The sequence below is a fragment of the Sorex araneus genome, chromosome 3, assembly GCF_027595985.1.
Source record: "Sorex araneus isolate mSorAra2 chromosome 3, mSorAra2.pri, whole genome shotgun sequence".
NCBI lineage: Eukaryota > Metazoa > Chordata > Mammalia > Eulipotyphla > Soricidae > Sorex > Sorex araneus.
The window spans coordinates 218,380,584-218,451,928 of record NC_073304.1 but is presented as its reverse complement, the minus strand read 5'-3'; the positions used below and the strand labels follow the sequence as shown (position 1 = coordinate 218,451,928).

Sequence of the window (71,345 nt, the reverse complement as noted above, 5' to 3'; positions counted from 1 at the left end):
GAAACAGAATCTGTTATGAGAAGATCCCGCTAAAGAAAAATTAAGTGATTACTCACAATGAAACTTGCATTCTAAACTAGAATTCAGTCTCACAGAAGAAATAGAAAGCTAAAAGGAAGATATCTTTTAACCTACTATGCATATTATAACTCTGGATTTTAAATGGTATGAAAAAGAGTGTCCTTAAAAACTGTAACTTATTACTTATATTAAACTAGCTTATTTAAAGACATAAATAGCCCATGGACTTGGGAATTGTAGGTATGTCTGAATTCTGACTGCTCAGCCTACTAAGTGTGACCTTGCGCATTTACATCAACTCTCTACATGTAGCATTGTTTTCCCCTGAAAGAAGTATCACAACAGCAGCCTACTAAAGTTGTCAAAAATGTCTGACTAACCACCAGGGAAGTGCAAAGCAAAACCACATTCAGATACCACATCTGTTGACTTAATTAAACCATATAACATTAATGATAGCTCTACATAAAAAATAGGTGTAATCGTTAGGTATGTTATGAAGAGGTAAAGAAAGGGAAGAGGATTCCTGGCACTGTATTGGTAAGAATATAATTGTGTACATTTATTATTAAAAAACTGTATTGGGGGAGCTCAAAACATTAAAAATAGGACTACTATCAGATCCAGAAATACCATCTCTGAGTGTTTATCCAAAGAATTGACATCAGTTCTCAAATCTATACTCTTATAATGAAGCACGCTTGTTTGCAATGATCAGAATTTTGAATATGAAAATAATCTGTATTTATCAAGGTTTATATATATGCTTTTACCAATTTGTGATATTGGCTAATTTTTCTTAATACTAATTCTCTTAATAAATTACTTGACCATAAGAGGTTTTGGTATTGCTTTATCACATTAGATTTTGTGTGTGCTTGTCTATCTGTATTCTCTGTGTGTCTGTCTGTATATCTGTCTGTGAGATGTGTTCAGTCTTCTTCTCAACTGTAAATTCCCTGTTAGGAGACTCTACACAACATTTATAACCTTGGTGACTCTCAAATTATTCACTTTGGGCTGGAGTGATAGCATAGTGGGTAGGGCACTTGTCAATGCCCAGCACCCCATATGGTCTCCTGAGTCCCATCAGGAGTGATCTCTGAGCTCAGAGACAGGAGTAAGCCCTGAGCACTGCCAAATGTGGCCTCCAAACTAAACTAAACGAAATTAAATTACCCACTCCACAGATCCACCTTTTGAATAAACATATTTTAGCCATTTCTTCACAGCTTGAATGAACAGCATGAAGGGGTGGGTCACTCTGGGCCTTCAGCCTCAACATGATTGTGAACTTGGTAGATACTCTGTCCTATGCTGGGTGTAATCCTGATAACCAAAGCCGTAACTGGTCTAGTTTTTTCTTTTTCAGGCTAATTCCAAAGTTTGTTTTGTTAAACCTTTACTCCTCAGTGATCATGATGGCACCATGACAGCAAATTTACACCTATTACCCCTCTTTTCATGTGCTTTTTTTTTTAAAATTGAATCACCATGAGAAAAGTTACAAAGCTTTCAGGTTTAAGTCTCAGTCATACAATGATCAAACATCCATCCCTTCACCAGTGCACATGTTCCACCACCAAGAACCCCAGTATACTTCCCATCCCACCACCCCGGCCCCCGTGTGGCTGATGATTTTCACTTTACTCTCTCTTTAATTTGATTACATTCAGTATTTCAACAGAAAACTCACTATTATTATTTGTAATTCCCCCTCACCAACAATCAGACCTGCCCAAAAGGCATCATTTCATAATTTGTTTTCCATTGCTGAGAATGAAGAGCATATGAGGTCGTGAGGCTGTGACAGTGGCCACGCGGTTTTGTATTTCTTGTATTTTAGTAATTAAATCCAGAGAAATTCCTGCCAGAAGTCGTGCCACTGCAAGCTCATACCTCTGTTTAGTGGGCTCTAAAAGATGGCGGTTGCCATGATGCCGCCGCAAGGAAAGGCCAAGAGAGAAAAACCTTTCCCCTCCAGGGGTGGCATGGGGCAGTAGCTTAGTTCACAGTCTAGACGAATTCTTCTTCTGGAAGAAGCCACCGGGTGCCAAAAGTAGTTAGTGGGCCTCCGGTATCATGGTTGTTCAGGAGCGGAGGAGCCATTTGCGTAGGGCACTCAGGGTCTTGTCTGGGCAAAGAGCCTCATGTGCTTTTTATATAGACCTGCATTGAATATTTTAAAGATGTGTTTTGGGGGGCTAGAGAGATAATTCAGTGCATAGGGCTATTGCCTTGCATGCAGCTGACCTGGGTTGTACCCTTGAGCCCTTCCAGGAGTGATCCCTGGGTATAGAACCAAGCATAGGCCCAGAGCATCTCCAGGTGTGGCCCAAAAACAAACAGAAAAAGATGTTTTTATTTCTTTCAATTTTTATTTAGGTCCCATGATTTACAATCTTAGGTCATGCTAATAATAAAGTCTCAGGTATACAATGTTTCAACTCCACACCCACTACCAGTGTCAGAATTCCTCCACCAATGTCTCGAGGTAGTCTCTCACCCACTTAGGAAACTCATTTTCCCCCAAATTTAATTGTTATAGTTTGGATCACAAGTTTACAATAACACTAACCCTTATGACTTATCTGTATACTTATGTCATCTCATACCACAGAAGTGCCCAGGAGGCACCACTGGCCTTATGTCACACGCAGTCCACATCACCACCACTCCCCACCTACAAAACATGTGAAAGCCTATTGGAAACTATAAGTCACTATTGAAAGAAACAGAAGCCGACAGCAGGAAGTGGAAAGCTATCCCACACTCATGGATTGAAAGAATTAACATTGACAAAATGACATTCCTACCCATAGTACTAGGCAGAGTAAATTTCTATCAAAATTCTGCAGACATTCTTTAAGGATTTAGAACAAAAACTACTAAACCTTACATAGAACTATTCTTCAGCTCATGGAGAATTAGAAAACCATTCTTTTTACATTTTATACTTCCATTTATTTTATTTGTGTTTTGGGGTCACTCCTGGCAGTGGTCAGGAGCTACTCCAAATTCTGTGCTCAAGGGTCACTCCTGGTAGTGTTCAGGGAATCATATGGTACTAAAGATCAAAACTGGGCCTCCATCATGCTAAGAATATTCTCAGCCCATTTCACACTGTTTATGCATCACTGTTTCCATTAGAGTTTAATTCATTGTTTAACGACAGTAAGTGGTTAGCAATAATTGTGGACTTGTAAAACATGACTATCATAACAGATGTCTGTTTTTTTATGGCAAAATGCTTCAGTCTCTAGTAGTATGACTATTTATAGAGCAGAAATTCTGAGTCTCTGTTTTACCTAATTCCAGGGGTAACTGATCATTTTAGGATATTTTATTATTGGGAAGAGGCTCTGAGAGTCAACAGAATGTTAGGGTGTATGAGTAGTTAAACTAGAATTGCTCTGAGAGCTTTAGACATATTTATTCCCTGTACCATGCAATATCATGCATTAATGACTACTCTTTCTAATCTAAGAAAGATTCTGATATTTCATCATCTAAGATTTAGTCTCTAGTGCATTGATGAAAAAAATCATCTGGAACCATAATTCTGTCACTCAGAACTTTAATTTCCTCAAATTTTATGATCTCATGATGTATATGTTTTGATAATATGTTTTATAGAAATTCTTTTGAATTAGGTTACATTGTCCTAGGATTTTATGTTAGAAAGACTAGTTTTAGTTCTTAGCATTGAATCTCTGACCTTGTTCGTTAAAAATTGTGGGCATGCTGAGGTCAGAACAGTAGTACAGAGAGTAGGGCATCTGCCTTATATGTGTTCGGTCTGGGTTTGATCTCTGGCACCTCATATGGTCCTCCAAGCCCACCAGGAATTTTTCCTGAGTGTAGAGCCAGGAGTAAGCCCTGAGCACCACTGGGTGTGCCCCTACCCCCAAACACACATGCACACACACATGCACACAACTAAAAAAGAATTGTGGGCATTGGTTCCAGAGACCACCTGACTATTGCTTGGGTTATTCCCCCTCCCAGAAGAATAAGTAAAATAAAATATAAAGATCAGTCAAGAATGGTTGCTCAGAAAAACACCAGCAAGTTTAAGTACTTTGCAAGCATTCCTCAGGAAGGAAGAAAGGGCCTACATAGATAACCTGACTTCACGGCTCAAGACCTTAGAAAAAGATCAACAAAGGGAGCCCCAACCCAGCTGAAGGAAAGAAATAATAAAAACTTAGAGCAGAAATCAACGACATGGAAACCCAGAAAACAATCCAAAAGGTCAATGAAACCAAGAGCTGCTTCTTTGAGAAAATAAACAAGATTGATAAACCACTAGCAAGACTCACAAAGAAAGAAAGAGAGAACCCTGATAAACCGAATCAGAAATGAAAAAGGAGTTATCACAACAGTCGAAATGATGTCTGCACTCAAATGTTCATTGCAGCACTGTTTACAGTAGCCAGAATCTGGGAAAAACCTGAGTGCCCGAGAACGGATGACTGGTTAAAGAAACTTTGGTATATCTACACAATGGAATACTATGCTGCTGTTTGAAAAGATGAAGTAATGAAATTTGCATATAAGTGGATCAACATGGAAAGCATCATGCTAAGTGAAATGAGTCAGAAAGAGAGAGACAGACATAGAAAGATTGCACTCATCTGTGGAATATAAAATAAAATAACAGAATAGGAGACTAACAGCCAAGAATAGTGGAGATAAGTACCAGGAGGTTGGCTCCAAGGCTTGGAAGCTGTCCCCACATGCTGGAGGAAGGGGCAGCTCGCATAGAGAAGGGAACACCAGGTAAAGTGTGCTTTGAGGACCCGCAAGGGATGGGAGTTGCACTCTGAAAATAGAATATAGACCGAACACGATGGCCACGTAGTGCCTCTGTTGCAAACCACAACACCAAAAAGGAGAGAGAGAGAATAAGGGTGAATGCCCTGCCACAGAGGTGGGGTGGGGTGGGGTGGAGGGGATGGGGTGGGAGGGTGGGAGGGATACTGGGAACATTGGTGGAGGGGACTGGGCACTGGTGGAGGGATATAAACAAAATGCAAACATGAAAGCTCACAAGTTTGTAACTGTAACTCATGGTGATTCATAATTAAAAAATTTAAAAATAAAAAGTTATTAGACTCTCATAAGAAAGTCTTAAAAATGAGACGTTAGGAATAGGACTATACCTGATACATTTCTTTAACTCGTGTAAGGTTTCTATTCCCGGCTCTGTCACAGGGCAATGAATGAGCCATCACGAGGATACAGCTCTCTTTCCTCAGGTACCTAATAAATGGGGATTTTAGCATTCTCTTAACTAGAGTGGAAATTATGTCTCACACAAGAAGATGACAATATTCCTAGAAGCAAAATCAAGAAATCACTGAAAGGTGATTCTTAAGGATGAGGGATGATTCCTAACACCCCAGGGGAAAGAAATTACATTTTCCATCTATCTTGAAATGTTTGACCAGGAAAACAAATTGCTGAATTTGATAATAGCCCATTCATTGGTTCAAACAGGACAAGGAAATGGAGGTGCTTCCAATGACAGCAAGCCCCTTAGCAGGGTATAAAAGGGGAGGTGGGGGGAGGAGACTCCAAACTTCTCAGTCCACCTTCCTGGAAACCTACCCAGAACCTCCCCCCTCTGACACCATGGTCAACTCGTGTTGTGGCTCCGTCTGCTCTGAGCAGAGCTGTGAAGAGAGCTGCTGCTGCCGGCCCAGCTGCTGCGTGTCCAGCTGCTGCAGACCCCAGTGCTGCCAGTCTGTGTGCTGCCGCCCCAGCTGCTGCATCTCCAGCTGCTGCCGCCCCTCTAGCTGCGGCTCCTCCTGCGGTGGCTCCGGCTGCTGCAGGCCCACCTGCTGCATCTCCAGCTGCTGCCGCCCCTCTAGCTGCGGCTCCTCCTGCGGTGGCTCTGGCTGCTGCAGGCCCACCTGCTGCATCTCCAGCTGCTGCCGACCCTCTAGCTGCGGCTCCTCCTGCGGTGGCTCTGGCTGTTGCAGGCCCACCTGCTGCATCTCCAGCTGCTGCCGGCCCTCTAGCTGCGGCTCCTCCTGCGGTGGTTCCGGCTGCTGCAGGCCCACCTGCTGCATCTCCAGCTGCTGCCGCCCCTCTAGCTGCGGCTCCTCCTGCGGTGGTTCCGGCTGCTGCAGGCCCACCTGCTGCATCTCCAGCTGCTGCCGCCCCTCTAGCTGCGGCTCCTCCTGCGGAGGCTCCGGCTGCTGCAGGCCCACCTGCTGCATCTCCAGCTGCTGCCGCCCCTCTAGCTGCGGCTCCTCCTGCGGTGGTTCCGGCTGCTGCAGGCCCACCTGCTGCATCTCCAGCTGCTGCCGGCCCTCTAGCTGCGGCTCCTCCTGCGGTGGTTCCGGCTGCTGCAGGCCCACCTGCTGCATCTCCAGCTGCTGCCGCCCCTCTAGCTGCGGCTCCTCCTGTGGAGGCTCCGGCTGCTGCAGGCCCACCTGCTGCATCTCCAGCTGCTGCCGCCCCTCTAGCTGCGGCTCCTCCTGCGGTGGTTCCGGCTGCTGCAGGCCCACCTGCTGCATCTCCAGCTGCTGCCGCCCCTCTAGCTGTGGCTCCTCCTGTGGAGGCTCCGGCTGCTGCAGGCCCACCTGCTGCATCTCCAGCTGCTGCCGCCCCTCTAGCTGCGGCTCCTCCTGCGGTGGTTCCGGCTGCTGCAGGCCCACCTGCTGCATCTCCAGCTGCTGCCGCCCCTCTAGCTGCGGCTCCTCCTGCGGTGGCTCTGGCTGCTGCAGGCCCACCTGCTGCATCTCCAGCTGCTGCCGCCCCTCTAGCTGCGGCTCCTCCTGCGGTGGCTCCAGCTGCTGCAGGCCCACCTGCTGCATCTCCAGCTGCTACCGGCCCTCTAGCTGCGGCTCCTCCTGTGGTGGCTCCGGCTGCTGCAGGCCCACCTGCTGCATCTCCAGCTGCTGTCGTCCCATCTGCTGCCAGACCACCTGCTGCCGCCCCGCCTGCTCCAGTGCCTCTTGCTGCTGAGCCTCTTACCCTATGCCCACCTGCATTCTGTCAACCCACTTTCCCGTGCAGTTCCACTCTGAGTTGAGTGAAGATGCCTATGGAAAACCCCCAATCCCCACTCATCTTAAATTGTGTTTGTCCTCGAAGTGTACTGCACCCATCAATATTGCTATATCTTTCCCAAAAGAAGTAGAAGTTTGAAATAGCTTGAAATTATTAATCATAATGTAACCCCAGCCTACAGATGTTTCCTGCCATATTATCTCTTATGAAGATATCCCTACATATTAAATAAATCTTAACTTTTCCAACCTGTACAACTATGAGTCTCGTATTTCATTATTTTCTTCTTGATTTGTTGGTCCTTATGTCAACTGTGTGAGTTTCTCTCTGCAGAGAGTGCAGATATAGTATGTGATTTCAAGATTCCACCTCCATTCCCCAGGACTCCTTATTCTAATAGGGGAAAGTGGTTCCCTATGAACTCTCTGCATGAGTTTGTTCTTCTGATGAGCAGGCAAGCTGTGGGAAGGCCCAGTTGAGGAGAAATTCAAGTGAAGACAATCCTCAGCCAGAGAATGGAGTTGGATGAATGTCCAGGTCGTTTCCCTTGGAGTGAGTAAATGTGGTACCAGACGCAGAGATCCTTATGGAATTGATCTCTAGCTGCCTACAGTGAAGTTTTGTTTTTAGTAAGTGGGGGGAGGGCTCAGTGATGCTCAGGGGTTACTCCTAGCTCTGCACTTAGGAAGTACTCCTGGGGATGCTGAGGGGACCATATGCAATACTGAGCTCGAATCCCAGTCAGTTGCTTGCAAGGCAAATGCCCTGCCCACTGTACATCACTTCAGCCTTGCCTACAGCTATCTTTAATCTGTTCATTCATCATTCTTGACAGACCTCCATTCCTCTCAGATGACTTAGAGAGCCTTAAATACATCTCTTGAGCAAATAATTTGCTCTAGTTTTTTAAAATTTTATTTCTTCTCTGGGGGCACCCTACCCAAATCTCAGTAATCTTTTATTCATTTCCATTCTGATTCAGGGATTCAGGTCAGATGATACATTTTCGAAGAGAATTCTGACCACAGAATTCAATGTTTTATTCCTTCCTTACATATTTTAAAGACATATAACTTACATGTTTCAGTACCTCTGCATGTTGCTTGAGGAACTTTGTGCTCTCTTAATCATACTGATATTGGACAGAAGTATTTCTTCCCCTCATTGCCATCCCAGACTTGATGCCCAGCTGCTGCGTGTCCAGCTGCTGCAGACCCCAGTGCTGCCGGTCTGTGTGCTGCCGCCCCAGCTGCTGCTGCTCCTCTTGCTGTGGCTCCAGCTGCTGCCACCCCAGTTGCTGCATCTAGCTCCAGCTGCTGTGGCTCCAGCTGCTGCCGCCCCTGGAGAAGAATACTTCTAAAAGATTCATTAAAGATCTTCTTGACAGGTCATAAGCATGTCTAACCCAGTCTTCCTTAGGCTAAATGGCCAATTTCTTTTCAATTATTCTTCACTGTTCACGATGGCAGTAGCACAGCAAATTTACTTTTACTGTACTACAATTTCTCTGTGGGTAGCCTTGAATTCAAAGCGGTTAAAGATTCTTGAAGAGGTTGGAAAGGTTTTCTCTTTCTTTTGTATATTAGTTCCACTCATGAAATCAATGTTTGCATCAGAATTTAATTCATTGTTTAATGACTGTAAATGATTGACAATAATTGTGCATTTGTATTCACGTTACTAGTGGGCTAGATGCTTACGACCTCTTCGTGACAAAATTCTTCAGGCTTTAGTACGGAGGCTATTTATAGACAGTCAGCTTCTAGTCTCTGTTCAACCTGATAACACATACAACTGACTCATTTTTGATGTGATGGTCAAGAAGAGGCACTGGAAGCGAATGCAAAATCTTGGGGCGGGTAGGTAGTTTAACCAGATAAAGCCTGAGAACTTTGGCTGTATTTCCACTGCCCTGAAATCATGCACCATCCCACATTAATAACTGCTTGATGCAGTTATTATTATTTTTTGCAATGAAAGACTGACATTTCATCTTGTAATTAGTCTTAGTGCAAGAATGTGCGAGTCCCCGCTCGCCGCAGAGATGTGATCCTGGGGACCACACGTGCGGCCTCTCCGCAGCTGCAGGAGCATGACTCCAGAGGCCAGCTAAACTACTTTTGGTATGGGCAGGTCCTTGCAGAATGTCTCCAGACTGAGAACTAAGCTGCTGCCCCATGCCTGCCCAGGAGGGGAAAGGTATTTCTCTCTCTCTCGTCTTTTTCCTTGCTGGGGGTGAAGGGCGTGGCGACCGCCATATTATGAGGACCACAGATGAGAGTTACAAACTTGCAATGATCCAATATCTGGAAGAAATTTCCCTGGACTTAGTTGCTAAAATACAGAAATCCAAAACCGCGCAGCTGCAATTGCGGCTGCATGACCTCATATCTCTTCACAACAAGTCTGACTCTAGTGGGGAACTCCTAAGAATAATAGTGAGGTTTTTGTTGAAATATTGAATATAACCAAAGTAAAGAGAAAGTAAAGTGAAATTTATCAGCACGGGGGGGAGGGGGTGGGATGGGAGGTATACTGGGTTTTTGGTGGTTTTTATTTTTTTTTGGTGGTGGAATATGGGCACTGGTGAAGGGATGGTTGTTTCAGCATTGTATAACTGAGACTTAAACCTGAAAGCATTGTAATTTTCCACATGGTGATTCAACAAAATAAAAAAAATTTTTAAAAAAAGAATGTGCGAGTCATTTGGAACCGTAATTATGTCATTCATATCATCTCTTACAATTTCATGGTGTCATGTTGAATATGTTCTGATGAATATATTTTATGAAAACTCTTTTGACCAGGTTGATTTGTCTAGGCCTTGATCTTAGAAAGTTTGATATAGACACCAGTGAATGTTCATAATAATTGTAAGATTTACATTGATACCTTTTGGGAAGAATACAATAGTAAATGAGAGGACCAGAGAGATTGTACAGTAGGTAGACTTGATATGGCTGACCCAGGTTTGGTGCCTGGTACCACATACGAGCACTACCAGGAGTGATTCATAATCACAGAGTCAGTAAAAAGACCTGAGCATTGCTGGGTGTGGTTCTCCAAAACCAAACCCCAAAAATGAGGAATATGCACTAAGTATTCTTCTTCTCTGGTTTCCCTACTTCTTAAACAGAAATACTCATATAAATAACCAAAACAGAAGTGATGGTTCCATGCATTTTTGAAACATAAATAAGGTAAATAAGGTAGTCATTTATTTGGAATTTTTTCCCAATTAAGCTTTTACTAATACAATTCGGTAAAAGTATATAAACATACATATATATGCATATATATACATACATATATATGTGACTTTGATTCAGATATCTATTTTTTTTCTTTTTTGAAAATAAAGACCTAAATATTAAAATTGATGATCAACTTGAAAACAAAGTACAATACATAAGACATCTTCAGAACCCCCAAATTCAACAGAGATAGTAAGATGCTAGGATAAGAATTAGGTAAGAGGCAAGGACTCAGATAGTCCAACTCAGTTGGCATGAAAATCTCAAACACAGTAGAATGAGTCAGGGACTCTGCTTAAGCTAGAAAGACAGGAGGCCTGAGTGAGAAGGAAAATCATCCTTGCAAAGAAGTAGGAGGTAAATCTAAATCTTAGGATCCATTTGGTTAGAGATGTTCTGGTTCCCTGTAGTTACTTTCTACTAAAATCTCAAAGGACTGTCTCTGGAGAAATATGAGCTCTCACCCCCAAACTTACAAGGAAATGAAAAGATAATTAGCAAAGATGTGGGAAAATAAGAAAGCCCTGGGCTCTGTGATGGTAATGTACAATGATACCACCATGATGGGGAAAATATGGAGATTTAAAGACATTAATTATCCTGAATATACTTAAAATAATGATCCCCAAGAGATTTCTATACTTATGCTTATTGAAATACTATTCACAACAGTTCAAATATGGAAACAATTCAAATACCCATGGACAGATGAATGGGTGAAGATAACTTCTCTACACAAGTAAAAGTATGTATCTATAATCAAAGGTTGTCAATCTTTAAACAGTAGAAAATTATACTATGTGCAAAAAAAAAGGATGGATATTGAAGATATAATGCTAAGCAAGTGTCAGCCACCGGAATAGCAATACTGCATGATCACAAATATTGGAGGTATGAAAATAACCACATTCACAAATAAAAAGATTAAGTGATGACTTTTCAAAGTAAAAGGAAATGTCAAGTTATTTGCTGAATGAGTATAAAATGGAGTCTACACCAAGAGTAAATTTCAAGCATCTTTGTAAATCATAGTATATATAGGTAACTGTAGACTTTGGTGTTCTTAAAATGTATTATGATGGCCAGATAGATTGTATAGTGGGTAGGGTTCTTGCCTTGTGCTCAGCTGACCTGACTCCCAGCACTGAATATGATCCCCTGAGTCCTTCCAGAAGTGATCCCTGAGCACTAAACCAAGAGTAAGATATGAGTAAGAGCTGAGTGTGGGCCAAAAACCAAAAAAAAATTTTGTTAGAGTTGGAATATGTGCTGTGTATTTTTGTCACAAAAAGAGCAGGGGACACAAATAATTGAGAGGTGGTTATTATTACCTTACTGTTATGATATATCAAAGGTGCGTGATATGCCTCACCTCATCAAAATGTAACACTTTAATAAAGTTTATACTAAAATATACAGAAATGAAATGAAAATGCAGTATTTTAACAGCTTATTTTTCTCCTTTAAACTGCTTTTTAAATTCCCATTAGAGATGATTAGGAAGGAGTCATGGGTTAGAGTGGGGATAGGGTTATGCCCTCATAGACTTATTTTTCTCATGCCAGTTCTACTGATTTATACTCAAACCTTTTCTGCCCATTAGACAATAGTGAAGAAACCATCATAGGATTTTAAGTCTCTGTTCCCAGTTACCAAAGGAATAAATACGTAAAGCTTCTGCATCACCTAGAAGCGGAAACTATGTCTCACCGAGAAGATACCAATGTCTGTTACCTAAGGCAGGACATCAGGTGACAACATTTCTCAAAAAAAAGAGCAAAAACAAAAAAATCCCCAGGAAGATGATTCACGAGGACAGAAGGAATAGCAGACAGTCTTTCCCATTCAATCTTGAAATGCATAACCAGGAAAACAAACTTGCTTAATTTGATAATAGCCCATCCATTGGGACAAACAGTGACAAGGAAATGGAGGTGCTTCCAATGACAGCAAGCCCCTTAGCAGGGTATAAAAGGGGAGATGGAGGGGGGAGGAGACTCCAAACTTCTCAGTCCACCTTCCTGGAAACCTACCCAGAACCTCCCCCCTCTGACACCATGGTCAACTCGTGTTGTGGCTCCGTCTGCTCTGAGCAGAGCTGTGAAGAGAGCTGCTGCTGCCAGCCCAGCTGCTGCGTGTCCAGCTGCTGCAGACCCCAGTGCTGCCAGTCTGTGTGCTGCCGCCCCAGCTGCTGCATCTCCAGCTGCTGCCGGCCTTCTAGCTGCGGTTCCAGCTGCGGTGGCTCCAGCTGCTGCCGCCCCTGCTGCTCTAGCTCCAGCTGCTGTGGTTCCAGCTGCTGCAGGCCCACCTGCTGCATCTCCAGCTGCTGCCGCCCCTCTAGCTGCGGCTCCTCCTGTGGTGGCTCTGGCTGCTGCAGGCCCACCTGCTGCATCTCTAGCTGCTGCCGCCCCTCTAGCTGCGGCTCCTCCTGCGGTGGCTCTGGCTGCTGCAGGCCCACCTGCTGCATCTCCAGCTGCTGCCGCCCCTCTAGCTGCGGCTCCTCCTGCGGTGGCTCCGGCTGCTGCAGGCCCACCTGCTGCATCTCCAGCTGCTGCCGCCCCTCTAGCTGCGGCTCCTCCTGCGGAGGCTCCGGCTGCTGCAGGCCCACCTGCTGCATCTCCAGCTGCTGCCGCCCCTCTAGCTGCGGCTCCTCCTGCGGTGGCTCCGGCTGCTGCAGGCCCACCTGCTGCATCTCCAGCTGCTGCCGCCCCTCTAGCTGCGGCTCCTCCTGCGGAGGCTCCGGCTGCTGCAGGCCCACCTGCTGCATCTCCAGCTGCTGCCGCCCCTCTAGCTGCGGCTCCTCCTGCGGTGGCTCCGGCTGCTGCAGGCCCAGCTGCTGCATCTCCAGCTGCTGCCGCCCCTCTAGCTGCGGCTCCTCCTGCGGTGGCTCTGGCTGCTGCAGGCCCACCTGCTGCATCTCCAGCTGCTGCCGCCCCTCTAGCTGCGGCTCCTCCTGCGGTGGCTCCGGCTGCTGCAGGCCCACCTGCTGCATCTCCAGCTGCTGCCGCCCCTCTAGCTGCGGCTCCTCCTGCGGAGGCTCTGGCTGCTGCAGGCCCACCTGCTGCATCTCCAGCTGCTGCCGCCCCTCTAGCTGCGGCTCCTCCTGCGGAGGCTCCGGCTGCTGCAGGCCCACCTGCTGCATCTCCAGCTGCTGCCGCCCCTCTAGCTGCGGCTCCTCCTGCGGAGGCTCCGGCTGCTGCAGGCCCACCTGCTGCATCTCCAGCTGCTGCCGCCCCTCTAGCTGCGGCTCCTCCTGTGGTAGCTCCGGCTGTTGCAGGCCCACCTGCTGCATCTCCAGCTGCTGCCGTCCCATCTGCTGCCAGACCACCTGCTGCCGCCCTGCCTGTTCCAGTGCCTCTTGCTGCTGAGTGCCCTGACCCGTGCCCACCTTCATTCTTGTCAACCCATTTCCCCGTGTAATCCCACTCTGAGCTGAGTCAAGATGCCCATGGGAAACCCCCAACCCCCACTCATCTTAAATTGTGTTTTCCTTTGATACTAAATCCATCAATATTGTTATATCTCTCCCAAATTAATTCAAAGATTCAATTTCCTTGAATTATCAACATCCTGTGATCCCAGCTTAGATGTTTCCTGCCGCATTTTCTCATGTGGTAATTTTACTAAAAATTAAATAAATTTTAATTTCCAGGCATACATAAGTGATGTGTTTCATTTTTATCGTTTGTTTATGGTTCCTAGTGCCAAAGAGTAGATACAACACATGATATCAGGATTTTATGGCTATCTCCAGTGTTTCTCTTTCTGCTGGGGCCTTTCCCCAACAGGGCAGTAATTTGGGCCCCGCCATTAGTGCTCAGGGATTTATTTCTGGTTCTATATTTGGGGGTCACTTCTAGTGGTGCTCAGGGCTATGTGTTGCCTAGGATAAAACTCAGTTTTCCACATGTAATGCATGTGCTCAGCTCTTATGCACTTCTTATATTGAGTTCCTGTAGAAGCATGCATATAGAAGTATGTAGAAATACGCAGAAACAACTTCGCCAGGAAAGGAAGGTGGTTTTCTATGGCTGAAACAGGAATGCTGCATAAAGATGTTCTGATGGACATACAATTTCTGGTAGATCAAACTAGGGGGTATTCAAGCCAGGGCAGTGCTCAGCCAGAGGGTGGATTGGGTGGATAAATGCCCAGCTATTCCCTTGGAGTGGGAGAATGTAGGACAGTCTCAGGAATCCTGATGCGAATGACCCTCAACTGTCTACACTGACGTACAATCAGCTCATCATTATCTATGCACCTCCATCCCTCTGAGGTGGCCTGGAAACTTTTAAGTACGGCACTCAGACTAATACAATATTCTGGATGCCTTATATTGTTTCTGCACCTGAACACTCTCTATCCAAATCTCAGTATTATTTCATTCAAAAATATTTTTGCACAATATGAGTATGTGTGTGTATATTATATCTAAATATACCTGGCATAGGTGAGGTCCTCTAAGTTCTCTGAAGCTCCCTCCATCAAAGTTTCTGCTTTCAGGTGATTGACTTCCTTGAGGGATGTATGCAAGTTCAGAACTCATGGTTACTATATCCTCCTGTGCCTTCTTTCCGGTGATACTATTAAATATATTACTCCTTCTTCATAGCTTCTTCCTTGCCTTCTTTATCCTGGCACTAGGACTTACAATGATAAGGTGACAGCATATGTTTTATTGTAATCAGACTATATTAGGTTCCTTTGGGGAATTAGTTTTCCTCTTGCTGCTTGATCATTGATCCACAGGGCCTATGTTCATGAAAGCTGAATTACTGGCAGATAAATTACTCCAGATGAATTACTGGCAATGAAAGTGAGAGATAACCTCTTTTCAGTCCTTAATGTATGGTTTAATGGGGTTTCCAGTGAGGAACAGGCTTATTTTAATGCCAATAATCAGTGTCAAATCAGTGTCCAAAGCATTCACACATAACAGTATTCTAGTTTCATGAAGGTGTAGTTTTCTGTTAATAAACTTTTATGTACTGGTTATAGGTCTTTCACTTAGAGAATGAGCCTCCTCTAGATGCGTCAATTTTTTTTTACATCTGGAGAACTGGCTTGGGTATAGAATTTGGGGGGGAGATGATGTGTTTCCATTGAGAAGTCTGACCTCACTCAAAAGGATTATTCCTTCTTCACTCTTTTAAACACTTAGACCCTCATAACTGCACTGACTGCCTGGAGGACTCTATGCTCCCTTCTCCATATCGATAGATTTGTGGGCACTAATAACTTTGACCTTTATTGCCATTCCAATATTGGTGCCTGTCTCGTTATATTCATATATTTCCTGGGGTTAAGTATTGCCACCCAGCCATGACTATTGAGGGGTATCATCATTCTTTTTGCTGCTAAGGAGGACAGTCCCATATCATTATTCTCTAAGCTCAGACTTCAGAGAATAGGCCTCTCCAGGCTTCTCAGTGAAGCTCATTCTTTATCACCATAGCAGACTGTCCCTGAGTCCTCCATGGGAATAGCCATTGATTTTATTTTCTGTTCTATTAAAGGGTAAATTGTAGCATATCTTTTATTTGGGGGGGGCAATGGGAACATTTTTTTGCTCAGGGGTTACTCCTGACTCTGCCCTCAGGAATTACACCTGGCAGTTCTCAAGGGACCACAGGAGATCCTGGAGATTGAACCCAGGTTGACCACATGCAAGGCAAATGCTATACCCACTGTCCTTTTACTCTGCCCCCCTATAATAGTGTATCTTACCTCTTAACACCTCTTGTTCTTTCCCTCCTCATCTGTGTGTTGTGTGAAATTAAAGTTATGCTAATTATCTATTGTTGTGTAGCATTACCTCAAACTTAGCAATTTAAAACAGCAAGATTTTGTCATCCCATACTTGTATGAATTAAGAATCCAGGCACAGCTCAACTGGATTTCTAAACTAATTGTGATTTGGATATTATGATCAAAGTTTTAGGTTCCCTGGGGTCTCTTCTGAGTCTCCTCCTATAAAGAATCCACTTCCAGGTTTATTTCTGTGCTTTATGGTCAGGTCCAGTCCTTGCTGATCTCTGTGGAGAGATTCTCAGTTGCTGGCTGTTGTTCACTGCAGACTTCATCCCCTTTGTACCACAAAGAGCTCAACCACAGAGCAGTGAGTCATCAAAGTCACAAGAATCAGAACTGAAAGATCTTATCTATTGTTACTTAATCACTCGATGCTGCTTATGTTGTTTGCTACTAGCAAGTTGTCAACGAATTATGGGACCGCATAAAAACCATAAACAAGAAGTAGTAATAAATGAAACCAGTACATTATTGATATAAAAGTATTGTCAGAAGATTGATCTTTAAGTGACTCTAGAAGATACCGAGGGTATCATGAAGGGCATCCCATCAGGTGGTAAAGCAATTCCTATCCATGTGATGGAAATTTCTAGATTATAACTCTGTAATACATGAGTTCTGAGTACCCTCCAAGTCATGAGAAAATGGAGATATTGGTCAGAAAGCATGAAATTAATTGGCAGTAGCCAAAATCAATACTGGTGCTTCAGTAGCACAGCTCTCTCCACTGGCTAGTGGTAGAAGGATCAACTGTAGGGATATCAAATATGTATGTCCAGCTATTGGTATCACTGTATCACTGTCATCCCATTGTTCATCGATTTGCTTGAGCAGGTGTCAGTAACATCTTCATTAGTCTCCATTGTGTGCTTGTGTAGCCTGATGGTGTATTGGGGGCTCTTTCAGGGTCAGGGGAATGAGGACTGTCATTGTTACTGTTTTTGGCATATTGAGTACGCCACAGGTAGCTTGCCAGGCTCTGCTGTGTGGGCAGGATACTCTCGGTAGCTTGACAGCTATTGGTACAGATAAAAACAAATTACTAAATTTAATTTGCTTGAATCTTGATTTTAAAATGAATCCTGGTTTGAAAAATGCTAAAATGCGAGTTCCATATGTGATTATGGAGAAGTTGCTTGAGTGTCATATATGAGCTTTCTGGTATAATGAAAATGTTTTATATCTTGAATGAGGGGCAAAGAGTTAGATATACCCACTTAACATTTAACTCAACAAATAGCTCTCTAAGAGTTTGTCCATTTTGAGGTATGCAGTTTTTTACCTAGAATATAAAAAAATATATCTAGTTACAAAATACTAAAATGTGAGTAGATATTACTAATAGATATGTCCATCAAATTGTGATATTGGATAATGTATATTAATACCAATTATCTTCATTAAATTATATTACTGGCTTCTTTTATGTTGATTTACCACATTGTATTACAATTGTGGTGGTGGTTTATGCGGTCTTCCTGTAAAATGTTAATTCCCTGAGAGTAGACTTTACATCCCTTTTTTACCCCAATGACTGGCAACAAGTGACCCTTAAACTATTCACTCAATGAATCTGTCTTAAAAACAAAGCAGAGAGGTCTTCCTTCAAAGCTTAGATGAACAGGATGGAGCAGTAGGTAACTCACTGTAATTCTATACATCTCCAGCATCAACATAATCTGGTGTTATGTTAGAAATGCAGACTTGGAGCTAGAGAGATAATACAGTGGGCAAGGTGATGCTTGTCTTGCAATCAGCTGACCCAGATTTAATCCCAGGCACCACATGTCATCTCCCAAACACCACCAGAAGTGACTCTAAGCACAGAACCAAAAATAAGCCCTGAGCACAGCCGAGTATGCCCCTCCCCCCACCAAACCAACAAAAAAAACTAAAAGAAAAGAAATGAAAAATAAGAGAAAAGTAAAAAAGAAAAAAAGGAAACGAAAAAGACATGCATTCCTTGCTCCTTTGTTGAAAATTAGCTGTATATTTGCCTGAGACTGTGTCTGGGCTCCCAATTTTATTTCAATGGTATGATAGTCCGTTTTTATTCCAATACCACATTGTCTTGATTACTACAGCTTTGTGTTATAATTTAAAGTTGGGGAAAGAAAAGCCTCCCATTTTCTTTTTTTCCCTACTTTAGCTAGCAGGAGGATTTCAATACTCCACATAAGTTTTGACTTTTAAAAATGCTATGAGTATTTTCATAGGACTGCTGTGAATCTGTATGGAACTTTGGATAGAATTGCTGTTTTGACAATGTTAATTCTTCTAATCCTTAAACAAAGGGTGTGTTTCCATTTCCTTTTGTCATACTTTATTTTTTTTTTACTAATGATTGTTAGTTTTCTTAATTTTTAGGTGCAATTGTGAGTGGGATTTTTAAAAATTTCTCTCTTCAATTTTATTGTTTGCTAATAGAGGTGCAGTGGATTTGTGCATGTTGCTTTTGTAGCCTGAGACTACTGTATAAGTAAAGAGTATATACAAGTAAAGAATATACTCTCTACTGTGTGCTTTACTTGAATATACATACTTTATATGATATAACTAAAGAGTATAAAGTGTAGCAAGGAATGTCTTTTTAACAAATGTTGTTGGGAAAATTGGTCAGACATATATATACGTATATATACATATATATATACGTATATATATATATAAGAATTCAGACCCCTATCTCACACTATGAACAAAAGTCAATTAAAAACAGGTTAAGAATCTTGATCCAAAACATAAATCCATAAATATTGAAAAAAGCATGAGAACTCTGAATAACATTGAATCTAGAGGCAATTTCAGGGATTTAATGCCAATGACCAATCAAACAGAACTAAAGATAAACAGAAAATTGCGTCAAAGTAGGAGCTTCTGCACTGCAAAAGAAACAATGATTAGGATTAAAAGACATCCTTCAGACTGGGAGAAAATACTTGTCCACCAATCATCTGACAAAAAACTAATATTCAAAATTATTATATAAAGCCCTTATAAAACATAACACAAAACAAACAACTACATCAAAAAATGGGGGAAAATAGATGAACAAACACTTCTTTAAAAACATACTGATGACCAAATAGAAATTTTAAAAAAGTGCTTTCCATCAATTTTCCTTTAGGAAAACGCAAATCAAAACAACAATGAAATATTATCACACACCAGTGATACTAGTATACATAAAAAAGAATAAAAATAACCAGTGTTGAAATGGATATGGGGAAAAAGGAACTTTAGCCTTTATTGATAGGACTGTCAACTGGATCAATCTCTTCTTCTTCTTCTTTTTTTTGGCTTTTGGGTCACATCCAGCGATGCTCAGGGGTTACTCCTGGCTTTGTACTCAAGAATTACTCCTGGCTGTGCTGGGGGGACCATATGAGATGCTGGGAATCGAACCCCGGTCGGTCTCGTGCAAGGCAAACGCCCTACCCACTGTACTATCACTCTAGCCCAAGGATCAACCTCTTTTGAAAACAATATAGATATTTCTTAAAAAACTGAGAATTGAAATTCTATATGACCCAGAAATTCCATTTCTTGACATGTACCCTAAAAGGTACCAAACGCTATTTTGAAAAGATACTCTTTTTTCCTTGTAGCACTAGTCATAATAGTCAAGATCTGGAAACAAGTTGAATGTCTAAGAACAGATGACTGGATAAAGAAACAGAGAATGAAGTACATCATGGAATACTGCTGGACTCTAGGATACAACATTGTGGTTTACCACTGATGGAGCTGAAAGGTATCATGCTGAGTGATGTCAGCCAAAAGGAGAGTGGCAGACATGGAACGAGTTCTTTCGAATATGGGAAATAAAGAAACATGGTATGAGAATAAGAAATAGTCAAAGACAACTGAACTGAGAAGTGGTTTTCAGAGCTACACTTAAAAGGCGAGCAGAGAGTTGGCTGGGAGTGGACCCTAATACAATGACAGAGGTAGGTAGATACTGTGATAGAGGGTGTGGTGTTGGAACATTGTCTGCACAAAAGTCTATCATTAACAATATTATAAATCAGTATTTCAATGTAAAAAAGAAAGAAATGCATACTTTCAAGATTTACACTGCAATCAGAAATTGGATAGAATCCCAACAACTTGCAACAGCCTTCCAGCTCATGCTGCTGCAGGACCCAATTGGACTAAGTAGAAATAGTAATTAAATGTGTTTTAATTCACCAACAGCCCATCACATTTCAAACTGAAAGAAAGCTTGTGGTATGTTTCACTAGCATTTAAGGTACACTGTGAAGAGTGACACCTGATTTTCAACTCCTTACTCCATTGAGGAAATAATTTCAATAAATCATGAGAAATGAAATTCACATGAGATTCTGTCTTGAAGGATTTAGTAGATAATCTACCAGCAAACGTATAATAGACATCAATGTAACCACTTTCCAAACAAAGGGACATGGTGGTAACAAGAACTCTGCAGATAAACTTCCTATCAATTTAGAACATAATTCAAAGTCTGAAACATCCAAAGAAACACATTCCCGTGGCTTAGAACCCAGCAAGTCCACAAACTTAGAGCTGTTCCTTTTCTCAATGCTCAAAACTAATCCACACAATTTGTCCTCCATTAGTCTCAGGCATAATACAACTATGCAGATGGGATTTCCTTCAGCACCCTGTGGTCACTGGAATAAATGCATAACCTGATAAGAGAAAGGTAGTAACCAATGTCATTCCCAAGGCCAAACGCACATGACAACCCTCTGGGACAGAAGATAACAAGAGCATGATTGAGCATGTGCCAGAGGGTGTGAATCAGAAGGAAGAGCAGATTGCCTGGAAATAATCACAGGCGGAAAAGAAAAATTGGTTTCCAACAAGTTTTAACCATTCCATTGACAGATATTTCTGTGCAATCTGCTAATTATTTCAATATTAGGCAAACAATAACAAGGAAAACATGTCAAACAATAACAAGGAAAACGTGTCAATATGCCTGGTATATAAGAACTGTGGCAAGAGGGGGTCTTCCAAACTCCAGAACCTCACCCACCAGAACTCTCACCATGACCGGCTCCTGTTGCGGCTCCACCTGCTCTGAGGAGGGCTGCTGCCAGCCCAGCTGCTGCCAGCCTTCCTGCTGCAGGACCACCTGCTGCACCACCAACTGCTGCAGTGTGCCCAGCTGCTGCAGCCCGTGCTGCAGCCCCTGCTGTAGCCCCTGCTGCAGCCCCTGCTGCCGGCCCTGCTGCAGCCCCTGCTGTAGCCCCTGCGGCTCCAGCGCCAGCTGCTGTGGCTCCAGCTGCTGCCGCCCCTCTTGCTGCTGCATCTCCAGCTGCTGCCGGCCCTGCTGCTCCAGCTCCAGCTGCTGCGGCTCCAGCGGCTGCCGCACCTGCTGCTGCCTGCGCCCGGTGTGTGGCCAGGCGTGCTGCTGCACCACCTGCTACCGCCCCACCTGTGTCATCTCCACCTGCCCCCGCCCCATGTGCTGCGCCATTCCCTGCTGCAGCTGCTGAATGTCTCCCTGTAATTTCTGACATTTGGTGATGTCATTGCAAATTCATCAAAATGTGTCAGAGCCAACCTGTGACTGGGGGGTAGACGCTGCCAACTGTTCTACTGACTTGACATATAAAATTAGCTTTCAGTTCTTTGAGGAAATGACAGATGAAAACACACTGCGAAAAGATTTAACCCAAGTCAAGTGTTACCTTTAGACCGGTAAGACTTTCATTGAAGTAGACACTGTGATAAAATCTGTTGTGACATCATTTCCATGTGTTTTTAATAAACATCAATTTGCCTCGATATTGATCTTCTGGTTTGTAATGATTTGGTGTGTGTTTGTCTTTATCATTTCATCCAAGAATGATCTTATTTCAAACTTCATATCATATGTGCAAAAAACCACTTAGTGATGTTGGAATTGAGACTCTACTAGTTAGTTATCATATGAAGCAGGCAGTTTTTTAAACCCCTTACGACATGTAAAGCATTTATCATAGTGTGGGATACATAATGTAAGCTTCCAATAAACATCAAGTCTATTTTATTATTGAAACACGACCCTTGGTTGACATAGTATCTTAGCACAGGTTTCCTGTGACAGAATGGCAAAGAAAGTATAATTGTTTTACTATTCTCCTTTATTCAAAACAATAGATGAGTATATATCTCAAATGTTCCGTAAAAACTCCAATGAGTTGAGCACCACGAAGTCATCCAAGTTAGAGTTAATTTAGTTCCACTTTAAGTTTATGTGGCCATAAAATTGCACAAATTTTACTTAATTCGAGTAATTTTTCTTTCCTTCTTCCCTATTTTCCCTTCTTCCTTCTCTCTCCTTCCTTCCTTCTTCTTTTATCTCTAAACAAAAAAAAATATTTTTTTAGAACACACACATTTTAAACATCACTCTTTCTGATCTTCTTTAAAATGTTTTACAGAATATAGTCATGTATTTTCATTTAATAAAATTAATCCTTTTATCCTCCCTTCTCTTGTAACTACTAATTATAGGATTCAGGCATGAGTTTTAGGATTATACTTTATTGGCTGGAACTAGATCAAAGAACATAGACCTTGCACTATATTCTTTATTATGTGAGACTTGCAATTTCCTGTTTTTTGGGGGGATGAACCCCAAATATTTTTTAAAATCAATTTATTGATTGATTGAATCACCATGAGAGCAGTTACAAAGATTTTGGGTTTAAGTCTCGGTCATACAATGATGGAACACCGTCCCTTCACCAGTGCACATTTTCCACCACCAAAACCCCCAGTATACCCCCATCCCACACCTTACCCCTACCTGTGTGGCAGATGATTTCCACATGACTGTCTCTCTCTCTACTTTGATTACATTCAATATTTCGACATCCTGGTTTTTTTTGTTTTAAAGAAAAACTGACATAGAAGATACAGAATGGCACACTGAATCTGAGTAATAGAAGGACAATTTTCCAGAGCATAGATAGAGTTAGAGAAGGAGTAATTCAGGGTCCAGGACTCAGAGGAATAAAGAGTTGTTACCCTTTGGCCAGAAGACTCACAGGGATTTGGGTGAAGACCGTGATGGACAAAACTTCCTATGGCCACTAACTCCAGATACTCATACACAGTATCATGGAGAGTCACGGTGCTCAAAATGGTCCAACACTGATACTGGCAATACTGTGATAGAGAAAGCTATGGTAGCAATAATACTATACATGGGAAAGTATGGCTGGGCTGATGATTATATGTTCCCATCAGCTTTAACTGAGCAGTAGCTGGGGATGCATTTTAAGTGAATGATATAGTCACAAGATCTTCCTTTCACTGTTTCAGTTGACCCAATTGAATATGTACCTTAGGAACTTATTTTCAGTCTCTACTAGATGGTAAATACTAAGCAAGATGAATTTTCATTAGAGCCCAAAGAGCCATACTTTGAAAGGAAATAACTGACGCTAGAATTTTAATTCCCATGAGCTCCTTTTAGCAGACCTGTCTGACCAGTGGAAACAAAGGCAGTTCTTTGAGGTTAGTAGCAGATGCTTGGTAATTAAACAAGGTTGTTTCCCTGATTGCTGTGCCTATAACTAATATCAAAGACGAGAAGAGTAACGAGTGCAACAATGGATAAATATTTCTATTTGTTTCTTATGTGTTAAATATCTCCAAAGGGATTCACATAAAAACTGGAAATTGCCTGTCTTCAAGGAGTTGACCTATGGCTCTGGGAAGAGATGTGGGCAGAAGACCTTTCACTTTATCTCTAGTTTTTGTTGTTGTTTTTGAACCAGACCTGGCAGTGCTCAGGGCTTACTCTTGAATTTTTTTCCCCCAGAATCACTCCTGGTGGTGCTCAGAGGATCATATATAGTTCTGTGGATGAAACTGGGGTCCACTGCAGATAAGGCAAGTGCCTTACCTCTGTACTATCTCTCTGACCCCAAATATTACTTTTAAAATGTGATATATACATAAATTAATGATAAGCAGATCTCTAAAATAAAACTTTAAATATAAGTACGGGCTGCAATTCCAACCAAGTTGCAGAAAACAGCAAGATTTCATCTTTTCTTACAATGCACTCTATTTTGTCTACATCACATCTTCTTTATCTACTCATCTGTGATTGGACATTTGAATTTTTTTCTACATCCTAGCCATTGTACTAGTCACTGCAATGAGCATAGTTGTGCATGTATTTTTTCAAATTAATGTTTTCATGTTTAAGGCATGGATACCAAGAAACAAAACTGTTGGATCATATGGAAACTATAATTTTACATTTTATTTACTAATTTATTATTATTATCATTAATTGGGGGCCACAGCCAGTGGTACTCGGATTTACTCTTGATCTGGCTTGAGAAGCCATGTAGGGTGCTGCTGGGGATCAAACTCAGCTCTCACACACGCAGCCTTATCTGCTGTATTATCTATCTATCCAACCCCTTATTCACTCTTACTTCTGAAAGAAATCTTCATACTGTTTTCCATAAAAGGTGAAACAATGCCATATTCTGTTCAACACTGACTGAGGATTCCCTTTCCACCACTTGCCAAAACTTGTTTCTGATCCTTTAAATGTATTTCTGTCTCACTGGCAGGAGGAATTATTTTATTATTGTTTTTATTTGCGTTTCCCTAATAATAAGTGATGATGGATATATTTTATATGACTCCTGGCTGTTCATATGTCATCTGGGGAAGTGTCTGCTCATGTCCTCTCCTTATTTTTGATGGGATTATAGGTTTTGCTGTTGGTTTTATGAGTGCCTTTTATGTCTTGGATATTAGCCCTTTTTCTAGTCTCATTTAGTGTGTAGTGCACAAACACTTTCTTCCATTTAATAGGGTATCTTTTTATTGTAGCCTGAGTTTCCTCTACCACGTAAAAATTCACTTAAATTATCAAGAAGAGGGAAGGGGAAGAAGAGGGACAGGGAAATGATAGGTGGACTAGAAGTTACAGAAGAACAGTAGTGGATGGAGTTGGACACTTTGCTGGTGGCAGGATGCAGTAAACGTACATCAACATCAAAATCACAAATATCAACAACATTTTAACTATGTTACCTTCATTATGATAGTGAAAAATTAATTATATTTTTAAAATATAAAAATATTCCCCCAGATACTATTTCCACTTTCTTTTCTTATCCAAGACAATATTAAACATCATTTAAGGGTTTTGGTACTGATTACCCCGCACCAGGCTGTATTCACCAGCGCAACTCAGAAGGGGGAGGGTTGAGTTTCCATCCCCACCCCAGCAGAACCCCAGCAGCCAAAAACCTCCAGAACCTAACTGCAGCCATGCTCAAGGCTGCTCTCCACAGGCTTCGACGAACCTCAGCTATGAGGGAACCTACAGAAAACCCAGGTATGTGGGACCCATGACTGAGATCTCCAAGCTTGCTCAGAGTGGGACTGGGCTTCCTCCGTAGTTTTCCAGTAGCTTGGCAATCACAGCCACAAAATGCCCCCAGCACCACATAATCTCATCAATAGCCAAGATCCAGAGACTCTGAAATAAAGCTCCCGGAAGAGAGAACCATAAATTGACCTGAACCATGGCCACATGCTCAGTTGAGTGACCTCTTACACTCTAGCCCACTGAAATACCAAAAGTAGCACATATTTTTTTGGGTTAAACATACAGGCCTTTATACAAGGGCTTAAATGGCTCCACGATGAAATACAACAATCCTCAGACACTTTTCTTTTATGGTGGTGGGTGGGTTCACAGTGGTGGGATTGGTGTTCAAATATTGAATGTAATGAACTATTGTGAACAGCTTTATAAAAATAAAATAGAAAAAAATATTTTGTGTGTATTTCTTACAAAAGAGATTATTTTCTTTGAATATATTATCTAAGGTTCAAGCGCAAGCATCTATGGAGGTGAACAGAGAGGAGCTACCTGCAGTCTATAGCTGAAGTCAGTGGGCCTGACTGGAGAATGGATATTAGCTGAAGTAGACCGGGCAATGGGAGAGCAGTTTCTAGCCCCTTAGGAAAGCTTACAAGTAATGATAGCATCAAATCATAATTTAATGCCATAATTTGAGGTCTTTTCTAAAAATTTAGTTTTACTACTTATATTGCTAAGAGAAAATTTAAATTATCCAATTACTTTTTAATTAAATACAAATGATGTTTAAGTCATAGAGGTAAAATCCAAGGCAATTGTTTATTTTTATCTTATTGCAATGTAAGTCATGTCATTGTGAAGGAACTACATAATATTTCAATTTGAATTTTTCAAAAATATATAATGATCATACCAGTTCCTAAAAATAAGGGGGAAAATATCACATGAATATTAGATGTAAAAAAGTTCCTAGATCCTTGAAAGGAAATATAACTGAAGTCCCCACACTGTATGTAGGTTGTTGTGCTTTTATTCCAATTACAGAAATGTGCTCAATACCCAACTCCAAGAGCATGGAGAAGCAAGGAAAGAAGAACAGCAATCCCAAAATCCATTCCATTTCCTTATCCTGGAGAGAACAGATTTAGTGCATAATCATGTTGAATATTTCATTCCAGCCTTTTTTTTTTTTTTTTGCTTTTTGGGTCACACCCAGCAATGCACAGGGGTCACTCCTGGCTCATGCACTCAGGAATCACCCCTGGCGGTGCTCAGGGGACCATGTGGGATGCTGGGATTTGAACCTGGGTCAGCCGCGTGCAAGGCAAACGCCCTACCCGCTGTGCTATCACTCCAGCCCCTCCATTCCAGCCTTTTTATGCAAATGTATCTTTTTGTTTTAAGTGGCTTAGGTTTTTAAAAAACGCAAGTTACCCTTTCTTATCTATCCTTTGCAATTTTTAATTATTTGCTTTGGGCAGCTGGGGGGAAGCATTTTATATGTAGAAAGTCACAAACTATATAAACAATTCAACTTATATATATTTTTACTTTTGTGGAAATCCCCCTTCTGCCTCTATTTTCAATTTGGTCCAAGTCTCGATAATTCTTTCTTTGAAATAGCATTCTGATGCTCATTGTTTTTACTTGATGTTGAGGCTATACAACTCACTTTGCCCTTACTACAAACTTGTAAGCAATATCTTCCCTGCCACCAAATCCCAGTTTATTCTGTCATTTGATATGAAAGAGCAAAAGTTAAGAAAAATTGCCAAAAGAATAGAAATATTATATATCATTAACTATCTCATTCTTATATATTCTATATATCCCATAAATATTCTATATGCATATATAGATATATTTTATATATTCTGCACTATAGCACTGTTGTCCTGTTGTTCAACAATTTGCTTGAGTGGGCACCAGTAACATCTCCATTGTGAGACTTGTTACTGTTTTTGGCATATCAAATACACCATGGGTAGCTTGCTACCACGCTCTGTCGTGTGGGCGGGATACTCTCAGTAGCTTGCAGGGCTCTACAAGAGGGAGGGAGGACTCAAACCACGGTCAGCTGCTGCAAGGCAAATGCCCTACCCGCTGTGCTATTGTTCCAACCCATATAACCTATATCACTGTATCACTGTCATCCTGTTGCTCATCGATTTGCTGAAGTGGCACCAGTAATGTCTCCATTTTGAGACTTGTTGTTATGTTTTTGGCATATTGAATATGCCATGGGTATCTTGCCAGGCTCTGCTGTGTGGGCGGGATACTCTTGGTAACTTGCCGGGCTCTCCGAGAGGGATGGAGGACTCAAACCCTGGTCAGCCATGTGTAAGGCAAATGCCCCACCTGCTGTGCTATTTCTCCAACCCATATATCCTATATAGTCTCTATATATTCTGCATATAAGTAAAATACATATATATACATATATATAAAATTCCTGTCTAGAGTATTTAATGGATTCCTATCTCCTGTCTCTTCTGGAACTCAAGGCTGCCACAATCACTTTTGCATTCTATCAATCTCACGTCATCTCTCATGATTTCTTAAAGTAACCTTCTGTACATCATCCCAAACCAGGGTTATTCCAATCTCAATCTCAATAACTGCTCCTTTGGAATCCCATTTCTATCCATCCATGTAAATAGCATGTGTTCTCCAGTATTTATTTGATGGCATGAAGTCTTTGCTCATTAAAAAGAAATCTTCCTTATAAAGCAAAAAGCACAGTATTTTATTTTTATTTTTTTTATCTTTTATTAATAAAAGTCCAATTTTTTTTAATTTATTTATTTTTAATTAGAGAATCACCGTGAGGGTACAGTTACAGATTTATACACTTTTGTGCTTATACTTCCCTCATACAAAGTTTGGGAACCCATCCCTTCACCAGTGCCCATTCTCCACCACCCGTAAACCCAGTGTCCCTCCCACCCTCCCCAATCCCATCTCCCCCCCACCCCACCCTGCCACTGTGGCAAGGCATTCCCTTCTGTTTTCTCTCTCTAATTAGCTGTTGTGGTTTGCAATAAAGGTGTTGAGTGGCTGCTGTGCTCAGTCTCTAGCCCTCATTCAGCCCGAAACTCCCTTCCCCCACATGGCCTTCGACTACAATGTAGTTGGTGATCGCTTCTCTGAGTTGACCCGGAACGTGAGGCCAGCCTCGAAGCCATGGAGTCAACCTCCTGGTACTTATTTCTACAGTTCTTGGGTGTTAGTCTCCCACTCTGTTATTCTATATACCATAGATGAGTGCAATCTTTCTATGTCTGTCTCTCTCTTTCTGACTCATTTCACTCAGCATGAAACTTTTCATGCCCATCCACTTAACTACAAAATTCTTGACCTCCTTTTTTCTAACAGCTGCATAGTATTCCATTGTATAGATGTACCAAAGTTTCCTCAACCAGTCATCCGTTCTGGGGCATTCGGGTTTTTTCCAGATTCTGGCTATTGTAAACAGAAGCACAGTATTTTATACTGAGATTAAAGAATTGAGTAATGCATAGAAGTCAGATACATAGTGCATTTTTGGTAGAGAAGAAGAATAAAGAACAAATGATACGCACTCCTTTTGTCAAGTCTCATGTGAGCCATGCATTCAGTTATCCTTACCAGTTATCCTTCACCTATGAGTTCAAATACCATTTTCTTCCAGTATACTCTTTGCTCCATACAAAGCAGTCTTTCCTCCCTTGCACTGCATAGTGTTTTGTTTATATGGGGACTCTACCATAATCATTCTCTACCAGAAAGGCACTTATGCACCTGACCCCCTCTTGAATAAAAACCACATTAAGGTAGGTACTATGCTTACTCAGTTCTTTAACTTCAGAAGTAAGCCCTGAGACCATTGGGTACGCCCTCCTCCCAAATAAAGCAAGCATTTTTAAAAATATCACATAGTTTTGAGGGCTAGAAATTTAGAAGTGACATATCAAGGATTCACATGAGGTTGCAGGCAAGTTGTTGGCCAACTTTGCTTTCATTTTTCAGGGATAAACATTCACTTCCAAGGTCACTTATGTAGTTGCTGTTAAGAGCCCTCAGTTCTTCACCATTTAGACTACACTTTGTCATTCCACCTCCACCTCTCCATAGTGAGTGATCTGAGAAATCAAGAATGATAAGAAGAAAATTAAGATGGAAGCCACAACTTTCACAGATAACTTAATCAATAGTGGGGCATTCCTTCTCCAGAGAATCATAATGCCCAGCTCACACTCAAAAGGGCAGGAGATACACAAAGACATGAATACTTCAGGAAGGTATCATTGTTTGGGGGTGGAGGGGTCATCTTAGAGGCTGCCTCCTGCACTCTATAAGAAAAGCTGCTATTTTTAAATTTTTAGTTAATGAATCACCATGAGATACAGTTACAAAGCTTTCATGTTTTAACTTCAGTCATGCAATGATCTAACACCCATCCCTCCACCAGTGCACATTCTCCATCACTAATGACCTCAGTATACCCTCCTCTTTCCAACTTTCCCCCTGCCTCTATGGCAGACAATTTCCTCCATACTCTGTCTCCACTTTTGGGCATTATGGTTTGCAATATAGATAATGGGAGGCTATCACGTTTGGTCCTTTATCTACTTTCAGCACACAAGAGAAGCTGCTATTTAAACTGTAAACGGGGTGTTAGCATCATCCAACTCTAGACTCGAGGTGGTTTCCTGTATGCACGAAGCTTAATATCTAAAAAGAAGCCCTCTGTCATCAGAGCTGCAGAAGACTACTATGTGCCTAAGTTGAGAGTGAAATGACAACCATGAGAATTTAGAAAATTCTAATTTAGAAAAATTTAGAATTTTTAATTTAGAATTAAAAATTTAGAATTTAGAAAAATCAGAAAAGTAAAAAAGAGATTCTTTAGTTCTGTTAACTTTTGATTGTAGTTTTCTCATTTCTCAATTCTTCCTTTCTTGTATCTGTGCCATTTTTTTTCTTTGAGTTCATTAAACATCTTCAGCATGATATCTCTAAAGTCCTTCTGGGAGATATTATAGAGCTGGTTACTACAGTTACGTCTTCCAGACTGTGTCTTCACTAAGCTTGGTGGGGTTCTAAGCTGCTTGTGTCTGTTGCGGTCTGATAATATTTTTAATTACCTTTTGATTTCTGGAAATAAAATTGTTTCCACCTTTTTCAAGTATTTATATTGCTTCTACCAGAATGTAGACCTGTGAACCAAAGAGATAATTCAGGACCTCAGACAATTGCTTTGCATGTGCTTATGCTAGTTCCATCCCAAGTACCGCAAATTGTCCCCTAAGCACCACTACAAGTGATCCCAGAGCATAGAGACATCTGTGGCTCAACCCTCCCTTCCATGTTTCCCAAAATAAATAGTACCAGGGGAAAAAAAGGTGGATTTGTTCATACCAAAATCAGCCGATCAGACTGATGAATTTCTGTGGAATTTTATGGACCAAAGCAGTTTAAATGCTTACTGCATTAGTTTTAAGTATGTTTTATTATGTTTGTACAAAAATAGTTCCTATAAGGTATAATTTATTATATGATTTAGAATTTCCCCACAAAGCTATAAGCTATTCACTCTTAATACCTTAGCTCTGTGGGAAATGATTTTTTAAATCCACATTCCTTTTGGTAGTTTTTTTGCTTTTTATATTTAGAAAAAGAGTTCAAGCTTTTAGAATAATACCAAGAGTAATACAAAGAATTCTCTTATACCATACAACTTTTACCTAGATTCAACATTTTTACTTATCTTCTCTTTCTAATAGATATAGGTAAAGAGTAGATAAATAGGTAGGTAGACAGATTATAGATAGCAAGATATTCATGCAGCTAGCATAACATACTGAGAGTATAGATATTTTCTTGCACAGTCTTGGTCAAGTTAATGATTAAGTGAAATGTTTATGGGACATTAGATACTTCTCGTAACTCAAACCCCTTTTTCGTCCAAATGTTGCCAATCTTCCCAATAACATACCATAAAGATTTTTTTATAGATATTCATGTATTTAGGCGTTATGTTTGTTAGGTTTCCTTTTTTCAATATCTCTTTACATGAGGTTATTTTAACATTACTTTAGGAGATTATATGGTATTATATGGAATTTTATGGAATTTTCCATTATATGGAATTTTCCTTATTCTGTTTGGGTTCGATGTTTCCTCATACTTATTTTCAGGCAATACATTTCGACAGGAACACTCATCAGCAATGTAATATGTGACTTACAGACACATGACAATTTATTGTCTTTTTAGTGATGTGAACCTTGATTCCAAGATGAAGTTAGTGTTCCTAACTTAGTTAGTATTAAAGTTAGTATTTGTCCCTCTAACATGGATAAAGAAGTTATGGGGAAAATTTTTATGAGTTTAAATATCTTGTTCCCCATCAAATTTTTATGGGCAACTATTATGGTATCCTTGGTGATATTTAATAGAATCAATTTTTATTATGAGAGTTTATGTGAGTTTGTGATTCTACATTTTTCTTTTACATCATTAGTTTACATTCTACTGTTATGGGTAACTTTCTCATTTTCTTTTCTTAACCTCGATTTGATTAGTTGAGTATGGAATTATACTCAATAATTCTCATGTTATTTGACAGTTAACTGTTCTCAAATGTGTCTGATATTTCAAATCAATAGTACATTAGCTTTTTAAAAACCTATTATTTGCTTTGATGCTCAAAGCAAATTTGGGGCCAATAAGTCCTTCAAAGTGATTCCAAACACCTTTAAGTACTTAACAATGTGTCACTGGTAACAGTTTCAAACTGAATACAGGAAGCAATACTGAGTGTCTCCTTGGAAGTAGTCAAGCCATTATCTATGATAGTTCATGACTCAGATAGAATCCAACTTCCTCATGGCTCACAGGTAACTCACAAAGCCAAACTTTCTTCTTTCTGTTGCCTCTCTCTTGACATCAAAAGATACTTCAGCATCATAAGAACAGTTTGTCCAGAGATCATCACAGAGTGATACACAGATCACAGGCCAAATACCAGGGGCTGGATTCATATAAATTCCTGAAAAACAAGGAAACAGGAAAATAAAAGATAAACAACATTCTGAGAAAGATCAGATGGAATCCATCTTAACACACCAGGAAAAGGAAATGTCACTTTCCTTCGTCTTAAAATACTTCACCAAAAAAACACAACTACCTAATTCCATTACAAATACTTCCTTAGGAAGATGAAGTAGTAAATACTCCAGACCACGGGTCGAGCAGCCTGAGCAGAGTATAAAAGGGGACGAGCAGCAGAGGGACTTTCAAATTCACCAAACTCCCCCTCTGAACTCACATCAGAACCTCCAGCCTCTGACACCATGACCGGCTCCTGTTGTGGCTCCACCTGCTCTGAGGAGGGCTGCTGCCAGCCCAGCTGCTGCCAGCCTTCCTGCTGCAGGACTACCTGCTGCACCACCAACTGCTGCAGCGTGCCCAGCTGCTGCAGCCCCTGCTGCAGTCCCTGCTGTAGCCCCTGCTGCAGCCCCTGCTGCCGCCCCTGTTGTAGCCCCTGCTGCCGGCCCTGCTGCAGCCCCTGCTGCCGGCCCTGTGGCTCCAGCGCCAGCTGCTGTGGCTCCAGCTGCTGCCGCCCCTCTTGCTGCTGCATCTCCAGCTGCTGCCGGCCCTGCTGCTCCAGCTCCAGCTGCTGCGGCTCCAGCGGCTGCCGCACCTGCTGCTGCCTGCGCCCGGTGTGTGGCCAGGCGTGCTGCTGCACCACCTGCTACCGCCCCACCTGTGTCATCTCCACCTGCCCCCGCCCCATGTGCTGCGCCATTCCCTGCTGCAGCTGCTGAACCCAACCCCATGATTCCCACGTCCTGTGATCTTTGCCCTCACTAGTGTTGACTTTCCCTTTGTGCCGATCCTCATGGAGTGGAGGTGATATCGTTCCACTGAACTGGCCTCGGGATTCCACTGAGGAACCAGGCCCTGTTGTTGAAGATGGATATTGAGCACACCAGTTCTTCCATGCCAGATTTCCCCCTTTACTTTGATCATTGGTTAGCTCGTTCCTTTAACTTCCCTTTTAAAGGATTGTCTGTAACAGGACGCAGTCCTCAGCCAAAATAAAATTACATTTCTCTGCATAAAAATGTCAATGTGATTGTTTTTTCCTTAAGATTTTTTCTGTATTTATTAGATAAGTGTATTGACTGTATACATGGATTTGTGTATAAGAGTAAAAGAACATGCTACATACTTCAGGTGTCACACCAGCTTTCAGAATGATTCCATGTACTGTCTTGCACGCTCTGCGTGTTTATTTTTATACAGGCACTCGGTGACGTGGACGGCCTCCAGACAGCTAATCTGGTATATATTGATTATGCCACTATTTACAATAAGATTAAGCCAGGTTCCAGACTTTTGTCTTTAGATGAGAACATTTCCAAAGTATGTGCTTTAAGGAAACTGACTGATAACTCTGATGAATGAATGAATGAAGTCCTTGTGTTTGGGGACATCAGAGTTCTATTCAGTTCCTGGCAATTGTTTATATGCGGAAATGCAGGTTTTTCGCTTTCGCTGAAAAACAAGTCTAGTCACTGACCCTTCCAAATGCTTATATCTTAGTTAATTCATTTGAAAGTTTTTTGAGCTTTCATTAATGTGGGAGACATTATTATATATACTGGGGTAATAGTCGAAACCAACAAATACCGCATTAATGGAGTTGACATTCTAGTAGAAAGCCTCAACAAAAATCACTAGCATGTTTACTCGTAAGTATTCCTTATATAATTTTGTTGGAAAAAACTTATATGTGAATATTTTTCAATTTAATTATTTATATTTTAGGGGCTAGAGGGATAGTGCAGTGGGTAGAACATTTGCCTTGCACATAACTGACCCAGGTTCGATTCCCAGCATCCCATATGGTCCTCCAAGCACCACCAGGAGTAATTTCTGAGTACCAAGACAGGAGTAAACCCTGTGCCTCACTAGTGTGACCCAAAAAGCAAAAAAAAGAAATCATTTATATTTTATATTGGTACTTAAGGGCCCCTAGTTACTCCCAGCAGTGGTTGGCCTATTGATTCGAACCGGCAGTTCAGTGTGTGACCTGGGTGATGCCCAGGGACCACCAGGGCTATACATGATGATGCTCTAGGATCTATGGAGCACTAGGAATCAAACTCAGACCCTCCCACATGCTAAGCATGTTCTCTACCACTTGAGTCATATCCCCATTTTAAAAAATGTCATCCTCATAGTCAGAGCAGAATAATGTTTTCCAGTGTCTGGGAGAATAGGTGAAATGGGCAGAGGTTGAGCAAAAAGTACAAAGTTGCAGTTACAGAAGATGAATACGTCCAGACCTCTTGTGGAAAACATGGCTATAATTTATAACAATGGACTGAATACTGGAAATTTGGGGAGAGTTGATTGTTAGTGATCTGGTCAAAAATAACTGTGTGACTTCTCATTGTTCTCGCCTGTGACCTCTCACTGTCAGTCAGCTTTTCTGTAGTCATCATCACGATGTATACCAAATTATCTCCTTTGATGTTTAAAAGACCTGCAATTTGATATAAAATATACAGTAGGTTGGAGTGATAGCACAGCAATAGGGCGTTCGCCTTTCATGCAGCCAACCCGTGTTCAATTTCTCTGCCCTTCTCGGAGAACCCGGCAAGCTACCGAGAGTATCGCGCCTGCGCGGCACAGCCTGGCAAGCTACCCGTGGCGTATTCGATATGCCAAAAACAGTAACAATAAGTCTCACAATGAGAAATGTTACTGGTGTCCGCTCGAGCAAATCTATGAGCAACGAGATGACAGTGACAGTGACAGTAGAAATATACAAATAAAAAAGTAAGAAGCCAGTGGTCTACACTAGATCTAGTCTTCTCCAACCCCACTCCCCAGCAGTGCTCAGTCTTTCTTTGTCTTCTCTCCTGTTTGCACTCTTCGCATTGTTCCTCTGAGCAGCTTATGCCTCTTCACGCGCACAGACACACGGCTGCATGTGGTCCTCTCCTTCAAATGTTCTTCCCCGGATGTTCCTCTGGGAAGCTGCTACATTCCCCTGCAGCTCTCTGTCTTTGAATTTTAGCATTCACATGATGAACAAGGAGTCCCTGCCTATCCATTCCACTTCAGATTAAAATTTCAATGTAGGATTTCCCCACTGATTTTCTATTCCTACTGCCATGGTGAAAGGAATCTCTCTGAAGAAACCAGAGAGCACAAGGAGGAATGGAGAGGGAAAACAATTTTATTGATGCGAGTGGGCTCAGGTCAGTTCTCACCAAAAGGACTGACTCCCAAACAGCTGAGGATTTTGTCACTCCGTTATAGGGGTCTGCACTTCTAGTTGGGGAGAGGAACCTGCAGGGCCAGGGATTGTATATTTTCTAAAAATAAAATATGAAAGGGCCACGAGCACAGCAGCTCTCTTTCCCGCCACCTTCATCCAGTAGTCTCACGCCACTTTCCCCACCCCGGGGAGGCCGATGGCAATGGGCAGGCAAAGGAAGGAATGAGTGCCAGGCTGGTTGGTGTCAACTGTAGTTCATTCCATTCCCATCTCCATTCTCCTCTGATTCTCCTCCTGCTTCTTCCTCCCCCACGGTACTTCATTCTCTGTCTGGATCCCACTTCAATCTCCTTCTGGCCCTCTCCTTCTCCTTCTCCTTCTGGCTCTGGATTCCCTAGCCCACTCTTATAGCCTAGTTAAATCCCAAAGCATGAGGGGTTGGGGCTTTCACATTGGTGTGGTCACAATCAATAGGGGTAAAGTCTTTCCCTCAGGGATGCTTTTTCTAGGACAGATACTCATTCAGCAGGACAGCCCACCCAAGAGCAGAATCCCATGGACAAATTCTGTCATGATCCAAAAAGTAATAACTAGATTCTAACACTGCTAGGGTTAGAAATGATTAATCCCTCCTGAGCACTGTAGTCTGAGTTTGTGGTGAGATGTCTCCAGGAGAGCCACTCTATAAGCTCAATGTATCTCTTACTGTGTCCATACAAAATAACTAATATTAAGAAGTAGAATTAAGATGTTAATTAAGTTATTGGACTAAGGAAAGGAGAAAAACACTTTAAGAGGTATTTTGCCCATGAGCAAAGGAAAGGGCATTTGCCCATTTCTTATGTTGATTTGCTTCCTGTCTTCCCGTCAGGGTGTGGTGGCTACCCCCAATGTGGAGAGAGTCAGTTGTGGGGAGGGAGGGAGGGAGAGAGAGAGAAAGAAAGAGAGAGAGAGAGACCAGGGCAGCAAGATGGAGCACGGAGACTAGCAAGGGGAACAGAGGGAGAAGAACGTAGGGAAAGAATGCAGGAGCAGGCACGTGGAGAGACAAGAGACCAGACTGCGAGAGGGAGCTCAGAGAGATGAGCAGGAGAGACAGGAGACAGGAATGAGGGCCAGTGTGAGACTAGAATGAGGGGCTCAGTGAGACTGGAACAGGCGCGTAGAGAGAATGGAATAAACGGCAACTGATTATCAACGAGCTTGGCCCTCATTTCCTCCTTTGTCTGCCCATGGCATGGGCCACTCTGGGTGAGGGAGCGACCTAAGTCCACTGAACCCGGGCAGTGAGAGAGAGGGCCACGGAGCTCCCTAGCTGCCCTGAGAATACACAGGATCATTTCCCAAGAAGTGCAGAACAAGTAGATTTTAGGTGCAACTTGATGACTGCCTTGTGGTGCTGATGCAGGCAGACAGCGAGGGAGGGAAAGGCTCCCATGGCAATGGAATTCCTGGGAAATAATAAAACCAATAGCCCTGAGGCTACAAAAAGGCCACTTTGCAGAATCAAGACTGCAAAGGTCTGATAAGGCTTGACCTGATGCCAACAGACCCAGAGAAGGGTGGACCCTACTCCCAGAAAAGCTCCAGCAGGAACAGAGGCCAGGAAAGGAATTTCCAAGAAGGCCAGCGAGCATTTCCAATTCCACCCCTTTGGCAACTAACCTGGCAATAGACTTTTACCTAGGTAGAAGCCCCATGTGAGGGTAAGTTGAAGAAACCCTATAAGAGCCACCTCGAACAAAAGAGAGGCACACATATGCTGTCCCATTCCATGTGCTGTTGTGCCCTCATGGCTGAGCACATGTGGTACCCGAGTGTAAAATATATAAAAATGCGCACAAGTGGGAGGGTGCGATGTGATGTGTGTTGTATAGTTCGCGGGCTCTCAGGGCGGTGTTCTCTCTCTCTCTCTCTCTCTCTCTCTCTCTCTCTCTCTCTCACACACACACACACACACATGTTCGGGGCTCTCGAGCCACTGTGTATAGACCGGATCAGAATGGCTCCTCCTTGTGCTCTGCTTCTGTGTGTGCTGCTGTGGTCTCTTCTGTCTATCTCTGTTTTTGTCTCTGTAGTCTCTCCTGTGGTCTCTTCCGGTCTCTCTGTCTCTGCTTCTGAGTCTTCTCTCTCATTTCTGTGTCTTCTCTGCTGCTTTTGTGTCTTCCCTCTTGCTTCTGTGTCTTCCCACTCTGTGCCTTCCCTCTTGCTTCTGTGTCTTCCCTCTTGCTTCTGTGTCTTCTCTATTGCTTCTGTGTCTTCCCTCTCTGTGTCTTCCCTCTTGCTTCTTCCTCACTTCTGTGTCTTCCCCCTTGCTTCTTCTGTGCTCTTCTTCTGTGTCTTTCTGTGTCTTCTCCTACAGTCTTAGTTTATATAACAATCACATAAGGCAGTAACACAAAAGTGAGTTGAATATTAACAGATCAACAAAGAGGGGTAAGACCACTTCTCCAGGAGATTAACAAAATCTCATCTAAGGACATTACTCCAGATTAGTAATCTGGAGACCCACTCAAGGGTGGGATCCAAACAAGGGTGTGGACATGTAATGCGATTCAGAGAGAACTGCTGAACTAGAGCTGTTACCGACTGGATTCCACGGGGACGTCAGAAGACCGCGTGGCCGCCCACCAACAAGATGGTCAGACTTCTTCGTCAAAACCCTGAATGAATGGTTTGAGGCACTTCTTGTCCCTGGAGTGAGCAGATATTGGGCTACACTAGCACGTGACAGGGACAAATAGAGACTTTACTGGTGCCTGCTCGAGTGAATCAGAGATCAACGGGAAGACAAGTGAAACAAGTGAGTAAATCTCCTTATTATATTTCTAGCAATGTCCTTCTGTATGAGCACAGTAAGAGATATATCATAGTCTACTTAATTAGTTGTAGTAAATCTCCTAATATTTCTAGCAATGTCATTCTGTATGAGCACAGTAAGAGATACATCAGACTTAAAGTTTGGTTCTTTGTGAGGACATCTTACTATATTTTCTAGGCCACAGTCCTCAGGTCAGGTTAGTCTTCCTAAACCCATCAGGGTCCTAGTCTTTTCGTTACTTTTGGATCATGACAGCATCTGTCTATGACCATGTTCTCAACTTATAGTTGAGTATTGTGGCGCTTTGGCCTGGCCCATTTTGATGCCAGAGTAACTCACAGCTTTCCCTGGGTCCATTCTGTCCCTTGTCAGGACCCTGCTTTTGGGGTGCTAGGAACTAAGGGCAACTGAGTTGAGAAAGCAGATACCCGGGAGTAAATATTATTGGAGTCAATCAACTCCCAAGTTACAAAGCGTAATATTAACTGTCTTCCTGTGTCCATACAGAAAGGACATTGCTTTAAGGTAAACTAAGTTCCCTGTGGCAAGGCTGAAAGGAAAACCCCATGTTATCCTACACCCGAGCACATGTGTCGCTCTTATCTCCCCTCTTGAGATGTGTACTGGGGCTCTGTCTGTCTCTGGGGAAGCAGCATTCACTCTTTAGTGTGTTACTCTCTCTCCTTTTTTCTCCCTCCTTCCCCTTCTAAAAAGCCTCCAAATAGAATCTGTTTTGACTTCACTGCTTCTCTACTCTTGAAATTCCTTTCTGTGAGGTTGGGCAAGAGCCCAGAAACCCTGGGCAAGACCTAGGACTGACTTCCCTCCCCTGCAAAGAGAAAATCCTCACTTCAGCCTGAGTCTGTGGCTCTCAGAGAAATCGGGTGGCTGGGATCAACTCCCATGCTAGAAGACCAAGCAGAAATCAGGCATGGCTTGACGGCCACCTGGTGGGACTGGTGGGGTGGGGGTGGGGGGAGGGTTGGGCTCTGCCCCATGCTGCACGGGGGCTCATCCACAGACTTTATCAGTCCCAACATTCCCAGGAGACTGATAAAGTTCGTGGATGAGGTCTGTACCAGGCTCACCACAGACTTTCATTAGTCCTAGATTTCTCCAGCCACTTCCTGGGTGACCCAGGTGGGTAGAGAGGGAAGTAGTAGATTTCTCTCTCCTCCTCATTTCACATGTCACCTGCAACAGTAAGATTTCACGCATGAAACATTTCAGCACTTCACTCCCCAGCAGAGTGTCAGCTACCTTCCGCCATTGTTCCAATACCCAACCAACCCTTCCACCGCTCCCCCCAAAGAAAAAAAATCTATTTCCTCCTACCCTCATCCCCATCACACTACTGTAATACACTTCCTACTGAAGACAAGTTACCTGTTTCTGTTGCCTTTGGGCATATTGTTCTCCTAATATGCTTTGTTTTACTTTGTGCTATATATCCTGCACATGTGAGATCAATCTGTCTCTCCATCTGACTAGTCTCACTCAGCATGGCACTCTCCAGATCTGGCCACACAGGTGGAAATTTCAGAATATTGTATTTTCTTCTAGAAGAGTGATATTCCACTGTATACACGTACAATAGTTTTTTTTTTTTATCTAGGCATCTGTTCTTGGACATTTGAGTTGTTTTCAGATTTGGGCTATGGAGAATAGTAGAATAATGTGGTGCACTAGTCACAATTACAGCAAGTCTTACTTCTAGTATATCCTATTTTAATGCCTACAGTACAACAAAAAGGCTTGTCAGCTTGTATCCTATTCACCCAAGCAGAATGTCTTGGTTCTTATTATAACACTTTAATGAAGCATTTTACCTATTTCAGAATACATTGCTTTTGTGGGTTTGCCAAAAGACAGGTCAAACTTGCTCAGTATTAGTATACAATGTCTATCTATATTATATATCATAAAGGGAAATATAAATATATATAATGTCTCTTGGAGAGCCCGGGAAGCTACCAAGAGTATCCCACCCACAAGGAAGAGCCAGGCAAACTCCCTGTGGCATATTTGATATGCCAAATACAGTAACAAAACAATAACAGGTCTCAGTCCCTTGACCCTGAAAAGACCCTCCAATCATTGGGAAAAACGAGTAAGGAGAGGCTGCTAAAATTTCAGGGCTGGGACAAATAAAGATGTTTCTGGATCCCACTCGACTAAATCAATGACAACGTGATGACAGTGATACAGTGATATGGTGATCTATCTATATCTATATCTATATATGAATCTTATATATATAAGATTGCTGGAAGAAATAAACTTACCTTATTAAATGGTTCTTTACTATCAAAAGGGAATGATTCAATGCTAATGATAGTGTTATTACAAGGAGATTGGAATGCCTTTGGCAACTACCTGCCTCTCCAAACCTCCAGAAAACCCACTTCAATATTCCCTCATTGTATCCAAGAAATCTCAATGATGAGTCTTACTTCCTACTTCCTTATCAACATTCCACCTGACAGTATTTTTCTTTTTTCCACTTTGACATTAAAAAAAAAAACTCTGGCATTGTAGGAATCATTCTTAAAGTATAATCATGGAGAGTTTTCATCATGTGCTTTTTCTATATATGTACAAAGGAGTGACACATGAAAAAAATCTCAGTAGTAGACTATCATGTGATATTTCCAACTTAAAAGACACATAGGACAGAAGAAACATGAAGGTCTTTCTATATGACTTAACAAGAGTCAATGAATCATAACAATGTAGAAAAGAGGAAATTGTGCTTTTGCTAGGTATTGGCATGCTTAACCTGACACACAACTATTCACTAAGTAATATTAATTGATTTCCTAGGAGGAAAAAATAACAAGGAGACAGTGCTGCCTGTGGTCAGATCTGCCGCTCGACAGCGTATAAAAGGGGGTCTGGACAAGGAACCCCTCAAACACCAGAAACCCACCCTCTTGGAAACAACTCACATCCACACACTCCATTCTCTCCAGTGACACCATGACCGGCTCCTGTTGCGGCTCCACCTGCTCTGAGGAGGGCTGCTGCCAGCCCAGCTGCTGCCAGCCTTCCTGCTGCAGGACCACCTGCTGCACCACCAACTGCTGCAGCGTGCCCAGCTGCTGCAGCCCCTGCTGCAGTCCCTGCTGCAGCCCCTGCTGCAGCCCCTGCTGCCGCCCCTGCTGTAGCCCCTGCTGCCGGCCCTGCTGCAGCCCCTGCTGCCGGCCCTGTGGCTCCAGCGCCAGCTGCTGTGGCTCCAGCTGCTGCCGCCCCTCTTGCTGCTGCATCTCCAGCTGCTGCCGGCCTTGCTGCTCCAGCTCCAGCTGCTGCGGCTCCAGCGGCTGCCGCACCTGCTGCTGCCTGCGCCCGGTGTGTGGCCAGGCATGCTGCTGCACCACCTGCTACCGCCCCACCTGTGTCATCTCCACCTGCCCCCGCCCCATGTGCTGCGCCATTCCCTGCTGCAGCTGCTGAATCTCTGCTCTGAGCACACCACGTCATCCCTGCCTGCTTCCCACAGATAGAGACCCTCTTTTCCAGGAAAGAAAAAAAAAACAATGTGAAATTGTTGAGAGAGTTCATGTCTTGAGTTCTGTACATTCTATGTCTACATTCTAACTCTTGCCCAAACTCTCCCCATGCCAAATGACTTTATCCAGAATCTCCCAATAAATTAACACCCCGCACTCCTAACCTCCCTCCCTTTGTCTTCAGAGCATTCATTCTTCATGCCAAAACCATTTGAGGTTTGTTTTCATCACCTGCAGGGACACAGATTTTAACCCTCTGACATGGAAGTTCAATTAAGTCCTTTCCTTAATGCCTTTTGCAAAGATCTTGTACTATTTGTTACTTTTAAGCATGCAAAATAAACTTTTCTCCTGACATTGAAAGTGTAATGGATTATTCTTTCTTTTTAAAGGTTTTCTATTTGGGTTCAATGTAACTACATTTTGCCTACACCTGCTGAGAAGATAGAATGGATTAATCAATTTTAAAAATTATTTTATTGAGGCACCACAATTTATTCATCCTTGAGTTTCATGCATATAACTTTCCAACACCAATCCCCTCACCAAGGTCAACTTCCCTTTACCAATGTCCTGGTTTCCTCCCAACCTTCAGCCTGACTCTGACAGTCGCATTTTTTAACTGGATGATACAGTTTATGTCTCATGCTTTCAGTTTTGTTGGTTTTGAGAACATGGTTCTGATACATTGATATACCACACCTCTACATAACTCTTTATTAGGTCTAATGATGTTGGTCATTAGTTTTATCTAGAAAGACTTTTCAGTCTTAAGCAATGCAACTATCTCTAGAGGAAAAAAAGATAAAACTGAGTCTTGGAGCATCCATGAGTGTAAGGAACATTCTGGAAAGTTTGAATACAAATCATGATCTTTTAAAATACAATCTTTCTTTTATGTCATGGTTTTTTCCCGCTTGATTCTTAAGCATGAGGAGAGGAGAAAGAGTCTGCAGTAACTGCTGTCATCTCTCACTATAATGGAAACCTGAGGGCAAGGCTCTTGTTCACTCACTGATGCTACAGGCCTAGGAAAGGTGCTCTCAGAGTCTAGGGGTGGCTCAGAGGGAGGCCCTGCATCTGACACCTGGTGCTGCCCATGAGCACCAAGCGTGATACCTGTGTGTGGGAAATCCTAGCACCACTGCAGTGTGTGAGGAACCTGGCAGAGGGAGGTGGGAGCAAGCGTCCCATCAAAGGTTACAATCCCCAGAGTGTACCACCCCCGGGCACCCATAAAAGCCAATAAAGGCCATCAATAGATAGTTTTATGAAGTTCTATGTTAGGTTCTACATTAAGCTGTAGGTGAAGACTTCCTTCTCCCCTTATGTCATCGCACTGTCTCCCTGTCACACTGTCATCCTGTTGTTCATAGATTTGCTCGAGCGGGCACCAGTAACATCTCCATTGTGAGACTTATTACTGTTTTTGGCATATCCAATATGCCACGGGTAGCTTGCCAGGCTCCGCCGTGCAGGCAGGATACTTTCAGTAGCTTGCTGGGCTCTCCGAGAGGGATGGGGGAATCAAACCCAGGTTGGCTGCGTGCAAGGCATATGCCCTACCCGCTGTACTATCACTCCAGCCCCCAAAAAGCAAAAAAGAAAAGTCACTTTCTGGGGCCAGAGAGATAGTACCTTGGGTAGGACATTTGCCTTGCACACAGCCAGACCTAGGCTTCACCCCTGGCATCCCATATGGTTCCCCAAGCACTAGCAAGAGTGATTCCTGAGTGCAAAGCTAGGATAACCCCTGAGCATTGCCAGGTGTGGACCCAAAACCAAAAAGAATAGAAAAAAAGGAATAGCCATGGTTTTGCTTTATTCTGAAGGTCAGTGCCTAGGGTGGGGTTTCATCTTGCAGTGAAAAGGCTAAATTGCAAGGCCAGGGAGGTGAGATATATGCATGAAGCAGGGCTGCAAAATTCACAGGTTTTGCTAGAAAGAAATTTGTTGCCATGCCTCCCCCCCTTTTGAGGTCATACTTGGTTGATTCAATAGAGATTCAATGAGACTGCAGCCCATCTGTCTTTCTCCCATGTCCAAGCCTCTCCCTTCCTTTCTCTTCCAAAGATGTTAATTCCTCAACACCCTGAATAAACGGTGCAAGCTAACTCCACATCAGTGTCTGTGCATTCGAAAGCTGAAGTGCCTGGCATGAGCTTTCTTTCTCTTAAAGCAGGAAAAACTGGAATTCACACACTATGATAAAATGAGTCTGTAATGAAAATGATGAACTTTATATAAATCACAGTTATGCTAGTTATTCTTTTCTATTATACAGACTTCAAAAAATTTACAAAACAAAGGCTATGATCAATTGTGAGCTCTCCTCCATCAGCCTACTTGCTGTTATAAGTAAAGACACATCTGTTGTCAATGTACTTAAATCATATATATGTACTTAAGCACAAATAAAGCTTTTATTATTCTCACACTTATCCAAATGTTATGACTGTCAGGTAATGTTATATCTTTTCTCCACACGATACAACATACTTGTGGACAGATACATGCAATTTCATTATCATATTTTTATATTTATTATTGAGAAATGTAAGCACATTTTCCTAATTCCATTTTAGGGAGTTTATTGCTACTATGCTATATAAAGAGACATTCCAATTCATGTCTTATATCTCATATCTTGGTACCTGCTACTAACTCATTGATTCTCTAGGATTTTCTCGGCATGCAACCATAACAGCTTCTGACCTCACATGTGGTCTATATCCTCTCACCTGCAGGGTATCCCATCATCAACACAGGCTTTCTGGGATTTCCTTCCCCAATATCTTCACTTGCTCTTGGAGAAATAACCTCCCAAGTAAGCCATTTGCAGTCCTGTCTTCTTAAGTCTTTGTCTTAGGATCTACTTGGGTGGAATTCAAACAAAGACAAACATTCAGCAAATATTGTCTGGTTGATTGACATCCCATAGATAATGGTGATTATCCAGGAATAATAAACTTTGGAAGCCAGGCATTGTTGGAGATCCAATTAGTGTTATCTACCATTTGATGTCTACCTCTTTCCCGCCTATTTTTCTATGTGGATGCAGTCCTGTATGTTCAACACAGCATCATCAAGAGTTATTTATAAACTACAAGTCCTGTTCCACAAATTGAATTTTTAATTTCCACATCTTTCCACATAGACTATTTATCAGGTGACAAGTTACGTACCCATAAATAAATGTGGCTTTCCTCAAATGTAGCTATGGTTCCTGTGCTTGGAATACTTCACTGGTCAAAAGTAATTGTATTTAAAGGGTCATTATATGTTCTGATGTCATCAAAAAGTCTTTTTACTCAGCAAACATTTATCACCAGTACTCTCTGAGCGCCATAGCATCAGAAGTAAATGTCATTCCATAAGGGTACCTGGTTGCAACTGGGGATTATAATTCAGTGTGCTAAATTAGGAGAATAACTCAGGAATAATTACATAGGAATGGAATCATTTTGTTCAGGAATGCTGTCTTTGAAGAAGAGCATTTCTTTTGGGTTTTTGACAGATGAATAAAGATTAAGGTTTTTAGACTTATTAAGAAAGGAGAAATCTTCCAGGAAAATGAACACTTGCAACAAAGACTTGCAAATTTTATTAATCTTTACTCTTTGCTCAGCTACTAAGACTTTAGACTTCGTAGCTGAGCAAAGACAATCTATAAAGTCTAGTTTGTAGATTTCTTGCACAGGTTTTCTTTATAAAAAATTCTTTTAAAAAATTCCTCTAGGCTTCTTTGGCTTCCACTAAAATACTAATAACATACAATAGGGTTGCATCAAAGATTCAAAACAAACATATCCAGCTGCATTGCTTGGTACAGACTGCAGACTTCACAGATAGATGCTGGCATTTCTCCATCTTTCCCTGAGGGTACTTGGAATTGATTTACATTTTTTTTTAATTTAAATTCTTTTGTTTTGGAAGAGGCCTTTTCAGCAATACTCTGGGCCCAGGGCCATAGTCTATATGAGTCTGGTTGTGTTTCACCTCTTTGATGAGGCCCTTTAAAGACATTTCTTTGGAAGCCAGGATGTAGCTCAGCAACAGAGCACTCACCTTGCATGTGTGAGGCACTAGCTGAGAGCCCTCAGCAGAGCAAAAATAAATAAATAAATAAATAACTATGACCTGTTCAACTATTTACCTAGTTTTGGTCTGCTAAAAAATGTATTTATTGGGTCAGAGAAATAGTACAGAATTAAAGTCACTTGTCTTGCACATGGATGCCCCCAGTTCAATCTCCTACACTGCATATGGTCTTCTAACACCACCAGGAGTGACCACTAAGTATAGAGGAGGAAGCTCTCAGCACTGCCGGCTGTGTCCCAAGCTCCCAACTCTCCCCCGAATAAAAAGAGCACAAAATCATATTTAGTGTAGAAACTTACTCCTTCCAACATTTGGAATTTTAGGAAGTCTCAGGGAGGGAACATGGGAACACTGCTGGAAAGAAGTTGACACTGGCGGTGGGACTGGTGTTAGAATATTGTACACTTTAAAAAAAAATTTTATTAGTGAATCACTGTAAGGCACAGTTGCTTTGTGTCAAGGGTCTTGCCTTGCAAGTTGTTGCCAGAAACCTGAATCACCTTAGTCATGCTGAGACCTTCCAGGGCTGCATCCTAGGGGACACACAGTGCCAGGAATCAAACCCAGGTTGGGCACAGGTGAGCGCTATGTCCTAACTGCTGAACTATCTCCTGGTCCCTTTTTTTTTATCTATTTTTTAATTGTAATGTGCATGAACTCTGAGTTCATGCATGCTTTAGTCTTGAAGCTATGCCCCCAGCCCTAATTTCAGTTCTTTAATTAAAATAATTGTGTTTCTCCTTATTGTTGCCAAACTGGTTCTTATGCAAGTATCCTATTAAAGTTTCACAGGAAAGAGTGTAAGACTTTATCTTTTTATACCTTCTTGATTCCTATAGAGTGTCCTGAATACATGTTACTTGAAGACTTAATAATTCTAAGGACTTACATATAATGTTTCTGCAACGAAATATACATTGTTCAGCTTTGGTGATTAAAAGATAAAATGATTAAGTTCCCCACTTAATGTGAGAGATACAAAGTAATATTTTTACTGTGGAAAGTCACTGCTCTGTGCTTCAGCTTGAGATTGTGGAATAAAATCCAATACAAGGCTTAACATATCCTTGGGGTCCAACCATCTTCCCGGCTGTCCACGGCCGTCCACACAGGACCTCACTTGTCTTCATTAGACAGCACAACCTCATCCTAAACAGGCCTTTTCAGCTCCCCTCCAATATTTTATCTGCACAGCACATTTCCCTTCCTCTTTGGAAACCAAAGACCCCTTGGCATGTGAGAACTGTGTTTCCGTGACTCCTGGGGAACTTGCACAGAAATGGGAAATGTCAGATTTAAATGTCAAACATCAGAGTGCTGTGAGCAGGAGGAATGGGGGAAGGTGCAAGGACACCAGGAAAGGTGACACCCCCTGACAACAACCTCCAGAGAGCCTTTCAACCAGAAACTCCAGGAAAAGACCAGGAAGAGGAATTGTGCTCTTATCTCCAAAACATACAACTGCAATTAAGTGATTACATCTTTTTTAGGAGAGTAAATAATAAAGAGTAAATAATAACAAGGAAATAGTGACGTGCTGATAGACCCCTTTGGCAGAGTATAAAAGGGGAAGGTGTGGGCCAAGGTTCCAGAACTCCAGAACCTCACTCTCCTAAACACCCACCACCCACCCAAAACCTCCACCCTCTGACACCATGACCGGCTCCTGTTGCGGCTCCACCTGCTCTGAGGAGGGCTGCTGCCAGCCCAGCTGCTGCCAGCCTTCCTGCTGCAGGACCACCTGCTGCACCACCAACTGCTGCAGTGTGCCCAGCTGCTGCAGCCCCTGCTGCAGTCCCTGCTGTAGCCCCTGCTGCAGCCCCTGCTGTAGCCCCTGCTGTAGCCCCTGCTGCCGGCCCTGCTGCAGCCCCTGCTGTAGCCCCTGCGGCTCCAGCGCCAGCTGCTGTGGCTCCAGCTGCTGCCGCCCCTCTTGCTGCTGCATCTCCAGCTGCTGCCGGCCCTGCTGCTCCAGCTCCAGCTGCTGCGGCTCCAGCGGCTGCCGCACCTGCTGCTGCCTGCGCCCGGTGTGTGGCCAGGCGTGCTGCTGCACCACCTGCTACCGCCCCACCTGTGTCATCTCCACCTGCCCCCGCCCCATGTGCTGCGCCATTCCCTGCTGCAGCTGCTGAATCTCTGCTCTGAGCACACCACGTCGTCCCTGCCTGCTTCCCACTAGAAATCCTCTTTTCCAGAAAGAAAAAAAAAGACAATGTGAATTTCTTGAGAGAGTTCATCTCTTGAGTTTCGTAAGCAAAGCTTAGACTGGTTCATTCTGTAATTTCTACTAGAGTCAATCAATTTATTATGGTTTGTTTCATCTCTGTTTTCTAATAAACTTTCCTGCACATAAGAATTTATGACATCATTCCTTCTTTTCATGTTTGCATTTCTTAGCAGCTAAGCAATTATATTTCCCATGAAGATAAAGGAAAAACAACCCACATGAAATCACTTTGTGATATTCATTCTATGGCAAATATAGATCATTTACGATACTAGGACAAAAGAGACGGGTTATGTATATATGTGATGGTGAACATGGCAATGTCCCAAGTTAGGGCAGACTTCATTTATATCCTTAGTTTTTTATTAAAACACATTACAATTTTTTTCTTTTTGGGTCACACCTGTCGATGCACAGGGGTTACTCCTCGCTCATGCACTCAGGAATCACTCCTGGTTGTGTTTAGGGGACCATATGGGATGCTGGGATTCAAACCCGGGTTGGCTGCATGCAAGGCAAACGCCCTACCCGCTGTGCTATCGCTCCAGCCCCACATTGCATTTTTTTTAAAAAATAAAACACATACCTTTAAACATGACATCCCTTAGTACAATTGCACTTAGTACAATTGCACTAGGATAAAACCTAGTTTTCAGTATAAATCAAAGAAGGAAAATATCTTGGAAAGCATATACTGCTGAATTTCAATTTATTTTATTCTATTATCTCAGAATCTACTATCACCAGTGGATAATATTTTCCATTGAGAAGAAATGAATATTTAATTATGTCACTTTAGAGATATGATTAACATTTTTTTAAAAAGCCTCATATACCTGCTCTCTCTATATATGAATTATTTTCCATTGTCTTTCAAAGACTGCTTCCTCTGGGTGGGGGGGGTGTGGTATGTTCTGAGTGTGGTCTCATCATTTTCTTAGTAATTCAAACATCTTTTCACTTAATATACTGACTTTTGTTGACCTTGGCAGGCTAGAATTTCAGATCTTTTGTATTTCAAATCATTTTAAAATTGGGATTGACCTTTCATCTTGAGTAGTTCTCAGCTGAGCTGCCCAACAGAATTTATTTCCAAGAGTACAGCCCTGTGTGAACTTGGAAACACATATCCAGAGATTATAGCAGGGACTTCCTATAGGAAGCTCTGATGGGGATCTCTCATTTCTAGAGCGATTAACCAATCACCAGGCAATAAAACTGCCCTAGAGCTAGTGAACTGATCAGGTCTAAGATGATTTGTTCAGACATCACCGACAGTCCTCCTCACATTAATTCAGATATCTTTAGAGAATTGTTGCCAAGTAAGTAATCATAGAGTCCTGACACCTTCTTGAAATAACATTATGCCCCTTACTATGCAACTTATGGCATAAGTGATTTCATGTGAACTCATATGAATCAAGGAGGAGTATAGTAAGATGTTCACTTCACATCTCACAAGACTTTTGTGATAACCTCAGATGTGAAATCACAAGAACTTAGAAAACCATAACATTTGGGGAGAGAGTGCTTTACACACCCGGTATTTTTCTCTTTATCAGATTGGAAAGGAAAAGTCTTGCATTTTCTTTTATCTTGTTTTGTCTGTGGCAGTGCAGCAGGGTAGTATAATGAGTTACACTTCAAGTCAGGGTTTGGAGTTGCATAGTGAAATTCCTCTCCTATTGCATCCATATTCGTCCTCCATCAGTCAATAAACACAATGTATAAGGTAGGTTTTCATGAGAAATTTAAAGTTTATGATATAATTTTTACATTAAAAGTTAATCAAAGTAATTTTATAAATCAATAAAGATAAGGGAAAGTTTAATAAAAATCAATAATGTAAAAAATAACTAATAAAATAGAAAAAGGTTGGCAAAAACTGATCAAAGTCAGAAAAAGGTGGTCAAAATATTGACAAATAATATTATATTGGAGAAGGAGTGCAATCAGCTACAAAGAAAGTCAACGTTTTGGGGGAGACTGACACCCAAGGACAGTAGATACAAGGGCCAGGGGGATTGCCCCATAGCTGGAAGACTGTTTCATGCGTGGAGGGGAGAAGGCAGATGGAATAGAGAAGGGATCACTAAGAAAATGATGGCTGGAGGAACCAGTTGGGATGGGAGATGCATGCCGAAAGTAGATAATGGACCTAACATGATGACCTCTCAGTGTCTGTTTTGCAAGCCATAATGCCCCAAAGGAGAGAGAGAGTATGGGGAATATTGTCTGCCATAGAGGCAGGGGGAGGGTGGGAAAGGGGGGTGTACACCCAGGATATTGGTGGTGGGGAATGTGCACTGGTGGAGGTATGGGTGTTTGATCATTGTGAGATTGTAACCCAAACATGAAAACTTGTAACTATCTCATGGTGATTCAATAAAATAAAATTAAAAAAAATATTTTGGGGGAGAGTGGCTCATATCCAGTGGGGCTCACAGGCCACTCCTTGTACTGTGGTCATGGTGCATCTGGGCGCTGTGGTAGCTTTCAGTGCGAGGGTAGAACCAAGGTCAAGGTCAGCTGCATACACGGCAAGCAATTTTAGCCCTTGTACTATCTCTTTGGTCACAGCAGTCACGTTTTGTTTTTGTTTTTGGCTATTACTGACTCTGTTCTCAGCAGCCGACCTCCACTACCCAACCACCGCCACCCTCCAGCCCGCTTTCCACACGCTCGGGCCAAGCCTCAAGCATGAGTGAACATGTTCCTGGACTGCAGGAACACATCATAAGACACTCCCTACCCATTTTCCATAAAATCATACAGGGAAATGAGAGCCCGGCAAGCTACCGAGAATAGCCTGTGCACGTGGCAGGGCCTCGCAAGTTCCCCTTGGCATATTCTATATGCCCCAAACAGTCACAATAACAGGGGGATGAGACCCTGAAAGAGTCTCCAATCATTGGGAAAGACTAGTAAGGAGAGGCTGATAAAATCTCAGGGCTGGTATGAATGCAAACGTTACTGGTGCCCGCTTGAGTAAATGGAGCAATGAGATGACAGTGATACAGTGATAACTGACTCTGTTCAGTGCTTATTCCAGGTTCTGTACTGACGAATCACTTATTGGTCAGGGAGCCATATGTAGTGCCAGGGATTGAAAATGAACTAGCCACAAACAAAACCTTACTTACCGTACCCAACAGCCAAAGATTAAAAAAAAAATTAGGAAAATGGACGTTTATATCAATATATTTGAATATTATAATTAACTACTTAAAGAAAAATACAACTTACCAAAGTAAATTCCATAAGATTAGTTCCATAAAAAAACTATCTATTCCATTAAAGAAACTGACAAATCTACCCTTGACATATATTGACATTAAAATTATTAGGCCCATATTTATTTAAAGTAAGCTAACTAAATCGAACTAAACTTTAAAGGAAATTGTCACCCATTCAAACTGGGGGCGGGAGAAGAAATGAAAAGAGAAAAGTTTTCTTACCATTTTTTTAATCACATGTAGTATGGACTGGAGCCATAGCACAGTGGGTAGGGTGTTTACCTTGCATGCGGCTTGTAAAAAACTAAGGCATGCCGAGGGGCTTGAGCACTCCTGGACTCTCAGGGCGGCTCTGTCCCACCACCCACGTTTGGTGCTCTGGAACCACTGTGTATGGGTTGGATCAGGACGGCCGTTGGCCAAGGACAGGCGAAGGAAGAACGAGGACCAAGCTGGTTGCTGATTAGTTACCGTTTATTCAATCTTCCATCTTTCTCCTCTCCCGCACTCCCAGCTCTGTCCTCTCTCTGGATCTACTGCAGCCTCTCTGGATTCTCTTGTCTCTCTCTTCCCTCTTTCTCTCTCCCCCTTGCCCCTAAGCTACACACAGCCAGGTAGCAAAATCATCATAAGAAAGCCCTTCCTGAGGGCCTGGCATTCCAAAGCCCTTCCTGACTCTTAAGGTGTTTTTCTCCTTTCCTTAGTCTTTGCACTCATTAACATCTTAATACTAGTTATTTTTGTATGGACATAGCAAGAGGTTTGCAAGGCAACTCTCCTGGCAACATCTTGCCACAGACTCAGACTACAGCACTCAGGCCAGATTAATCATTCCTCACCCTAGCAGGGTCCAAATCTAGTTATCACTGTTTGGATCATGACAACATTTGTCCATGACCAAGCTCTTAACTTATAGTTAAGCATTAGGCACTTTGGCCAGGCCCATCTCGATGCCAGGGTAGCACACAACTCACCATTTGCCCCGGGTCCATCTCGTCCCTCGTTGGGACCTGGATTTCGGGGGTGCTAGGAAGTAAGGGCAGCTGAGTCTTAGCTGAGAGAACATATCCCAGGAGGAAAATATCATGTAAAGTCAAATGACTCCCAGGTTACAAAAGCATAGCATTTGCTAAGTCTTCCTGTGTCCATACAAAAAGAACATTGCTCTAAATAAACTTTGCAAAGGACTCAAGGAGAAGAGAAAAACAATATTTACAAGTCAACAGAACACTAAGAAAGAAGCTACAAATAAACACAGAGGAATGGGAGCACTGTGGTGGGAGTAACCCAATAAACCTAAACTACCTGAGGCTATGTTATCCTACAGCGGCTGACCTGGGTTCATTCCTCTGTCCCTCTCGGAGAGCCCAGCAAGCTACCGAGAGTATCCTGCCTGCACGGCAGAGCCTGGCAAGCTACCCGTGGCGTATTCGATATGCCAAAAACAGTAACAAGTCTCACAATGGAGATGTTACTGGTACCCCCTCGAGCAAATCAATGAACAACTGGACGGCACTGCTCCAGTACAGTGCTACAGTAGTTATATTTTTCTTGAATTAAACCTTTGAAAATTTACTCTCTCAACAACTCTCAAATATGTGATCAAGTATGATTAACTCTAGTTGTCATGCTGTGTGTTATATCCTCAGGATTTATTACCACTTGAAGTTTCTAGCTCTGAACCTTCTGTTCAGCCGTATTTCACCCACCCACCCACACCTTTGGTAACCACTGATCTATTCTCTATATTCATGAGCTTGTTTTTTTGTTAGGTTGCTTTCAGGTCATTTTTATAAAACAACTATAACCATACTATCAAAAAGAGGCAACAACAGTATAATAAAGTAAATTCTTGAAGAACGTAGATGCAAAACTCCAATAAACATTAGTAAGTGTAGTAAATGGGGGCCATAGAGATAGTACAGCGGATAAGGCGTTTGCCTTGCATACAGCCAATCTGGGTTCAGTCCCTGGAATCCCATAAGGACACCCAAGGATCGCCCAAGAGGAATTCCTGAGTGCAGAGCCAGGAGTAACCCCTGAGCATTGTTGGGTATGACCCCCCCAAAAAAAATTAGTAGATGAAGTGCACAAATGTGTAAAGAAATAATCCATCATAACCAACCAGAATATATATGTATTTGCTTAATATTAACTTCAATAACATTATCTGCATTATTGAATGCCTCACTTAAATTTTTACCAAAAGAATATCTGTCTTCAAAATAATCTGCACTCACAGTAGACAATGAAGTATAACTTATGATAAAATAACTAAATCAAAAATTTCTTTAATAAAATTTTCGTGTGATAGCACAGCAGGTAGGGCATTTGCTTTGCACACAGCCTACCCAGTGTTCCATCCCCAGCATCCTATATGGTCCCCCCAGCATCCCCCGGAAGAATTTCTGAGTGCAGAGCCAGGAATAACTCCTAGCATCATAGAGCATGATCCCAAAAGCCAAAAAAATAAAATCCTGCAAATGCTTTTCTTTTAAACATATAATCAAATATAAACAAGTAGAAGATTGACAACATGAAATTCTTCTCAATAAATCAGACATTTCTCTTTAATTAGTGGTATTTCTTGGTTCGTTAGGAAGACAAAGAGATAAAGGAATGAAAGTTATCCATAAAAATGGAGACCCGGGGCTGGAGCGATAGCACAGAGGGCATTTGCTTTGCACATGGCCGACCCGGGTTCAATTCCCAGCATCCTATATGGTCCCCCGAGCACTGCCAGGAGTAATTCCTGAGTACATGAGCCAGGAGTAACTCCTGTGCATCACCAGGTGTGGCCCCAAAAGTCACTGTCACTGTCACTGTCATCCCATTGCTCATCGATTTGCTCGAGCGGGCACCAGTAATGTCTCCATTGTGAGACTTGTTGTTACTGTTTTTGGCATATTGCATATGCCACAGGTAGCTTGCCAGGCTCTCCCGTGCGGGTGAGATACTCTTGGTAGCTTGCCGTGCTCTCTGAGAAGGGCAGAAGAATCGAACCCGGGTCAGCTGCATGCAAGGCAAATGCCCTACCCGCTAGGCTATCGCCTTGCCCAAAAAGTGAAAAAATAAAGTAATAAAATTAAAATACAGACCCATCGGAGATAATTTAATTTGACTCTTTAAAAGCCTTTGTCCAAGATTCACAAAAAAAGATTATTAAAATAATTTATCAGTTTCTCTGGTAAATTATAATATGCATCATTAATATTGACCCCTCTTGTCCTCACATTCTACTGAGAGTGATGTCTCTTGTTATTTCCCCACCCCTTTATCCTGAACTTTACTATGTGACTAGCTTTGGCCAATAAGAACTTAGGGGACATGATCTAAGCAAAGACTTGAAGTCAGTTTGCACAATCAGAATATTGTGCTAATAACAAAAATATGGGGTATCTCATTAAACTGGAATTTCCAATAAACAACAAATAAAAGTTTATGTAGGTATATGCTGTACATTAAAATGCACACTTAAACTAATTATGTGTTTGTGTCTTATCTGAAATTAAATTTTAACTGGGGATCTGCACTTTCATTTCTTAAATCTGACAACTCTAATTCAGAAAGGAATTTCAAAACTGAATCCACAACCAGGAATCTCCACCAGCATAAAGCTCAAATCCAACTGGCACATGACCAAAAAATAAGTAGTTGTTACCACATGTTATGAAATTTGCCATAGTAATTGACTAATCCAACTGTAGTAGCAGTGCATAACTAGCCTGATACTCCAGTCACTATGAAAAGATAAGCTGATGGTTTTCCATAAAGAAAAGAAAAACAGAATAATGCCCAAGTATTTGTGCTAGAGTTGGTCTTATTTAATAAAATTTCTGGAGGATATGGTTTAATAAACAAATACATTTTTCTTAGTTATTAGTATTATTTTAAAAGTATTATTGAATCACCGTGCAAACAGTTACAAAGCTTTTGTGTTTGAATCTTGGTCATACAATGATCAAACACCCATCCCTTCATCAGTGCACATTTTCCACCACCAAAACACCAGTATACCCCCCATCCCACTCCTACCCCTACTTGTGTGGCAGATAATTTTCACGTTACTCTCTCTCTGTACTTTGATTACATTCAGTATTTTAACACCAGTCCCACCATTATTATTTGGAATTTTCCCTGAACACTCAGATCTGCCAAAAAGTCAACATTTGACAATTTGTTTTCTATTGCTGGTTTTAGCAGCCACTCGAATTCTAAAATCTTAATGATTAGGTCTGGAGACATTTCTGCCAAGAGCCTTTCGGTTCGAGATTCATTTGTGTGTCTCTGGGATGATGACCCTTAAGGAGCTTATTCAGTAGCCAGGGATGGGGTGGAGGAGGCGTTCGTGGGTGGCATCTCTGTCCCTTTGGGGCGGGGGAGGAGAAGGACCTGGTCCACCCCAATCCCAAGAGGCCGAGTTTGTGTTGTCACTGTTGGACCATACCTGGCTTTTCTAATGAGCTCTGGTAGATGGTGGCCACCAGGTTTCTCGGGGAATAGGCAGAGGGACAACACCTTTTCCCATCTGGGGTGGCCTGGTGAAGGAGGCCTAGAGACATTTCTCTCAAGAGCTGCTCGGGTCCGAGATTTGTTTGCGTGTCTCTGGGATCATGACTGTTAAGGAGCTTAATCACAAATACATTGTTTTAACAAATAAAATTAAGCTTTTGTGGAGAGCAGAGAGTGAATTTCTTCATTCATTGATTTTATGTAAGTATATTTGTTGAAACACAAGTTTAAGATTGCTCATGCTTGTATTGAATCCATATTATGTTACTCAAGAGTCATGTGACCTTGAGAAAATTTGTCAACCTCTGTATTTCAGATTTCTCCTCTATAAAGTAGAGATAATAATGCCTAATTCAATTGATTATTATAATTTATGTGGTAGAATACCCAATGTACCTACTACAGTCCTTGGGATATACCAAGGACTCAATAAATGGTAATAACACAATAGAAAGGAAATGTCAGCTGATATTGAACATCAAACAAAGAAAACAGAAGATACAGAGGAAACTGAGAGAAGGTATTCTTAGGGGGAAAATGGATCAAAGCTTTCTATTAGAGTCTTGTTAGAAAAGAATAGATGACTCCATGAAAATGATAGCAAAAAATATGAGTACAAAAGGCTTTCAAAGGCAAATATGTATACAAACTCTTGCTCATAAATAAAAATCAGAAAATATTATCCATGAGCCAAATTATGACTTTGTTTATAATATTGCATTGCATTATATGAGAATTATTTGTCTGTATAGCAAAAATATCATAAAATAAAATTAGAAAAATGAATTTGATATAATTCACACCCTTGATACTATTTATGGTATTGTCAAAGCAAAACTGGAGCTAATTCTTGTATGAAAACGACCATAAATGCCTTTTCATTGATGTTTAGGGGGCTCCTTTTAGAACAGAGGGTGTTTAAAAGGTGTTCGGAGGGGCTGGAGCAATAGCACAGCGGGTAGGGCGTTTGTCTTGCATGCAGCCGACCTGGGTTTGATTCAGCATCCCATATGGTCCCCCGAGCACCGCCAGGAGTAATTCCTGAGTGCAAGAGCCAGGAGTAACCCCTGTGCATCACTGGGTGTGACCCAAAAAGCAAATAAATAAATAAATAAATATAAAAAAATAAAAGGTGTTCAGAGTATATTTTATAAATACATTGTCTCCCTTTTTCTGTCAGTGCTCATAGACAGAATATGTAGTTGGCTAACAGAATTGTCCTCAAAATTTCAAAATCCAAAAATAATATTCAGATCTATCCAAAGTATGAAGTAAACTAATAGAATCCACCATGGAGGGCAAGGTATAGGGTGAAGGTGCCCATCAACAACAGTCAAAGGAACTAGAGGCACAAAGTTCCATAGGATGTGATCAAATGAGACCAGACTACATGGAGATAGGCCTCAGGGGGAACAAGCATTCAACCCCACCCTCATCCCAGCCCCATTCATTGACCCCAGTTGATCTTTATGGAGAAATAAATCTCTGGTTCAGGCACAGGTCTGACCCCAGAACAGAAGACTCCAGGTCCTTTTGGATGTTCTTTCTTGGGGGGGCAAAGGGGGAGAATACATTCTTACATCCCTTCATCCTTCCCAGTTTCAAGATGTGACATTGTAATGTGAGTGGTCTGAAGCCCCTGGTCTATGCACCCCAATTTAACCCATAGAGGTCGCTTGCTGAGGAAGGAGGATGGCTGCCACCCAGCCCCAATCCAGAGTCAATTATGTGAATCCCCATGACTTCATCTGTCCAGTGGGGGACAGTCTACGTCCTCTCTGGATTCTTCCTTGGCTCCACAACAGCAGTGACTCATCCCAAGTAAATTACCAAGGTGAAAATGGCCATGGATTCTTGATGAGAGTTTTACAATCAAGGTCCAGGTTGGGTTTGGCTTGGGAGAACATTCCAGGTGAATGGGAAGGCACCAGTCACCAGGGCAGGGAGCCCGGGTTCTGTTGGGAGACAGTGACTAAGGAGAAGGGCAGGAATGCAGGATACATGTGTTCCCTCCTCTTACGGAAAATGATGAGCTTAGCCGTTTGTGAGTGGTGGCAAGTGCCATCGGGAAGTAGAGGACAGCTGGTCTCACACAGTGCTACTAAGAACCTGTCACTGTCACATGCACAGGTTTAAACAAAGCAGATCCCAGCTTGGGTGGCAATTATGAGAGTCTTTGAAGTCCAGAAATAAAACATTTGCTTCAGGGCACCAGGATAGACTGATTAGATTAACTATTGTAATCGAGATAAACACATTCCTTTCTCTTTTATGAGTAAATTCACCCTAATCAAATCCAAGGTCTAGATTGGACGGCTGGAGGGAGGAAATAAACAAAACAAGAGGAAAGGGATACTTGAGCATCATGAAAAGACAATTACTCAATGGGGAGATCCCTGCCTAATTGACACGAAATTAACAAGGAAATGTCTGTGTGTCCTGGGGCTCATCAGCACCTGGCCAGGGTATATAAAGGGTCCAGGGTGAGGAAGAAGACATTCACTCCTGAAAACACCCACCTCCTCTCACCAGCCCCACCCATCCAGCCCCACACCACCACCATGACCGGCTCCTGCTGTGGATCCAGCTGTGGCTCCTGCTGCGGCTCTTGCTGCGCTCCCAGCTGCGGGGGAGGCTGCTGCCAGCCCTGCTGCCAGCCCTGCTGCTGCCGCGACCCCTGCTGCTGCCGCCCCGTGTCCTGCCAGACCACCGTGTGCCGCCCCGTCACCTGCGTGCCCCACTGCACGCGCCCCATCTGCGAGCCATGCCGCCGCCCCGTCTGCTGTGACCCCTGCTCCCTGCAGGCCGGCTGCTGCCGCCCCATCACCTGCTGCCCCACGTCGTGCACGGCCGTGGTGTGCCGGCCCTGCTGCTGGGCCTCCACGTGCTGCCAGCCCATCTCGGTGCAGGCGCCCTGCTGCCGCCCACCCTTCTGCCAGCCGGCCCCCTGCCGCACCACCTGCAGGACCTCGGAGCCCTGCTGCTGCTGCTGAACTCACCATTGCTAGAGCAACATGGGACCCCCCAACACTGACTGTGCCTTTCAAGATGAAAAGGAGACAAACAAAACCCTTGTCATAAGCGGACAAGATTACTTATCCCATAGAAATCACTTTATAATTATGGCTCATAACACTGTCGCCAGCTCCCAGAGCCGGAACTCTGGGGGCTGCTCAAATCCTATCACTCTTTGTAAAGTGTTGCTCATTTGTTTTCAATAAACTCTTTCTCTTGCAAGACTCCTTGCTACCGTCTTAGTTCATGAGTGCATGTTTACCAGGGTGCATAGAGTAAGCAGGATTAAAGTTAGTTTATTACAGTTTAGGTATTATGGTTACAATAGGGTTGAAGCATATGATTTTGATGTACCAAGTTACTGCGCCCAAACACCACCAAGGTCATGGTCCTTATGTCACATCTAGTCCAATCTTTAACCCCCTACCTCTTCCTCCACTGTTTGTTAATAATTTTTATAATCCATGGGTTTATTATCATTTGAGCAGAATTTTAGAAACTGCACTAAAGAAAAGATTTTGGCCGACCTAAACAAACCCTTCAGCCTAGAAATGCCCTGCATTCATCATTTGTTTATTCAGAAACTTTCCAGGGATTATCAATTGCCAAAGTCTACCAAGTTCAGTTCATTCTTCTCTATCACTCCTTTTCTGTCCTTTCCACCACACAAATATAAGCACACAAGCCCTCTGGCATGAGCCTACAAGAAGGTGTCTCAACCCATGTCCTGAGCATTCTATGTGTTCTTCCCTCCCAGTAAGGCACTGTATTGAAAGTTTCGAGTTCTTGCTTTTCAAGGAAGGTACCCCAGCAACCTCTGGTTCCCAGTACTCAACTCGGTGCTAATATTGACTGGAATGGGACCATATTTGTGATGAGTTCTGAAAGTTTGAGATTTTCTTCGAGCAAGAATTCAACATCTGTGAAATTTAACTTCTCTCACCCTTAGATTTTGTCATTTAAAAAAAAATAGAAAAATTAGTACTGACCAACGTAAACTGCTGGGAAATTTATACCGTTGCATGCATGTAGAGTGCATGGAGCATACTAACTCTCACCGTACCACTCTTTTGTTTTTTTCCCTTGTGTATTTGAACACCACTATATCAGGCAAGCTCAAAAGGTGTGTCATTTATGATATATCAAGACTTTATGAGTAGAAAGGAGATGGCTTTTATGTGTTCAGTCAGTCTTTATTTGCTGGCTGGCAAAAATTTCCTAATTAAAAACATAAGGTTTGAAAAAAAAAGCAATAGACAGATACTCTCTCAGAATAAAAGGGTTCTTAAAAGTTCATTTGAAAATCCACTGGTAAGAATATTAATTACAGAATTGGAGTAGGCATTAATATCTAGAGAAGAGAGGCATTGGAGTAATACATGGTTTTGAAACTTTTTCTTCCAACCCGCACCACCCAAATGAACTCAAAGTTGTAAGTCACTCCAAAAGATTAGTTTAGTTGTCTCTGGTTTTTGGCAAATGACTATCAGAACCACTCAAAAGCAATATATATATTTTTTAATTCCAGAAAGAAATGCCACAAGCTCTTTAATTATTTAATTTCTCCCCCCTGTCTTTTCCATGAAAACATTTTCTCTTTACAATGAGTGGTACCCATCTTTTTTGTCTTCCAAACTAGTATATGTATTATGAAGAACTCAAGGTTATATAGAATCTTCCTAGTCTGCAAATGGGAAGATTAAGATTGGAAGAAAGTGTAGGTTTTCTCTAAAGTGTGAAACTGCTGGGTTATGGAGGAAGGATTTGAATTGTTCTGTGTCTTCTCTGATTTCTTTCTGGCCCTTCTTCCTTGCTCTTCCATATCCTCATCTCTAACTCACATGATTTCAGGATTCTTTAAAGACCTGTATGGTGAATAGGAATTCATATTCTGTTTTTAAAATGTTTTAAATTTCTAAATATCCAGTAACTCCCCAACTAGTTCTGAATCAAACACAATTGACATTTCATGAAATGACTAAATCATGAAACAACTAAGATGAGGGCATGGCTCATTATCACCTCATCACTAGCACTACATTCTTTTCTCTATATTACTACCCAAAAAAACCTCAATTTAGCACCATTATTGTTGACATTTATTTACACGCATTCTGGTGATTATCCTCTTGCAGAATGTTTGGAATTTGAGTGATATGACCCAAACCCCACATCTCTCTTGCCCAACAATTAATGCACTGCCAGCCTTCAGGGCATCCTGATAAAGAAAGATGAAAGCACTTTGAGAAAAATGCTTTGACTCCTTTAAGAACAGTGGTGATTAGGTAAACTCACACACTATGTTGTTTTGATCAGCTCAAAACAAAGCTAGGTGCAAAAGACTTAATATGTGGACTGGCCTTGTAAAGAAGTTAGGTGCACTTTCTTCAGAATCTACCAGATTTAAATACATGGAGAATGCTGTCTCTAAAAAAGTTCTTCTCAGAAACATCTCTTATTCATCTAACTTAGATAATCTCTGAGCTGGACATTTAAGTTTCTTCCCTGTTAGGGTGACTAAGACCCTGTCCTGACAACAGAGGGATGTTTTCTTCTTACTGATGCAACTTCAAATAGCAAAGCCTTTAATTAATAATTTTGCAACTAACAAAAACAGTGAGTTTACCAACTTATTCAATATTCCTATTATTAATATTTCATATATATTCTAAAGCAAATAAAAACATGTTCACTGTATCACTGTCACACCGTTGTTCATCGATTTACTTGAGTGAGTGCCAGTAACATCTCCATTCGTCCCAGCCCTGAGATTTTAGCAGCCTCTCCTTACTCGTCTTTCTCAACGATTGGAGACTTCTTTCAGGGTCAGGGGAATAAGACCTGTTATTGTTACTGTTTTTGGCATATCGAATACACCACGGGGAGCTTGCCAGGCTCTGCTGTGAACATGTTAAGCCACATAATACATGGTTATTTTATTTCACTAGTTAGAATAGAATTTTTGATAACTATTGCTATATATTGACTATATTGAAGAGATTCAGTTGAAAAAGACTAGAATCTCTTCAGTATTTATCCTTAAGATCCTCAGTATTATTAATAAAGCTACTATTTTATTGTATAACTCCAAAGAAATTATTTTACAATTTTGGTTTCTTAAAAACTCTGACAAACTACAAAGGGTTACAAACTCAAAGGACAGGATTCAGGCTATGGTGAACTAAAAAATATGTATTATAAGGAGTACAGGGGCTGGAGAAAATAGTACAGTGGATAGGGCACTTACTTTGCATGTGGCTGATCCCGGTTCAATTCCTGGCATCCCAAATAGCCCCCCAGCATTGCCAGGAGTAATTCTTGAGTGCAGAGCCAGTAGTTACCCCTGAGCATCACCAGGTGTGACCCCCAATAAACAAAATGAAATAAAATAAAAAGAACTATGTATTGTATGCCTGAAACTCACCCATGAATAACTTTGTAAATCATAGTGGTTGCTTAATAACAAATTAATTAAATAAATTAATTAAAAGGAGCACATAAAACAAAAGAGGCAAATATGATCTGAAGCCATCATAGCTCTTAGATAGCCATTAAAAAGTCTCCTAAATATAAATGTTTTGTGTCTAAGCCATTTTCCTTAGCTGTGAAATCAACAGAATTCTATCAGACATTGCCTTACTTAATTCCTCCTGTCTTTTCCAGAAGCCCATGTTCACACCTCATAAGCAATTAAACCCTCTATTAAGGAACCAAAGTTTCTGCTACCAAAGAAAGCTGATTTCTTAATGAATGTTTCAATATATTTTGAAGAGGCTAGAGAGATAATACACCAAGACTTGCCTTGCACACAGCTGAGTCTCCTTGCTTCGCACACAATTCAATCTCCAGCACCACTCGCGGTCCCATAGCACAGAGCAAGGAATAAGCCCCGAGCACAACAGGGTTTGACTCCAAACCCCCAAGCCCTCCAATCACTGTCATCCTGTTGCTCATCGATATGTTCGAGCGGGCACCAGTAATGTCTCTCATTGAGAGACTTATTGTTACTGTTTTTGGCATATCCAATACGCCCGGGTAGCTTGCTGGGCTCTCTGAGAGGGGCGGAGGAATTAAACTCGGGTCGGCCGCGTGAAAGGCGAACGCCCAACCACTGTGCTATCGCTCCAGCCCTCCAATCAATACGTATTTGTAGAGCTCAATGCAAGTGTCATGTCACACCAAAGAAGCAAGAAATTCCCCACTTCTAAATTTATTTCCAAATCCAACTGGGGGAGAGGGACATTCACAAGAATACAATGTAAATTCCTTTCTTAGTCTGATTTAATTTTCCCAAAACAAAAAAAAAGTATTTCTCTTTTTGTGGCAACATCTGCCTTAAAATAAGTAATTGATAATTGTGATTAGAAGTTAATTAGAATTTCTTTTTTTTTCTCCACCCCCTACTTGTAAAACTCTCTTTACCTAGTAAATGTATATATCTATCAGTGACTGGGGCAATATCAATCCAGTTTGCTAAACAAAATAACTCAAGTGGCTTCCGTGGTTATTTCCCTGTGAACAAGGATTTGGTTTCTAGGTGCACAGGCTATTGTGTCTTTAGCAGAGTTGGTTTATACCTCTCCTTTGGGGAACTCTTTTGGGTTTTTAGTCCTTTCAGTGTGTATTATCCATCAGAACCAGTCCGTTGACTACCAAGAGAAGAGAGTTACACTTAGCCATGGATGAGGAAAAGAGGAAAAGGTTATGGTGACAACACAGGGGTCTTCAAACATCAGCTTGTCTCATGACATCGCAGGAAGAATCGGTGATTCCATGAGTCACCTTTCTGATTACATGAATCATTTCATGAAGATACTCAGAGAGGAAGAAAGAAAAGCAACCTTGGGATAGCTGCCTTGACGACTGAGTCTACCAGTACTTCCCATTTCCATGGGCAACCACAACTCCAGGAAATGTGTGTGTCTTCTGAGGCTCGTCAGCACCTGGCCAGGGTATATAAAGGGTCCAGGGTGAGGAAGAAGACATTCACTCCTGAAAACACCCACCTCCTCTCACCAGCCCCACCCATCCAGCCCCACACCACCACCATGACCGGCTCCTGCTGTGGATCCAGCTGTGGCTCCTGCTGCGGCTCTTGCTGCGCTCCCAGCTGCGGGGGAGGCTGCTGCCAGCCCTGCTGCCAGCCCTGCTGCTGCCGCGACCCCTGCTGCTGCCGCCCCGTGTCCTGCCAGACCACCGTGTGCCGCCCTGTCACCTGCGTGCCCCACTGCACGCGCCCCATCTGCGAGCCATGCCGCCGCCCCGTCTGCTGTGACCCCTGCTCCCTGCAGGCCGGCTGCTGCCGCCCCATCACCTGCTGCCCCACGTCGTGCACGGCCGTGGTGTGCCGGCCCTGCTGCTGGGCCTCCACGTGCTGCCAGCCCATCTCGGTGCAGGCGCCCTGCTGCCGCCCGCCCTTCTGCCAGCCGGCCCCCTGCCGCACCACCTGCAGGACCTCGGAGCCCTGCTGCTGCTGCAGTTGCTAAGCCGTCCCGGGGTGTAACGCGCGGTTCCGAGTTCTGTGTTTCCAGCCTTGGTACATCAGAGGAGGACAGACACCATCTTTGTAATCTACCGGCTCTCCAGCGACAACCTTCAAAGTAACTATGCCCGCATACTAATGCTAATCTTGGTCCTCTTCAATAATTATTAGAAAAAAAAATCCCATTGGAATTCCTGGCTTAAAAGAAATGAATATACAAAGATAAAAGTTCCCAATGAATGAAACCCAATTTAGACTCTATTTCAGGATCCTCAGTCAGGATATTCCCTTTCCCCCACACCCCTGGATAATATTATATTTATGCTATGTTTTTGTATGGTAAAATAATAAAATTTTACCTCTGAAAAAGCAAATGTTTTCTCTTTTATTACTTATGGGTCCTTGAAAGCTTATTTTCAGCTTTAGCTATAGTAGCAGACACCAAATAAAAATGAAGATAGAAGGGTTTCTCCCAGGGCCTTCTTCATAGTTTGGAACAATTCAAGTTCATAAACTGTCATTTAATAGTGATTCAAAGAGGCCAGAGCATCTTCTGAGTGATAAGACTGAGGACATGGAGAGGCTGAAGCAGGTCTCTCTAATCTTGAACTTTCTGTTTTGTTTCCTTGCCTTTTGGACCACACCTAGCAGTGCTCAGGGCTTACTTTTGGCTCTGTGCTCAGGGATTACTCCTGGTAGTGCTGGGGGGTGGGGGGACCATATATGGTCCTGGGGACTGAACCGAGGTCAATCATGTACAAGGCCAGCCCCTTACCCACTGTACAATCTCTCTAGGTCTCTAGGAGGATGACTCCTTCTATGTAAATTAGAAATGTAATAATACCTAGCTTTTAGGATTGCTCTAACAATAAATTAATACAGTCTATTTCTTTTACCATAATAAGCAAAACATAATTAATGATACTGACTAACATGATGATTATGAGCAATGAAAATCACTTTAGCTTGGAAAGACCCAATCATGGAAATCAAGAAGCACATGATTGAGAACCCCCTCACACTCTTCCACCACATCAATCGAAACCAAATTCATATCAGCAGAGCATAGACCGGTGGGTGCCAGAGGCTGGAGAGAGAAAAAAAAATTAAGGAGTTCTTATTTTATGGGTACGGAGTTTCATTTTGATGAGACAAAAACATTGTTTGGAGAACATGTTACTGATGGTCACAGGAGTATGTGAAGGTATTTAATACCACTAACATGCACCCCCGAAATGGTCAAGAGAGCAATGTTTATGTCATATGTATTTTATTGCAACATTTTAAATGAGAACAGGGGAAACCCAATGATGGCAGAGGACTACTGAGGTGTAACTCTATAATTCCCCCCCAAATGGATGGCCTGAGTGGTGCGGGATTGATGTGGATACTATGGAGGAAGCAGAGAGTGTCCTGAGAATTCTCCTCTGAAGGTGTGCAAAGTTCCTGAAACCACAATTTTTAAAAGAATGGTAACATATCGATACCCACTTGGCTTGCCCTTCTGAATCCTTCACAGTTGGAAAGGTACTAAAGTACTAAAGACATCACTTCATTCTCAGTAAGAAAGCCATGTGCCTGGCAGGCTATTCTTTGCTATCCAAACATCAGGGACAAAAGCATCCCCGAACTACAGAAATAATCAGAGACTTTGAAATCTTGGCCATTTAGATCATCTATAAACCGTAAATAGCAAAATATGATGACTCTCATTAACTAAAGAAAACAAGTCTTTTATGAGTATGTGAGCATATTTCTTAAAATGCCTAAAGAACCTACTAATCTGCTGGTATGTTTTGAAACAGAACCCACAAAACCAAAAAAATGATCATGAGCACCTGGGCTGGTATATATAGGGCCCAGGAGCGGGGAGAAAGACATTCACCCCTGAAAACACCCACCTCCTCTCACCAGACCTACCCATCCAGCCCCACACCACCGCCATGATCGGCTCCTGCTGCCAGCCCTGCTGCGGTCGCAACCCCTGCTGCTGCCGCCCCGTGTCCTGCCAGACCACCGTGTGCCGCCCTGTCACCTGCGTGCCCCACTGCACGCGCCCCATCTGCGAGCCATGCCGCCGCCCCGTCTGCTGTGACCCCTGCTCCCTGCAGGCCGGCTGCTGCCGCCCCATCACCTGCTGCCCCACGTCGTGCACGGCCGTGGTGTGCCGGCCCTGCTGCTGGGCCTCCACGTGCAGCCGGCCCATCTCGGTGCAGGCGCCCTGCTGCCGCCCGCCCTTCTGCCAGCCGGCCCCCTGCCGCACCACCTGCAGGACCTCGGAGCCCTGCTGCTGCTGCTGAGCCAGGTGATGTCGCCAAATTTCTTCCTCATCTCTTTGCATGAGCTCCGTAGTTATTGGACACAACCGAGCTGATGAACTACTTATGCGAAATAATACCTAGGCCTCTCGGAACCTGGCTAACCCTAGGTCACATGTCTATTTTCTAATAAACATATTCCTTCCAGCATAGTAATGGTGGTTTTTGTCCTTTATCCTCTCAGTACACTCAGAGATGTGGTGGATTTGGTTCTAGACCACCCTGCAATAAAGCCAGATCACCATAAGGATATTTACATGAATGTGTTGAATTCCTAGTGCAGAGATAAATTTTGTTTGCACTGTGCTATAATCTATTAAGTGCAAAATGGTTTTCTGTCTAAAAAATCAGTTCATATTGTTTTTAGGTTAAAAGAAATTGTTGCCTAAAAGGTCTTAGGTGAGCCTTCAGCCAATTGTGATCTTATCACTGGTGGAGGGTCTGGCCTTGATATTAACGGCTGCGGATTGATTAAGGGTGGACGTACTGAGTCAATTTTTTCAAGTAGACAATGAACTTTGCCACATAATCGATTCTTCCTTTCATTAAGGATTTCAATGTAGTTTTCAATGTGGCTTGATAGTATTTTACCCAGTCTTGAACATCTTTCTATATCCATTATAGAGCCTGAGAAAGGGCAGAGTTTCTCATGTGTTCAAGTTTTATTATGATATTATAACAATTTAATCAGACCTTCAGACTTAAAACTACTAAATCTAGTTCTCTTAGTAATTCCTTAGTAATTCAGTTACTTTGTCCTCTGAATTTGTAACCTTGCAAAGTTATTCAGGAGGGTTGTGAATAACCATTTCTCTCAAATCAAACTTATTATATTGAAATGTTAACAACCTCCTGTGAATCAGAAATGTTCTTGCTGTCATCTAGGGTGTTGAATTCTCCCCAGAATGTTTTCAATTTACCCAAATCCACTGATGGATTTATTGTAGGCAGATAAGTACTTTAGGGAAATAATAAAACTTAAACAGAGATTCCCTAGCCTTGAAGTAGCCCAAAGGCGTGAAGACCACATTACTATGAAATACAAATCCTGAAATCTTTGGAGAGCAGAAATTCAAGGCCTGACCCAGAGAAGAAGCTACAAAATGGTCTTTGAGATGATGAAAACACCCTCAACAGAGTCAGGGATAAAAATATGAAGATACCATCAATATTGCAAGACTTTCTTGGGACAATGCCTGGAATTACTCTTATATGCAAAACCCCAGTGGAAAAATCATATGGAATAATTGTATGAAATCTCCTCCCAAAAGCCATTTAGAGTTTGCTCATTGAATCATGTTCTCCCTTGAACAATATCTTGTCTGCTTGTCTCTAGGTCTCTTTGCTTGCTTTTTCCACACTAGAGAAATCTGTGTTCTCTCTTGAACATTTGCTACCTCTCTTTCCCTCCTCAATTTCTTATTTTTATTTCCTCTCTTTCTCCCATCTTTCTTAGTTTTATTTTGGGGTGTTTTGCTCAGAACTTACTCCTGGCTCTGCACTAAGGAATCAATCCTGGCAGAGCTTTGAAGGACCATATGGGATGCCAGGGATCAAGCTTGGGGCAGCTGAGTACAAGAGAAGCACCCAACTCACTGTATTATCTCACTGGCCCATTGCTTACACCAAAGGAAGTTTTATCTTGCTTCACTATTTCTCCTCCTGAAAATGTTTTCTGTAAGTGAAAGGTAATGTGTAGGATAACATAGCCTCAGTAGTTTAGGTTTATTGGGTTACTCCCATTACAGTGCTCCTATTCCTCTTTGTTTATTTGTAGCTTCTTTCTTAGTGTTCTGTTGACTTGTAAATAATGTTTTTCTCTTCTCCTTGAGTCCTTTGCATAGTTTATTCAGAGCAAGTCCTTTTTGTATGGACACAGGAAGACTTTGATGTAGGCAGGTAGATAGGGAAAGGCCCTTGGCAATGAAAATTGAGATTTAACAGAGTCTCTGGGAAGGGGACTCTTAAGATGTGCAGATTCAAGAAAACAAAAGACCCGGAAGAAACCATCAGCAGACCCTGAGGATAATGGACCCCTCCCCAGGAGGTTCCCCAAAGAAGGCCATCACCACTCCCAACCTCCCTGGTAACCTCCTTAGCAACGGACTTTTACCTGGGAAGAAGCCCCCACGTGGGGGCAGGTTGGAGAAACCCTATAAAGGCCACCTTGAACAAAGGAAGGGCGCGCATATGCTGCCTGAGCCCATGTGCTGCTTGTGCCATGTGTCCGAGCACATGTGTCGCCCGCATCTCCCCCCTTGAGATGTGTACTTTCATGTCCAGTGCTAGGATGTGTATAGAGCTCTCTCCATCTTTGGAGGAGCCCGCGTTCTTTCTTGAGCGCGTTACTCCTACTGGTTTTCCCTTTCCACTTATCCCTTCCTCCTTCCCTCAGAAACCTCTAAATAAAATCTATTACTTCACTGCTTGTCTACTCCTGAAATTCTTTTCCGCGAGCGAGACAAGAACCCAGTTACCCTGGGTCCCGGGTGTTAGAGGCGGTTGGAGAGAAAGTGACCGTCTTTCTCCTCCCCACTTCACGTAAGTCACCCGTGGGGCCCACCGACATCAACTTAACAAATGTTATGCTTTTGTAACCTGGGAGTCATTTGACTCTACATGATATTTTCCTCCAGGGCATCTGTTCTCTTGACCTAAGCCTTAGCTGCCCTTACTTCCTAGCACCCCCAAAGCACGGTCCCAACGTGGGACAAGAAGGACCCAGGGCAAGCGGTGAGTTGTGTGCTACCCTGGCATCGAGATGGGCTTGGCCAAAGTGCCTAATGCTTAACTATAAGTTAAGAGCTTGATCATGGACAAATGTTGTCATGATCCAAACAGTGATAACTAGATTTGGACCCTGCTAGGGTTAGGAATGATTAATCTGGCCTGAGTGCTGTGGTCTGAGCCTGTGGCAAGATGTTGCCAGGAGAGCTGCCTTGCAAGCCTCAATGTATCCCTTGCTATGTCCATACAAAAATAACTAGTATTAAGACGTGAATAAGTTCCTGGACTAAGGAAAAGAAAAAAACCTTAAGAGTGAGGAAGGGCTTTGGAAGCCCTGCCCTCAGGAAGGGCTTTCTTATGTTGATTTTGCTAGCTGGCTGGGGTAGCCTAAAGGGCAAGGTGGGAGAGACAAGTAGGAGGAGAGAGAGAAGCTGGAGAGAAGCGGCAGTTGATCCAGAGAGAGGCCGGAGCAGGGAGTGCGGGAGATGAGAAAGATGGAAGATTGAATAAACAGGAACTAATCAGCAACCAGCTTGGTCCTCGTTCTTCCTTCGCCTGTCCTTGAGCACCGGCCGTCCCGATCCAGTCCACACACTGCGGTTCCAGGGCACCGAACGCGGGCGTGAGACAGAGCTACCCGAGAGCCCGCGAATGCACTCGCCTCTCGGCAAGCCTTAGTTTTTTACGCCAAGGTTAGGACTGACTTCTCTTTCCATCAAAGAGGAATACCTCACTCCAGCCTGAGTTCACAGCTCCCTGAGAAATCAGGTGACAGTAATCCCATGCTATACAGAACAAGTGGACCTTAGGCACAGCATGACAGCTGCCTCATGGGGCTGGTGAAACATGAGCATTTGTGCCTTGCAGGTGCTTGCAGCTGACTTTACCCATCCTGACCCACACCAGGTACTTCTTGAGCACTGGTAGCCAAGGTGTGTTGAACAGAGAAGTGAAAGTATTCTTTTCTTGAAGCTACCTCCCTTATTTCCCATTTTAACTAGCCAGCAGCAGCAGAATCACTACATAGGGCAGTCGGAGACTTCAAAGTGTATTTCTTAAATAACGAGACTTGAAGATAGAAATTACTCCTTGGTCCACAGGGTGCAGAATAGACATCATGCTAGCATCCATCAAAACAACAGTCAGGGTTTAAGGCGTTTGCCTTGTTTGTGGCCAGCCCCATGATAGAGGCATGTCATCTAGAAAAAAGCACAGAAACAACTGAATAGGAAAGAAACTTGAAGGTCAGCAATGAAACTATTGAAGGTGACTTGAGTGAAATGCAGAGCAAAGAAGATAGCTCTTGAGAAAACAGCACATCTGATGGGGGTATAAAGGGAGCATATGGTGGGGGGGGGGATTAGGAATATGACCCTAAGGAAAGGCAATCATCTATACAGAATGGCACAAGGGTGGTCTAGATGGTGCCTGATAAACTGGATGACCTAAGCTCTCCATATAATCTAAACAATCAGACACCAGAAGATGTCATCATCTCAGCATCCTCTCCTCTGCATTAATGGCCCACATTCTTAGAACATAATAGAGAAATGCTCAGCCTTGTATTAAAGGCATAAAAGAAGGACAGTTTCTGCCTTTTTCTGGAATCATTCTTCAGGAGACCCCTCCCAGAATCCAGCAGCTGCCCTGCCTTATCTTTTGTTCCTTTGTC

At 42.5% G+C, this 71,345-nt stretch overlaps 7 protein-coding genes across 7 annotated transcripts; all 7 read left to right on the top strand.

The window, feature by feature from the left end:
• Nucleotides 1–5,658: 5,658 nt before the first annotated feature.
• Nucleotides 5,659–6,999, top strand: LOC129403525 (keratin-associated protein 5-5-like). The gene has a single exon (XM_055132249.1). It carries the CDS (start codon nucleotides 5,659–5,661, stop codon nucleotides 6,997–6,999), a length of 1,341 nt encoding a protein of 446 aa, XP_054988224.1.
• A 5,356-nt stretch (nucleotides 7,000–12,355) lies between these two features.
• Nucleotides 12,356–21,595, top strand: LOC129403524 (keratin-associated protein 10-7-like). The gene is made up of 2 exons (XM_055132248.1): nucleotides 12,356–13,661; nucleotides 20,982–21,595. The coding sequence occupies exons 1-2, from the start codon at nucleotides 12,356–12,358 to the stop codon at nucleotides 21,593–21,595; spliced, it is 1,920 nt and encodes a 639-aa protein (XP_054988223.1).
• Nucleotides 21,596–32,786: 11,191 nt separating this feature from the next.
• LOC129403523 (keratin-associated protein 4-7-like) lies at nucleotides 32,787–33,260 on the top strand. The gene has a single exon (XM_055132247.1). The coding sequence runs from the start codon at nucleotides 32,787–32,789 to the stop codon at nucleotides 33,258–33,260; it is 474 nt and encodes a 157-aa protein (XP_054988222.1).
• An 8,268-nt stretch (nucleotides 33,261–41,528) lies between these two features.
• Nucleotides 41,529–42,002, top strand: LOC129403522 (keratin-associated protein 4-7-like). Its single transcript, XM_055132245.1, has one exon. It carries the CDS (start codon nucleotides 41,529–41,531, stop codon nucleotides 42,000–42,002), a length of 474 nt encoding a protein of 157 aa, XP_054988220.1.
• Nucleotides 42,003–47,814: 5,812 nt separating this feature from the next.
• LOC129403521 (keratin-associated protein 4-7-like) lies at nucleotides 47,815–48,288 on the top strand. The gene has a single exon (XM_055132244.1). It carries the CDS (start codon nucleotides 47,815–47,817, stop codon nucleotides 48,286–48,288), a length of 474 nt encoding a protein of 157 aa, XP_054988219.1.
• Nucleotides 48,289–58,692: 10,404 nt separating this feature from the next.
• Nucleotides 58,693–59,124, top strand: LOC105943010 (keratin-associated protein 2-3-like). The gene has a single exon (XM_012932744.2). The coding sequence runs from the start codon at nucleotides 58,693–58,695 to the stop codon at nucleotides 59,122–59,124; it is 432 nt and encodes a 143-aa protein (XP_012788198.2).
• A 5,070-nt stretch (nucleotides 59,125–64,194) lies between these two features.
• Nucleotides 64,195–64,632, top strand: LOC105943021 (keratin-associated protein 2-3-like). The gene has a single exon (XM_012932834.2). The coding sequence runs from the start codon at nucleotides 64,195–64,197 to the stop codon at nucleotides 64,630–64,632; it is 438 nt and encodes a 145-aa protein (XP_012788288.2).
• Nucleotides 64,633–71,345: the final 6,713 nt, after the last annotated feature.

What these genes read in the sequence shown, in the direction of transcription:
- LOC129403523 (XM_055132247.1), top strand. Translation starts at nt 32,787, where the DNA reads ATGACCGGCTCCTGTTGTGGCTCCACCTGCTCTGAGGAGGGCTGCTGC.
- LOC105943021 (XM_012932834.2), top strand. Translation starts at nt 64,195, where the DNA reads ATGACCGGCTCCTGCTGTGGATCCAGCTGTGGCTCCTGCTGCGGCTCT.
- LOC129403522 (XM_055132245.1), top strand. Translation starts at nt 41,529, where the DNA reads ATGACCGGCTCCTGTTGCGGCTCCACCTGCTCTGAGGAGGGCTGCTGC.
- LOC129403524 (XM_055132248.1), top strand. Translation starts at nt 12,356, where the DNA reads ATGGTCAACTCGTGTTGTGGCTCCGTCTGCTCTGAGCAGAGCTGTGAA. An exon ending in CTGTTCCAGTGCCTCTTGCT is followed by an intron (nt 13,662 to 20,981) that starts GCTGAGTGCCCT and finishes TTCCATTGACAG; the next exon opens with ATATTTCTGTGCAATCTGCT.
- LOC105943010 (XM_012932744.2), top strand. Translation starts at nt 58,693, where the DNA reads ATGACCGGCTCCTGCTGTGGATCCAGCTGTGGCTCCTGCTGCGGCTCT.
- LOC129403521 (XM_055132244.1), top strand. Translation starts at nt 47,815, where the DNA reads ATGACCGGCTCCTGTTGCGGCTCCACCTGCTCTGAGGAGGGCTGCTGC.
- LOC129403525 (XM_055132249.1), top strand. Translation starts at nt 5,659, where the DNA reads ATGGTCAACTCGTGTTGTGGCTCCGTCTGCTCTGAGCAGAGCTGTGAA.